This window comes from Peromyscus eremicus, chromosome 1 (genome assembly GCF_949786415.1).
Source record: "Peromyscus eremicus chromosome 1, PerEre_H2_v1, whole genome shotgun sequence".
NCBI lineage: Eukaryota > Metazoa > Chordata > Mammalia > Rodentia > Cricetidae > Peromyscus > Peromyscus eremicus.
This window is the reverse complement of record NC_081416.1, coordinates 102993958-103054905: the sequence shown is the minus strand read 5'-3', so window position 1 is coordinate 103054905 and position 60948 is coordinate 102993958. Positions and strand designations below refer to the sequence as shown.

The 60948-nt window shown below is 44.3% G+C and overlaps 3 protein-coding genes and 1 pseudogene across 3 annotated transcripts; 3 read left to right on the top strand and 1 right to left on the bottom strand.

The window, feature by feature from the left end:
* The first annotated feature begins 5682 nt into the window (after positions 1 to 5682).
* On the top strand, positions 5683 to 33622 carry Alg8 (ALG8 alpha-1,3-glucosyltransferase). Its single transcript, XM_059271128.1, has 13 exons — positions 5683 to 5794; positions 8958 to 9036; positions 19176 to 19369; positions 20944 to 21053; positions 21357 to 21424; positions 24133 to 24259; positions 24528 to 24631; positions 25370 to 25490; positions 27352 to 27491; positions 29099 to 29238; positions 30997 to 31094; positions 31461 to 31533; positions 33005 to 33622. Exons 1-13 carry the CDS (start codon positions 5700 to 5702, stop codon positions 33234 to 33236), a joined length of 1581 nt encoding a protein of 526 aa, XP_059127111.1. The 5' UTR covers positions 5683 to 5699; the 3' UTR covers positions 33237 to 33622.
* Positions 33623 to 37249: 3627 nt separating this feature from the next.
* LOC131913710 (RNA-binding protein 7-like) lies at positions 37250 to 38015 on the top strand (annotated as a pseudogene).
* A 5676-nt stretch (positions 38016 to 43691) lies between these two features.
* Ndufc2 (NADH:ubiquinone oxidoreductase subunit C2) lies at positions 43692 to 47614 on the top strand. Its single transcript, XM_059253136.1, has 3 exons — positions 43692 to 43991; positions 46440 to 46583; positions 47448 to 47614. The coding sequence occupies exons 1-3, from the start codon at positions 43823 to 43825 to the stop codon at positions 47495 to 47497; spliced, it is 363 nt and encodes a 120-aa protein (XP_059109119.1). The 5' UTR covers positions 43692 to 43822; the 3' UTR covers positions 47498 to 47614.
* Positions 47615 to 52450: 4836 nt separating this feature from the next.
* Thrsp (thyroid hormone responsive) lies at positions 52451 to 58421 on the bottom strand. Its single transcript, XM_059271117.1, has 2 exons — positions 57610 to 58421; positions 52451 to 53061 (listed from the first exon to the last, which is right to left on the bottom strand). The coding sequence occupies exon 1, from the start codon at positions 58079 to 58081 to the stop codon at positions 57629 to 57631; it is 453 nt and encodes a 150-aa protein (XP_059127100.1). The 5' UTR covers positions 58082 to 58421; the 3' UTR covers positions 52451 to 53061; positions 57610 to 57628.
* Positions 58422 to 60948: the final 2527 nt, after the last annotated feature.

Sequence of the window (60948 nt, the reverse complement as noted above, 5' to 3'; positions counted from 1 at the left end):
TTCTTTAATCCATTATGGGGATGCCATGAAATAGGAACTTAAGGAAGAGAGAATGAAACAGGGTGATCAAACACAGGATAAGCTAGGTATCATTCACCACAAAGAAGAGATGACTGTGCAAACGTGTTAGCAAGGATACCGAAGTTGAAGTCCTGGTACCAAAAGAACGTGCAGGAAAGGAATTGAAAAACAACTTTTGTCACTCAAAGTGCTCTGTCTCTGTCTGTCTCTGTCTGTCTCTGTGCGTGTGTGTGTGTGTGTGTGTGTGTGTGTGTGTGTGTGTGTGTGTGTGTGTGTTGTGAGACCAGAGTCTCACCTAATAGCTCAGGCTGGACTAGAACACTTGGTGATCCCTCTTCCTCCTCCCCAGTGCTAGGGAGCTACTACACCACGAATATTTTTTATATAGGCCAGGCTGACTGAATTCTCAGTCCTCCTGCCTTGGCCTACTCAGCGTTAGGCTCACAGGTGTGGACCATCGTGGCTGGTTCCAAACTCAAATTCTAGTCATTGGCACAGTGGCTTAGTCATAACATGAGCTGGGGATGAGTGAAAGGAGATGAGCTGGACCTTGCACAACCTTGCCCCTTTGGACTCAAGGTGTACCCTGCATTACTTACTTTTCTTGTTGTTATTGTTGTAGAGTATCCACCAGAGAAGACTACTTGGACAAGGGTTTAGGACAATTAGCAGGGCTGGCGACTGGAATACCAATGTAGCCTGAACCTTTCTCAGGGTGTACTTTTAAGCACAAAAACCATATCCTCTATTGACATGGCAAGAACCATTAGCCAGAAGCAGAATTACAGAAGCCAAAAAGCAAAGTAACATTTAGAGACTTTCCCAGAACTGTGGACTTTGATGAATTGGGTCTTTGTTTTCATTTTTTGGCCGGTGGTGCTGTCTGTGTGCCAAGTTTTATGGCCTGAATGGTACTTCCACCATGGAAGTGCCAAGTTAAGTTGTGCTAAGGTATGGGGGACTACTGAGACGTGGGGGCTGTTATAGCTGTGACCAAATGCCTGGCAAGAAGCAACCTAAGGAAGGAATGGCTTACTTTGGATCACAGTTTGAGGGTACGCAGTCCATCGCAGTAAGGAAGGCTTGGCAGCAGGTATTCAAGGTAGCTGGTCAAATTCATCCACAGCCAGGAAACAGAAAAAGATAAATGCTGGTGTTCAGCACACTTTCTTTTTCTAATTCAGTCTGGACTCAGTGAATAGTGCTGCCTAATTCAGGGTATTTTTTCTCCTTGGTTAACCTCTGTGGAAAAGCCTTGATAGACAGGCCTAGAGGTTTATCTCCCAGGTAATTCTAAATCCTGCCAAACTGACAGTAATGATCAATCATCACAGACCCTGGCAATGCAGCTATGACTAAAGCCCTGCCCGAAACGCTTCTGGTGGCCCTGCTTCAGAGAAATGGGGACATCGTTCAGTGACAGAACATTTAATAGGTATGCCAAGGACCTGGACTCTGACACAATACCACAAAATGCACACCCGTACAAGTGAGCATGCATTTGTGCACACACACAAGATTCAGAAATTTTAGATACATCTGAGTGTAGTTGGCACACCTTTGTAATGCCAGCACTCAGGAAGCTAAGGCAGCTTTGGCTACATAGTAAGATGCTTCCTCCAAAACAAACAAAAAGAAATGGAGGAATGAAGGAGGAAGGGAGTGAGGGAAAGAATAAATAAATAAACAATAAAGACAATAAACCTAGTTAAGGAAGTGGGTTTGAATATGCAATACACACACACACACACAAGACACATATATTTTCCTACATGAAAATTGTCATAGTTTGGGGTTACTATTGCTATGATAAAACACCATCACCCAAACAACTTAGGGAGGAAACAGTTTATTTGGCTTACACTTCCACATTGTACATAGTCCATCATTGAAAGAAGTCAGGACAGGACCTTAAGCAGAACAGGAACCTGGATGCAGGAGCTTGTGCAGAGGCCGTGGAAAGGTGCTACTTACTAGCTTGCTCTCAGCTTTCTTATGGACTGCCCACATCAATCAATAATTAAGAAAATGCCCTACAGGTTTGTCTATGACCCTATCTTATAGAGGCATTTTCTTCTTTTTCTTTTCTTTTTTTTTCTTTTTGATTTTTTAGAGACAGGGTTTCTTTGTATAGCCTTGACTGTCCTGGAACTTGTTCTGTAAACCAGGCTGGTCTCGAACTCACAAAGATCTGCCTGCCTCTTCCTCCTGAGTGCTGGGATTAAAGACATGTGCCACCACCAGCTATGGAGGCATTTTCTTAATTGAGGTTCCTCCCTCTCTGATGACTGTAGCTTGTGTCAAGTTGACATAAAGCTATTTAACACAAGAACTGAACATAGAAAAAGTGGTAAGATTTCCCCCCCAGTGCTATGGAGCGAACACAGGACCTTTTGCATGCTAGGCTAGCACTCCACCACTGAGCCACAACACTGGTGCATACTGATGAGATTTCATGCATAAACCAGAGAAGATGAAAAGGAATTAATTCACTATCCAGATTCTAAGGAATTAAAGAAGGGTCAGGAAAATGCAGGTGTTCTTGAATTAAAACCATGAGCTAAGGGGACAGAGAGATGGCTCAGTGGTTAAGAGCACTGGCTGCCCTTCCAGAGGACCCAAGTTCGGTTCCCAGCATGCACATAGCAGTTTACAGTCATCTATAATTCCAGTTCCAGGGGATCCGACACCTTCTTGTAGTCTCTGTGGGCAGTACATACATGTGCTATACACACATACAGGCAAGCAAAACATCCATACACACAAAATTTAAAAAATATACATCTTTGCTGGGCGGTGGTGGCGCACGCCTTTAATCCCAGCACTCGGGAGGCAGAGCCAGGCGGATCTCTGTGAGTTTGAGGCCAGCCTGGGCTACCAACTGAGTTCCAGGAAAGGCACAAAGCTACACAGAGAAACCCTGTCTCAAAAAAACCAAATATATATATATACATCTTTAAAAAAAATCTTGAGTTATCCTGCTATGGCAGTAATGCTTTGTAAAGCCAGCACTTGGGAGGCAGAGGCAGGAGGATTGCTGCGACTGTGAGGTCAGCTTGACCTACAAGGTAGTTCCAGATGGCATGTTCCAGGCTAGCGGAGGCTTTATAGTAAGACCCTGCTTTGAAAGAGAGGAGGAGGAGGAGGAGGAGGAGGAGGAGGAGGAGGAGGAGGAGGAGGAAATGAGCCATTTTGGTGACTCACACAATTGTAATCAAAGTTCAGGAGGCTGAGGGAAGAAGATGGAGAGTTCAAGGCTAACCTAGGTAATATTCCTGTTTCAAAACACAGAAACAAAAAGAACCAGGAACTAGAATCCTAAGTTCACTCTTCTTTGAAATTATTTCTTAACCAGGCAGGTAGATTGTAGCAGTAAGCTACTTAGAGGCCAAGCAGACCCCTACAATGAAGCATCAGATTGCCGGTGGGGATTAGAATGAGGTGTGTTTGGTAGAACAGCAGGACAGAGGATCACTTGAGCCCAGGAGTCTAAGACCAACCTGGGCAACACAGAGAGACCCCTCTCAAAAAGAAAAACACTATCACAGTGAGTGACATATCATTGAACAAGGTGTGGGTAGAAGGTAAACCTGAATTTTTAATGTCTTTCTCTAAGTGGATAATATTGAAAAATCATGAATTCAGTTTTGGATATAATAAGTGTGAGGTATGTGGTAAACTAGATAACACCCTCCAAAGATATCCATGTCCTAACCCCCAGAGCCTGGGAATGTCATTTACTTGGTAAACTAAGGCAGGAGGATTGAAAGTTCAAGGACAGTCTGGGCTCCAGAGTGAGTTCAGAGTTATAGCTTCTTGGGCTATAACATATTGAGCTCCTGCCTCAAAATAAATAAACAAATATTTAAAATGTATATAAATTCAGGGATGTAGTTCATTAATAGAGCATTTAACTAGATGTGTGGAGCCCTCAGAATTCAATCTCCAACACCAGGAGAGATGTAAAAGAAGAGAGAAGAAGGGGGAGGGGAGAAGGGGAGGGGAAGGGAGGGAGAGGAGAGGAGGGAAAGGGAGGGAGGGGAGGAGAAGAAAAGGAAGAAAGAGGAGAGGAGAGGAGGCTGGGAAGGAACCCACCCAAGAGATGTCAGGTAGACAGTTGGAAATAAGAATCTGGGGGTGAGAGAAGAGGGCTGTATTTGATGCATAAAATTGAGCATCATATACATAGAGGTGGTATATGAAGCTGCGAATGAGGCATAAATTCATATTAATACTTTGCCATACATCTTCAGTAAGGCATTTAATTTCTCTGACCCATTACTGGGTGCTTATTCTTTTCTGGCACCATCTTAAGCAACTTGTGTTCGTTCTCTGTGTGTGTGTGTGTGTGTGTGTGTGTGTGTGTGTGTGTGTGTGTGTGTGTGTAGCCTGGCTGTCCTGGAACTTGCTCTGTAGACCAGGCTCTGCCACCACTGCCTGGCTTGTATTCATTCTCTTTCAACTTTTTTTTTTTTTTTTCGAGACAGGGTTTCTCTGTGTAGCTTTGCGCCTTTCATGGAACTCACTCTGTAGCCCAGGCTGGCCTCGAACTCACAGAGATCCGCCTGGCTCTGCCTCCCGAGTGCTGGGATTAAAGGCGTGCGCCACCACCGCCCGACTGTATTCATTCTCTTAATCTTAATAATTTGAGTTAAAATACTTTATCCTTATGAAGCAGGAGGAGGAGAAGGAAGGAAGGAAGGAAGGAAGGAAGGAAGGAAGGAAGGAAGGAAGGAAGGAAGGAAGGAAGAGGGAGAGGAGGAGGAGGAGGAGGAGGAGGAGAGAGAGAGAGAGAGAGAGAGAGAGAGAGAGAGAGAGAGAGAGAGAGAGAGAGAGAGAGAGAGAGAGCGAGCGAGCCAACGTTTAATTTGACCAAGACCCTGTAGTACAGAGACTAGAACAATGTCTCTGCATATGCCTCAGCCCTTGTGAGCCTGCAGCACTGGACATCCCACTGAATCGCAATGTCAGTTTTAACAAGCTACCCAGATTATTTGCAAATAAATGTGAGAAGTAACCAGGCATGGTCATGCATGCCTTTAGTCTTTAGTCCCAGAGGCAGAGGCACAAAGATTACCGTGAGTTCCAGGCCAGCCAGAGCTACATTGTGAATGAACTAACCACCACACAAAAATGTGGTAAGTGCTAGACTTTGGCCTCTTCTGCTTGGGGCAGGTGCTGCATGGAGAGCCTAGGTCAGCGCTGCTAGAATCAGAATGGTTTTCGGCACTGTATCTCTGCTCAGACCATTCTGTACCCCCGGACTTAACTTCCGGTCCCGAAAGGCCTTCGGTATTCTTACTCTCAACAACTTTCATCCATGTAGTAATGGATAACAACCGTCTCCACTACCACTTTGAACATCTCTGGGGGTTTCTCACGTAGGTATCCCAAACTAACCAAAAATCAAGACCCAAAGCAGACAGTCAGGCACTATTTGAGTGGAAGCACGTTCTAGCAACAACCAAAATAAAAGATTAACTGTCGGCACAAAGGTCCGCGCAGGCGCAGCTGAGTCCTCCCTGCAGAAGACCACGCAGACTGGGCGGGAGGTTCAAATGCTAGCGCGCTCTCTAGCCGGCGCCCTGAGCGGTCGGCACATGCGCAGAGCTCGCAGGCGCCGCCTCTAAAGGCCTTACCCGCATGCGCAGCGTCCCGGAAGTGACGGGACTACAGGAATGGCGGCGTTCGCTCCTGCCGCGGGTAGTGGTCACTGGTTTTCGGCTTTGGCTCTCGGAGTGACTCTCCTCAAATGCCTTCTCATCCCCACCTAGTAAGGACCTGCAGAGCCAGGGGCTGGGCGGCAGGGTGGGCGAGACTTGTATGGATGTTCTGGGTGTGAGGAAGAAAGAAAGGCCATGTGTTCTCTCCGCCTTTTAAGCCTTTTACCACACGGGTTGATACTTAACGTGAGAGCTAGATTATAGCCATGTCTGGCCAGGATGAGTCCTTACGTTGTCTGACTTAGGGCAAGTCGCTTTCAAGTTTATGAGCTTCAGAGCCCTCACCCTTCAAATCCAAATTAACGACACCACCTCCACCAGTCAGTCTGCTGCTTAAAAGACAAGGCGCCTTTCTGAATCCTGAAGGTGGGAGTGGTCAACAAAGCGTTTCAGGTCCTGTCTTCCGTGGACTGGGGAGCGGCAAACATCAGACTCTTAAAAGATTTATAAAGGAGACAGCTGACAGCAGGGCTTTTACTCTTCTTGTAGGAGGTGATGTTTGAGTTCATATCCTCAGTATGAAAAAGAGTAACCAATGTGAAAAATGGTTCCGAAATAGGAAAGAGTGAAAAAGCCCTGTAGTAGGAAAGAACTCAGGATTCTAAGTACAGAAAGTTGTCATTGTAGTTAAGAGCTGAAAAAGAAGAAAAGTGGCACGGGATAACATACGCAGTGGTCAGATCACACAGAGCTGTGGAAAACATGTAGATTTGTGTGAAAATGAGTGTACAGTCAAAACTAAAAGCACGGGAACCACCATTTAGTTGTGTGTATGCAAACACATTGCATCCCAAGTACAGTCATGTATCACTTGATGACAATGTTTTTTGTCGCTGATAGACTACATATACAGTGATAATCCTGTAAGAGTATATGTTCTCCTTTTTAAAAAAGATTTGTGTGTGTGTGTGCGCGCGCGCCACAGGGTTCCCTTGGAGGACAGAAGGTCATGGATCTCTTTGAGCTGCAGTTATAGGATGTTGTGTGTCCTAGGAACTGAACTTGGTCCTGTGTAAGAGCAGCAAGTTCTCTTAGCTTCTGAGCCATCTCTCCAGCCCACGAGTTTGTTCTCCAGTAATGTCATAATTGTATTAGTTCCTGTAACTGTGCTCTGTAGTGTGTGCACAAGGACAGATTGCTAAGGTGGCATCTTTGGGAAAGTGCCCTGACTTTGAGCCGTGTACCGCTGAACTTTTGCCTGCTATGCGATGTCACGTTCCTAGCCTTAGTTTTGCTTTTTTTCCCCAAGTACTCTTTCAACAAGTTGTCATTACTTTCATACTTCATATTCATTAATTAGAAAAATGAACCGTTGATACTGCAAAACTAACTTTCTCTCCCTTTGGTTTAAATTTAATAACACAATTCCAAATATTTATAACCAGTCGTTCACATATTATCGAATGAGGAAGAAATACTTACATCTATATTTAAGAAAAAAAAATTTTTTTGAGACAAGGTCTCACACTGTAGCCTAGCCTGGCCTCAAACTGGAGATTATTCTGCCTCGGCCACCAAGGAGGTGCTGGGTATGGACCCCAGGTCCTTTGGAAGAGCATCAGTGCACTACCTCTCCAGCTCCCCTTACTTTATTCTAAGCCCTGTACTAAATCCGAGCACCAAGGAGAAAAAGGTTTTCTGATTGCTCACAATAGAGATGGGGAAACTCACAACTAACTTGATTAAAAGTTTTGGTTACTAAAGCTAATCTCATCTCCAAATCCGACTAAAATGATGTTGAAATAGTATAAATTAAATCCAGGCATGGCAGTCCATGTCATAATTCCAGAACTCAGGAGGCGAGTATCATGAATTGGAGGCCAGCATGGACTACATAGCAAACCCCTTTCCCAAAAATGATAACATAAATTACAAGTAAGGTAAGTGGTGGTGTTTGTTATATGAACGGCATTCCACAGTCTTTGACAGCAGGTGGTAGAATGATAATTTAGCAGGCAGAGGAGCCTTTAAGCTGGGTGCATGTGTAATAATTCCAGCACTTGGGATATGGAGGCTGAAAAATCAAGAACTCAAGGCCAGGGTAAGGCACTTGCACACAAGCCTGACAACCTGAGCTGATTCCCGGAAACTACGTTGTGAGAGGAGAGAACAAACTCTCTCAAGCTGTCCCCTTGATCTGCACACACACTTGAGCACAAACACACAAACTCATGTGCACACTTGTGCGGCAGCTTGCTCTTCTCCTGTGCATAAGTAAATGTAAAAATAGAAAAGAGTATAAAGCCAGCCTGGATTGCATGTCCAGACTTTGTCTATAATGGGGCTGATGTAGGGGTAGATACACAAAACCGCTTGATGTTAATTCAGGAGAGTTTCCAAGGCAGGGAGTGTAGCCCATGTTAGAGCATGGTCTCAATGGAACAAGAGCTGGATATGGTGGTTCATATCTATAATCTCAGCACTCTGAAAGCAGAGGCAAGACAGCTGATGCAAATTCAAGGCCTGGTTTATAAAGCAAGTTTAAGACCAGCCAGGGCGATATATAACGACAACCTGTCTGAAAACAGCAACATCAAAAAAATCCTTGGGCTCACGAGCTGCTCAGTGGGAAAAGGGCCCCTGGTGGCAAGTTTAACAATCTAAGTTCCATCCCTGAGACACACGTAGTAGAAGGAGAGAACCACCTGCCTTACATTGTCCTCTGACTTGCGCACATATACATACACAGAAAGTAATATAAATGTAATTTTGAATATTTGAAGCTCCTCCTTTGTAAGGCTTTTTCTGGAATATGGGTTTTGTTAGGGTTATTTGTGAGAAAGAGAAAGTCACTTTTTTTTTTTTTTTTTTTTTTTTTGGTTTTTCAAGACAGGGTTTCTCTGTGTAGCTTTGCGCCTTTCCTGGAACTCACTTGGTAGCCCAGGCTGGCCTCGAACTCACAGAGATCCGCCTGGCTCTGCCTCCCGAGTGCTGGGATTAAAGGCGTGCACCACCACCGCCCGGCGAGAAAGTCACTTTTGTGCAGTGGTCTGAGAACCTGTTTTAAGCTTTTTGTCAGCCCTTGGATATCTCTGAGACCCCTTCATAAACTCCTAGATCCTCCAACTTAGAGGGAGGCCTGACCTTCTGACTTCCTAATAAGTGAGATGTTTTAGGACTTTGTGCGTGTGTGCATGCCATGTCATTTTATAGGCTATAATGAGATGCAGCTGTTTCAGAATCTCATTCTGTTCCTATAATTGCCTTGTATAGCCATTCCACGGACTTTGAAGTACACCGAAATTGGCTTGCTATTACTCACAGTTTGCCAATATCTCAGTGGTATTATGAGGTAAGTTTCATTTTCACCTTTTAAGATTATATGTAAACTTGGCAGTGGTAGTGCATGCCTTTAATCCTAGCACTCAGGAGGCAGAGGCAGACAGATGTCTGTGAGTTCGAGGCCAGCCTGGTCTACAGGGCGAGTTCTAGGACAGCCAGAGTTACACAGAGAAACCCTGTCTTAAATAAACAAACAAACCAACAATCACAAAAAGATTATATGTAAGCCAGCATGGCGGCACCTGCCTGTAATCCCAGCACTGCAGATGTTGAGGCAAAGAGATCAAGATTCAAGGCCAGCCTGGACTATGTAGCCAGACACTATCTCAAAATGAAATACCACCAACAACAACAAAAAGGCTGTGTAGAACCACCTATTGTTAAAGCAGATTGTCAGGACTGAGAATGGGGCCCAGTGTAGAGCACTTGCCTGTTGTGCATGAAGCCCTGGAGTAGATCTCCAGCACTGTGCAAAGAGAAAGACCTGATAACTGACAGACAAGTGGGCCACTCTAGGCCAGGGAGACGGCTCTGTAGCCAAGTCTGACAACCTGACAACCGTGGAAGGAGAGAGCCACTCCGGGTTGGCCTCCACATGCATGACGTGGTATGGACACACACCATTAATTTTTTTAAAAATAGAAAGCTATCCTCACCCTCACTTATGCACTGTGACATATATACACACATGCATACACACAGTAAAAGAAAATTTTTAAAGGTTTATTTTTTAACTGTGTGCATATATATACATGGAGAGGTGTGTGTACACATGAGTGCAGGTGCCTGCAGAGGCCTGATGTTTCAGATCCTCCCTGGAGCTGGAGTTACAAACAGTTGTGAGCCACCTGATGTGGGTGCTGAGAACTGAGCTCGGGTCCTCTAGTAGAGTGGCAAGAGCTCTTAAGAACTCTCTCTCTAGCCCCAGTAAAAGGAATTTGTTTTAAAGATTATTTTATGTGTATGAGTGGTTTGCTTGTATGTGTGTGCACCATGTAGATGCCTGGTACCTACAGTGGCCAGAGGAGGGCAGTGTAGCTCCTGGAAGGAGTTACAGAGGGTTGGGAACTGCCATGTGAGTACTGGGTGTAGAAGTAACCGTCTTATTAAATAAGAAACACAGAGCCAATGTAAAGATAAAAGCCCAAGAGGTCAGAGCTAAGAGCCTTACCCTTCCTGCTTCAGCGATCCTCTTCAGCCAAGAGAGACCTACTTCCTGTGTGTTTGTCTTATATAGACTTTCTGTTCTGCCTTCTCATTGGTTGTAAACCCAACCACATGACCGCCTCGTCACTGCCTGTCTGTACAGACCTCCAGGTCTTCTATGGTTGGTATTGAGATTAAAGGCATGTATCTCCAATGCTGGCTGTATCCTTGACCACACAGAGATCTACCTAGCTCTGACTACCAAGTGCTGGGATTAAAGGCGTGCACCATGAACGCCCAGCTCTGCTATGGCTTGCTATTAGCTCTGACCCCCAGGCAACTTTATTTATTAACATACAAATAAAATCACATTTCAGTACAAATAAAATATCACCATATTTCCCCTTTTCTATTTTAATAAAAAGAAAAAAGGAAAAAGGTTATAACTAACATAAGAAAAACTATATACCAAAGTACAATAACTATATACAATATATACAAGTAATAAATACCTAAACAATGTCTAGTCCATTTGTATTTGACAAATTCAGAGAAAATAATTCCATTACCTATCCTGTTTTGGTAAGTCCAAAATGTACCTAATTCACTTTCTATCCTAACTAATCTTCAACTATAACTAATTAATCTTCAACTCCCTCAGAGATCCAAGAAGGAAAATAATGTTACCTAATAAAAAATAAAAACAGGAAGTACATGCAAGCAACTTACAAAAAAATTGTGAGTTGACAGAAACAGCCAGCTGCCTGGACAGTCACCTGAGGTTTCTCCTCAGTGTTGGGGCATCATCTCAGCATCCCGTTCTTCTCCACATCCCTCTATTAAATAAATAAATACCTGATTGTATCTTATAATTGAATAAATAGTGAAGTTAATTCTGAAGCATCAGGGATAAATTCTGCAGTCTCAATATGTAATAACACTCTTTCAGCATACTGAGAGTCAATTACTATGTTGAGAGGTTCTGAAAAATCCATTAATACCAACAGAATAGCATACAATTCTGATTTTTGAACTGAATTATAAGGACTTTGAACCACTTTACTTAAATTTTCTGATTTGTAACCTGCCTTTTCTTGTTTGTTGGCATCTATATAAAATGCACGAACTCCAGATATGGGTTTTTCTCGTACAATTCAAGGCAAGATCCAATCAGCTCTCTTTATAAGACCAATTCTATCGCTTTTGGGATATTTGCTGTTAATTTTTCCCAAAAAATTACTGCAAGCTCTTTGCCAAGGTTTACTTTCTGTCCATAATTTTTCAGTGTCCTCCTTAGTTAAAGGTACGACAATTTCTGCTGGGTCTATTCCTGCTAATTGACGAAGTCTCAATTTTCCTTTCCAAATCAAGTCAGAGATTTTTTCCACATAAGTTTTTAATTTTTTATTTGGTTTATTTGGTAAAAATATCCATTCCAATATAATATCTTCTCTCTGCATTAATATTCCTGTAGGAGAATGCCTAGAAGGTAAAATAACGAAAATTCAATCCAGCTTTGGATCAATACAATCCACATGCCCTTCATGTACTTTCTTTTCTACCAAGGCCAATTCTTTCTCAGCTTGAGGTGATAATTCTCTTGTACTATTTAAGTCCTTGTCACCTTCTAAGGTTTTGAACAAATTATTCAGTTCATCATTTTTTACCCCAACAGTTCGTAGATGAGAAATATCTCCAAATAATCTTTGAAAGTCATTAAGAGTCTGTAGTCTATCTCTCCTAATTTGCACCTTTTGGGGTCTAATTTTTTGTTGTTCTATTTTATATCCTAAATAATTAATAGAATCTCTTCTTTGTATCTTTTCCGGAGCAATTTGTAATCCCCAGCAAGGCAAAATTTTCTTTACTTCTTCAAACATTCTTTCTAAAGTATCTACATTTGAGTCAGCTAGTAAAATGTCATCCATATAATGATAAATTATAGATTTAGAAAATTTTTTTCGTACCACTTCCAATGGCTGTTGTACAAAATATTGACACAGAGTTGGGCTATTTAACATTCCCTGTGGGAGGACCCTCCATTGAACTCTTTTAACCGGTTGAGAATTATTATAAGTAGGCACTGTGAAAGCAAATCTTTCTCTGTCTTTGTCTTGTAAGGGTATTGAAAAGAAACAGTCTTTTAAATCAATAACTATGAGAGGCCATCCTTTTGGTAACAGAGTAGGCAAAGGAATTCCAGATTCTAGAGAGCCCATTGGCTAAATTACTTTGTTAATTGCTCTAAGGTCTGTTACCATTCTCCATTTACCAGATTTCTTTTTAATAACAAATACAGGAGAATTCCAAGGGCTGGTTGATTCTTCAATATGCTGAGCATTTAACTGTTCTTCTACCAGCTCTTCTAAAGCCTGGAGTTTCTCTGTTGTTAAAGGCCATTGCTGAACCCATACAGGCTTGTCTGTTAACCATTTTAAAGGTAGAGCTGTTGGTGTTTTTGGAAGCTCATCAGTTGTTGTGCCCTGTTCTTGTATAATATGGACGGCTGGTGACCACTCATTTGAATAATATCTTCTAATATTTCTCTCAGAAACATGTGCTAGTTTGTGATTTGTTTCTGAGATTAGAGGGATGTTAATCTGAGTATTCCATTGTTGCAACAGGTCTCGACCCCATAGGTTCATAGCTGTGTTAGCCACATATGGTTTTAATTTTCCTCTCTGTCCTTCTGGACCTATACATTCGAGCCATCTTGCACTCTGTTTCACTTGAGATAATGTCCCAATTCCTAACAGTTGAACGTTTACCTCCTGAAGAGGCCAAGTTGGATGCCAAAATTCTGGTGCAATTATGGTAACGTCTGCACCTGTGTCTACCAGACCAGACAACAAAACACCATTTATTTTTATTGTTAATATTGGTCTTTGTTCATTAATAGAAGTTTGCCAAAAAAATTTCTTTATGTTTTCTCCTGAATTTTCTATTCTCTCTGTTTCATCGTCCCGACCAGCATGATTTATTCCAGTAGACATTTGGTTATTTAATTGCTCTGAGTAGGGGTTTTCTCTACAACTGCAGGAAAGGTTTGAATTGGATTTGCTATTGGGGCCTGCATGAGGCCCCTGTGGGAGTTTCCTGAAGACCGAGGCAAAGGATTACCTTGCCTGACCCTTGTTGATCTACATTCATTGGTCCAGTGTTTTTCCTTACCACACCTTCTGCATACTCCAGAAGGAAGGGGCATTCTGTTGCCATTGTTCCTTGAAGAAACATTGTTTCTAGGAATGACCTGTTTACAGTCCCTTTTCAAATGTCCTTGCTTTCCACATCCAGAACATCTAACATTTCTCAAACCTTTTGAAATTGCTTCTCCTACCCACATATCATCATGGTCATGAGCCTCAACATTAACCGTGTCTCTAATCCAATCTTCCAAGGGTGCAGATCTTGCATTTAACAGCCTGAGTATTCTTTTGCATGCTGCATTCGTGTTCTCAAAGGCCAAAGATTCAATTATTATCTGACTAGCTTCTGAATCCAGGACCATTTTCTTTACTGCTGAAGCCAATCTTTGTAAAAAATCTGTGAAAGATTCTTTTGGGCCTTGTATAACCTTTGTAAATGACTCAATTTTTTTTTTTCCTGGTTCCTCAACTCTGTCCCATGCATTCAAGGCTGCCTTTCAACATAGAATTAGGATTTGGACATCATATAAACATTGTGTTTGTACTGAAGCATATTGGCCTTCTCCAATAAGCTGATCCTGGAAGACTTGTATTCCTTTATCCCTCCATTGTTTTTCTATGTTTTTAGCCTCCTCTTTAAACCACATTTGCCACTGGAGCCTTTGACTGGGTTCCAGAACAGCCTGTGCCAGCTCCCGCCAGTCTTGTGGTATAATCCTATTATATGTTGACCAGGAGTTTAACATTTGCTTTACATATGGGGAATGCATGCCATAAGATACTATTGCTTCCTTAAACCTTCATAAATCTAACATTTCAACTGGAGCCCAAATGTTTTGGGTGGTCATTTGATTAGGCAACTGTTGTACGGTTACTGGATAAATGAAGGGTGACTGTGTAAAAACAGGCTTTCTTTCTGTAACCTTATGATCCAATCTTGAAACAACTTCACTGTTAATTTCTTCTGTCTGAATTTGAATTTCCTCTATAATTCATTTTAACAAGTTTAACACGTTTTTCTAAAACTGTTATCCTGGCACTTAAATTGACTATTTTTTTAAATAGTAAAATGAGGATAAGAAAAGTAATAAACTGCATAATTCGATCAACATTAATCTTCTCATATAGTTCTCATATAGCAAGCCATAGCAGAGCTGGGCGTTCATGGCGCACGCCTTTAATCCCAGCACTTGGTAGTCAGAGCTAGGTAGATCTCTGTGTGGTCAAGGATACAGCCAGCATTGGAGATACATGCCTTTAATCTCAATACCTGGAGGTCTGTACAGACAGGCAGTGACGAGGCGGTCATGTGGTTGGGTTTACAACCAATGAGAAGGCAGAACAGAAAGTCTATATAAGACAAACACACAGGAAGTAGGTCTCTTTTGGCTGAAGAGGATCGCTGAAGCAGGAAGGGTAAGGCTCTTAGTTCTGACCTCCTGGGCAACTTTATTTATTAACATACAAATAAAATCACATTTCAGTACAAATAAAATATCACCATAACTGGGAACTGAGCCCAGGTCCTTTGTAAGAGTAGTAGCAAGTGTTCTTAACTGCTGAACCTTCTGTTCCACCCACAAAGAAATTTTTTTAGTGATATTCTGATTTCAGGAAGATCTTTTCCAGGGCTGAGGAGATGGTTCAGTTGGTAAAGTGCTTATTACATAATCATGAGGACCTGCGTTTAGGTGGCCTGGGTGTTTTGACATGCGTCTGTAATTCCAGCCTGGGGAGGCAGAGGCAGGCAAGTCTATAAAGTTCACTAGCTAGTGAGTCTAGTCTAACCAAACTGGTGAGCCCCAGGTTTAGTGAAGGGTCTTGTCGCAAAAACTAAAGTGGAGAGCAGCCAAAGAGGACACATAATGTCAGTGTCTGGCCTCCACATGCGTTGCATAGGTAAGCATACCTGCAAGCAAAAACTAAAAACAGGATGCTACTCTTCTGGATTTTGAGGGTGGTTTTTAAGATTTTTATTTTCAATCATGCATGTACATGGGTTTGTGCATGTAAGTAGGTGCCTACAGAGACCAGAAGCGGGTGTCAGATCTTCAGAAGCCGAAGTTATGGGCAATTGTGAGCCTCTTGACTTAAGTGTTGGGAACTGAACTCAGGTCCTCTGCAAGAACAATATGCACTCTTAATCACTGAGCTTTCTCTCTCTAGCCTCTTTTGTTTCTTTAAGATGGTTTCATGTAGCCCAGGCTGGCCTTGAATTCATTAGCTGAGGATGAGCCCATATATGCAGTACTGGGGATCCCAATATTTTATGCATGCATACAAACACTCTTAACTGAACTACATCCTCATCTGGTTTATTTTCCCAAGTCTGTGTAGTCCTTTGTACTTAAAAAGCCTAAAAAAACAGTTGTCTTCAGGGGGTGAATTTATTTTTACATATAATATAAATATTTCATGGAAGTGCTGGGGAGCTTAACTGATTGTTTTTGCTTGAGGTATCATAATTTGCACGTGTGGATACCAACTAGGAAAAGTACTGTGTAGGCTAGTAGTCTAGAGCTTGGGCTGTGATTTCAGATTGTGCAGGTTTGATAGATCTCCTACTTAATGACCATGTTGAGTGATATGTGTCTCTAATTATGAAATGATGCTGATTAAGATGAAACAAATGGGAAGCACTTAGTGCAATCTGAGTACTCAGAACACATTAATTATTAGCTTATGTATGAAAAGCCAGTCCTCTGCTTTGCCATTTCCTCGTTTCTCTCTGACTATTCCTTCTTAGTCTCCTTTGTTGACTTTATTTTTACATCCTTAAGAAGCTGGGTTTTGTTTGTGGGCCTTTCCCTTTAAGTCTCTTGTTCTCTCCACGTGTTTTCACTTCCTCCTAACAGCCTTCACCACTACCCGTTGCCCTAGGGCCACTCTCCCTGCGCTGGGGCACTCCTACACAGAAGAGGGTCATATAAAGGATGCTGGTGCTTTCTTGTTCTTTCTACCAACAAGAAGGAAAACTAGGGGGCTGGAGAGATGGCTCAGGGGTTAAGAGCACTGACTGCTCTTCCAGAGGTCCTGAGTTCAATTCCCAGCAACCACATGGTGCCTCACAACCATCTGTAATGAGATCTGGTGCCCTCTTCTGGCCTGCAGGCATACATGCAGACAGAACACTGTATACATAATAAATAAATAAATCTTTAAAAAAAAAAAAAAAAAAAGAAGGAAAACTAACTCGCCAAAGTGCAGTGGCGTGGCAAGGAGGCTCAGCAGGAGATAAGCCAGGACCGGGTGGAGTTGGCCAGGGAGCATCTTTATGCCATCCCAGGAGGGTAGACAGGTGAAAAGTGGATTGTCTATACAGTCCTCCTTAGTTGTGACTTCACCTTTCTACACTGATCTCCAATTGGCCAGCTAGTTGGGAAGGACACCCAAGAGACTGTTAATATCTGTTGAGTTTAAAAAACAACAACAACTGCCGGGCGGTGGTGGCGCACGCCTTTAATCCCAGCACTCGGGAGGCAGAGCCAGGTGGATCTCCGTGAGTTCGAGGCCAGCCTGGGCTACCAAGTGAGTTCCAGGAAAGGCGCAAAGCTACACAGAGAAACCCTGTCTCGGAAAACAAAAAAACAAAAAAAAAACAACAACAAAAAAAAAAACAACAACAACAACAAAAATGTAGCCGGGCGGTGGTGACACATGCCTTTAATCCCAGCACTTGGGAGGCAGAAGCAGACAGATGTCTGTGAGTTCGAGGCCAGGCTGGTCTACAAAGTGAGTTCCAGGACAGCCAGGGCTACACAGAGAAACCCTATCTCGAAAAACAAACAAACAAACAATGTTTTGAATCTTCATATGAATACATCGGGTTTTTTCCGTGTTTGGGAGCCAGGATTTAACCCAGATTTGAGTCTCATCTCCAGCACTCTTAGTGGGGTGACTGGGAAGAAATACTAGCTAATAAAAGCTATCTAGGTAAAAAGATGGCCCCGTAGAAACCCTTGGTCTCCAGAGGCCCTCTGTGCCCAGTTTGGGAGTTGGTGCAGAATAGGGATGGTGTACAGAGAGGCTCTGAGTAGTGTGCAGTGGGGATGGCAAAGAAACTCAGGGCACTTTGTTCTGGAAAGATGGCCATCTCTTAGCAGCAGCCCGTTTCTTTGACTGTTTCCAGCTCACCACTTTTAAAATGTATAAATGTGTCGGTAAAATGAAGTCGGAAGTCTTTACTTGCTGTGGGATGGTCTGTATGTCAAATGTGTTGCTGATTGGTCAATAAATAAATCACTGATTGGCCAGTGGCCAGGCAGGAAGTATAGGTGGGACTAACAGAGAGGAGAATTGGGAGAACAGGAAGCTGGGTGAGGGAGACACTGCCAGCGGCCACCATGACAAGCCGCATGTGAAGATCCCGGTAAGCCACAAGCCATGTGGCAAGGTATAGATTAATGGAAATGGATTAATTTAAGCTGTAAGAACAGTTAGCAAGAAGCCTGCCACGGCCATACAGTTTGTAACCAATATAAGTCTCTGTGTTTACTTGGTCGGGTCTGAGCTGCTGTGGGACTGGCAGGTGACAGAGATTTGTCCTGACTGTGGGCCAGGCAGGAAAACTCTAGCTACATTTACTCCCAGTAAAAATATAAGCAGCTCTTTTGGGGGAGATTGAGCACTGTCATTTTAAATTATTGCTAGAACTTATAGATAGGAATGAAGTCTAAATCGACCATAGAGTTTTTAGAATTACATGGACTTTCCTAAACTTTTTTATTGTCCCTATCCTAGCAAGAAATCATCTCTGGGTATGTCCTCTTAAACATGTCTATGGAAGTTACAAAGCCTCTACTCTGGTATATACTCTTAAACAGTCATTTTAAAGAAAGAGATTGAAAACAGAACTTGTAGTTTTCTTTCCTCGGGTCAGTGAGTCATTTTGCTTCCATCCTCCATGAGAGGAACTTCATCATAAGTGTAGAAGTTAGTGATTGGGTTCCTTAGAGACAGAGAGCCTCTGAGTTTACCTGGGATCATCTAAAGATCTGTGTTTTATACCTGCAGGGGGTGTGAACAGGTCATGACTTCTCCACACTAGCAGTTAACTGTCATTCATAAGCAGAGGGCTAGCCTGGGAATGTGGCTGAGTGTGATAATGTTTGCCTAAATCCAGCCCCTAAGACTTCAGAAAAGAACTTAAAAATAGAAATGAGCAGAGAGCGAGCAAGCATTTTGTCTTGAGTCTTACTTTGGTTTTATTTACCTTTTAATCATAGAGAGACCTTGAACCACAGTCCACATGATGTTAGTATCCAATGAGCCTTTACTGGACTTGTAGAGAAAGAAGTTTTCAGTGAAAAGAATAACAAGGAGCTGGAGAATTGGCTCTGGTTAAGAGCGCTTGTTCTTACAGAGAAACAGGGTTCGATTCCCAGCTCCCTACATGAGGACTTACAACTGTCTGTCACTGCATTCCCAGAGGAATCTGATACCCTCTTCAGACCTGCATGGATACCCAGCACATCCCTGATGCACCTACATTCATGCAGGAAAAAGACTCATACACATTTTTAAATTAAAATTTAAAAAAAAATCTTTAAGTGCAGGTACAGAGGAAGATTATGGTTAGTGTCTAGCCCTCGATACATGGCCAAGGAATCTCAGGCCTGAAACTCAGAATTCTCCTGCCTCAGTCTTCTCAATGCTGGGGATTGTATGTGTACATCATGTTCTTCATCTTCTAATTCTCCTTACATACAAATAGCTCTGTATAGTTAGGGCATTTTAAGTGCAACTTTATTTCATTACGCTTTTTTAAAGACCAGAGAGAACAATTTTAAGTATTTATACCTTGTTTAGTTACTTAGGGTATCTTTTAATTTTGATTTTTTTTTTTTTTAAATCACAGGCAACTTCAGAGTGGACCTTGGATTACCCCCCTTTTTTCGCATGGTTTGAGTATGCCCTGTCACATGTTGCCAAGTACTTTGATCAAGAGATGCTTACTATCCATAACCTGAACTACTGCAGCTCAAGAACATTGCTTTTCCAGAGGTTTTCTGTCATCGTGACAGATGCACTCTTTGTTTATGCTGTTCACGAGTAAGTGGCAAATGTGTGCTGTGTGGACTTGGTTTGTGTGGAAGGTACTGAGAAATTATAGTATTCCTGCTGATTTACAGGAAACACAACCCTATTCATAGAATAGCAAGTCCTGAAACAGCAGAAACCCAAGTCGAGCTTTAAAATGCCTGAGAGTAATTTCAGGGAGCAGACTTGAGAGGCTTTGTGAAGGAATGGGGATAGTTAGGGTTTGGGTGATGGTATGAGAAGGTTTTGAAAGGACTAATCCACATAGAATTCCAGGGCCAATTCTCTCACAATAGTAACTCCACATGCCTTCCGTTCCTTGGCGGCTTGCAGAGGCTTTGTGACCTGCCCTGTGTTGTGGAACACACCCCCACACAGAGTGCATACACATTATGTACACATACCCATTGTGCTTCACCAGTCTTAGATAGTTTCGCTTCAGTAAACTCAGAGTATCTTACGGTTGGCCAGAGAGAGGGCTCAGTGGTTTAGAGCATTTGCCGTTCTTGCGGAGGACACAGGTTTGGTGCTCATGGCAGCTCACAATTGTCTATAACGTCAGATCCAAGGGACCCAGTGCCCTCTTCTGACCTGCAGGAATCAGGCATGCACATTCTACACAGACATACAAACAACAGTACCTTGTGAGAAGGGATGGCGTGGTGGCGTACGTCTGTGATCCCATCACTGAGACGGTGGATACAGGTAGATCCTTGGCACTTGTGGCCAGCCTGCTTGGCAGGTTCCAAGCCAGGGAAGAGACTGGTTCTAGGGACTGAACTCAGGTCCTTGTGCTTGCACAGCAGATACTTTACTGACAAGCCATCTCCCCAGCCACTTCCGTAAAGGTTTATTGTCGTCGTCGTCGTCTGGGTAGTGAGCAACTACAGCTTTGAGGTTCTGTTTATTTTTGAGATAGGATCTCCCAGTGTAGCCCAAGATTGGTCTAAATGTTTACTCTGTGTGAATATATATGTATATGAGTCATGCATGCACATTGGGGGTTGAACCCAGCCAGAGTCTTGCTCTCATTCTTAGCATGTAGCATTTACCGTTCTGCTCCTGAGTTACACCTTGCATTTTTCACTCCTTCCCTTTCTTCCTTCTTTCCTTCTTTCTGTCCCCCACCCCCAGACAAGGTCTTGATGTTGCTCAGGTTGGCCTGAAACTTGCCTTGTTGTTGATAATGTCTTTGAACTTGTAATCCTCCTACCTCTACTCATCAGAGCTGGAATACAGGCATGCACTACTGTGCTTAGTTGGTGCAGGGCCCCGTGTGCTAGACCAGCACTGTACCAACAGAGCTACACACGTGGCCCACACTTTTCACTTTTAAGGACTGAACTAGCGTGTGCACTCTTGCTTTTAAAATCCTTACTTTGAAGGCTTGGATTGCTATTTGTTGGCTTTAGTTTTGTTAAATGAACACTTGTATCTGACCAGCATACCTAAGAAAAGATGTGGATCCCTGAGGTCAACCATGGATGATATGGACAGTTTGTCAAAAATAGCTGAGAGTAGAAGTATTGTGATGTTGTAATGAAGCTTCAAGTTACTTCTGTTTCTTTCCTGATGTGTCCACGTAGGTGCTGTAAATGCATTGATGGGAAAAAAACAAGCAAAGAACTTACAGAGAAGCCGAAGTTTGTTCTGTCCGTGCTACTGTTGTGGAACTTCGGGCTGTTGATTGTCGACCGTATCCTTGGTATACTATGTGGTGTAACTAATAGGTTATTCTTTGTATAGTGATGATTATCAAATGTGAACTGCTTTTGAATCGGGGCTTGGTCTGGGTTACTTAACTCCCCAAAATGTGCTCTCTCCAAGTTTCCTGGATTCTAGTTATTAAAATACTTTGTGCCTGAGTAGTTAATTTTGAGAACCAATTAAACTATTACTTTTAATTTACTCATTAAGAAAGCATCCACGAATTCTATACTAATTCATAGCACAGTTGATTATGAATCTACTGTCCTCATCTTCCTTGACATCCATCCAGATATTCATTTCCAGTACAATGGCTTTTTATCTGGATTAATGCTGCTCTCCATTGCACGGTTATTTCAGGTAAACACAGAAGAACCTAGTCAGATTTCCCCTTTTAGTTTTTAGCTTATAAAGATAACATTGTAGTAGATGATAGATTTTATTTGACTCACTGTTCAGAATTTCACCATATAGATACTTTTATTGGTACTTCCACAAAGTCTACTTGCTCTTAGGATGATAATTTTCTTTATTTTACAGATGGGAAAATGATATCCTAAAAACTCATTACAGTGTGGCAGGTGTGGATTAGCTCTGTGTTTGGCTGGACTGTTTCTGTCCTGTGGAATCTCCAGCAGAATTTGCTGTTTAAATAACGGTGGTGTTTTTCCATGAGAAGCTTGTAGGTTAGTTAGAATAGTGTGATGGAAATGTGGAATTCGAAATCAAATGACCGATGTTTCTATCTTAGTGCCAATAAAACATATGGCTCAGATGGGGCTTGCCATTGCCATATTTCATTCTTCTCCAATTTCTATGAGGCAGGTAGAATTCAGACTTCTTTTGTGAGAATTGGCTTGGGCTTGTCTGAAGTTTTGTTATCTTAACCAGGATACCTTTACTTCTGTGGATGAAGTACCATATTTATTCCCCTTAGCCTGGCATGGTAGTGTGCCCTATAGTCTAAGCTGCTTAGAAGGCTGAGGTAGGTGGATCCTTTGGACCGCGGAACTGAGGGCCAGTCTGGGCGGTGACATAGCGACACCACACTGGAGATAGAACTCAGGGTCTCACACACATTGGCAAGTGCTCTAACCATTGGAGTTTTTCATTCTTGTTGGTATTGTTTGTTTGCTTGTAATAGGGTAAGGATGTAGCTCAGTAGTAGAATACTTGCCTAGGATACACTAGGCCCTGTATTCAATCTCCAGCACAACCCATACACACAAAACAGTTGTTTTTCTCACAACATTATAGATTATATTCATTCATCTTCTAATCCTAGCTCTTCTTTGGCCAGGTTAACTATGTTGTCTCTGGCTTCTTAGAATATAATTTGTGGTTACTGATGACATACCCCATATTTTTTTTCTTTATTTGTTTGTTTTGAGACAGGGTTTCTCTATAACTGCAGTGGCTATCCTGGAACTCACTCTGTAGACCAGGCTGGCCTCGAACTCACTGAGATCTGCCTGTCTCTGCCTCTCAAGTGCTGGGATTAAAGGTGTTCGCCACCACTGCCCGGTATGACATATCTTGTGTCTTAGCATCAGGCTTGATACTTACTATGTATCTGATGAAGTAACGATTTCTTTATTATTTTGTCTGTGTGTGCATTGTTGTGCCTATGTGAGTTTATGTGCACCAGGTGTGTACGGGTGCCCACAGATGTCAGAGGGCATCGTGTCACTAGAACTAGAGTTACAGGCAGAGGTAAGCCATCGTGTCGGTGCTGAGAACAGAAGTCTAGTCCTCTCCAAGAACAGGAAATACTCTTAGCTGCTGATTCATCCCTCCAGCTCCTATTTTGAATTTTTTAAATGTTATTGTAGAAAATTTAAATCTCTCAGAAATAGAGAAAACATAGTGTAGCATTATATACACAGGATTCTTTTTAAATGAAGTGATTTGAACAGAACCCTATCTGTTGTTGGTGTGGTACCCAGCCTTTTCACTTAATGAATACTGAAAGGACTGGCCCTGTCAGGAAGTGGAAAACCCCTGCCCATGTTGTGTTCATAGTTTGATTTCATCCCTTACTCATCAGTCCAGCATCAATGTAATTGCTGGGTCTCCAGCCCTGCACTTCAGCTCAGATGAGCAGAGCAGCAGTTCCCGCTGAATCTCTCCTGCCACTGGACTGCATTCCTGACAGGGGTTCCCTGTGGCAGTGAGGTAGATCCCAGGTGCCACATTTCATTGTACTTTACTATATATCCATTAAGAAATAGTTCCTGGCTGGGCATGGTGGCGCACGCCTTTAATCTCAGCAGGAGGCAGAGGCAGGCAGATCTCTGAGTTCAAGGCCAGTCTGGTCTAGAGAGTGAGTTCCATGACAGACAGAGAAACCCTGTCTCAGAGGGAAAAAAAGAGAGAGAGAGAGAGAAATAGTTATTGGGCTGGGGAGATGGTACAGAGTTAAGAGCACTGGCTGCCCCTCCAGAGGATCTGTCTTCAATTCTCAGCACCACATGGCAATTCACAACCATCTGTAATTCCAGTACCAGGGGATCCAGTGCCCTCCTCTGGCTTCTGTAGGCACTGCACACGTGCACAAACATGCACGTAAAACACTAATAACAGAAAAATGCTTAAAATTTTTAAGTTATTATTTTTCTGGGTGGTAGAACATAACATGGTAGTCCTGGTACTTAGGTGGCCCTGTGGCAGGAGGATTGTTTGAACTCGAGAGTTTGAGACCAACCTGAACAACATAGCAAGACTCCAATTTTTGTTGTTTTGTTTGTTTTTTGTTTTGTTTTTTAAAAGGTTTCTACTTTTAAAATAGGTGGGCTTTGTCTTGTTTTTCTTTTTGAGAATGATTTTGGCTGCACAGAAGTAAGACGAATAGTTTTAAGTCCTTGAATACCCCTCACTCACTCATTTCCCTCAGTGCTACCTTCTTAAACAACCGTTCTCCAGGCTAAGAAAGCAGCATTGGTTTATTTGGTTTTCATCAGCTTTTCTATTAATGTTTCCTCCTGTTCTAGGATCCACTGCAGGATACTACCTACAGCATTCCGTCCACCTGGAATTTGAAGTGACACATTCCCCTTTCTGTCTCCTAGAAAAGGCACATGGAAGGGGCGTTTCTCTTTGCCGTTCTCCTGCATTTCAAGCACATCTACCTCTACGTCGCACCAGCCTATGGTATCTATCTACTGCGATCTTACTGTTTCACTGCAAGCAAACCAGGCAAGTCTTAGCAGTGGTCGCAAAAGCCTTCTTGTCTTCCTTGCAGCGTACACTGTTACGGAGCATGGCAGGTGTCTCCTGGGTCCTGACCTGTAAACCCTTCACTGTCCACAAAGAGAACAGTGTGTACCCAGGCACGATGGCACACACCTGATCCCAGTACTAGGGAGGCAGAAGCGGGAGGACATTTGGGCTGTGTGTTGAGTCCCCATGTATTGTTAAGGGTACTTCTTCATGCTCCTGGTAATATGGCTTTCCTCTTCCGTAGATGGCACCGTCCGATGGGACAGCTTCAGCTTTGTCCGTGTTATTTCCCTGGGACTGATTGTTTTCCTAGTTTCTGCTCTTTCGTTGGGCCCTTTCATAGCCTTGGTAAGACATTTTATTTGATTTTTGATTTTTGATTTTTAAAAAGTAATGTAAGTAAGTCATTGTTTTGTTGTTTAGAAAGAACAATAGAGTAGGGAGTGTGTGAAGCAGCTGTAAAAGCTCCTTCCTTACTTTCCTATTAAAGATAAGGTAGGTGTTCTTTGCACGTTTCTGTGCATGTTCAAGTAGCATGAAGCTGTGGTTACACTAGAGAATTAGTTCTCATTGTGGATTCTACTTAAATGCACTTACTTATTAATGTTGCTAGCCTCTCAGATCAGTCCTTTGGCAGTCCTTTGTACACAGTAAATGCTGTAAAGTGCCTGGGACAGATGTCCAAATATTTTTTTTTCTCTTGCTCCACACCCCGAAATCAGTTTTTTACTTCCTGTTAAGATGGAGGAACACCACATCTAATATGGTGTTCCCTACTCACCAACACTTCAGCAGGCTTACATGAAGCACATCCTGTGCTCTCCCTGCACCTTGTACATTTTGTTATACTTCCTAGTAGAATGAATGGGTATTCACTGATTTTTATGTGTCTTCTCACTGGCCGGTTGAAAAGGTCAGGCAAAGAGAGGTCTGTGACCTGCTTGGGATCGTCCACTTGTAGAGACAAAGACTGGAGCCAGACTGCGACCTTTCTGTGCATGTGCCACAGGCAGGTTTCCCGTTCTGTTTCAGAATTTGGAAGAAGTTGATGGCTGTTTAATTGGTTTCATTTCTCCTTTTCTACAGAACCAGCTGCCACAAGTCTTTTCCCGACTCTTTCCTTTCAAGAGGGGCCTTTGCCATGCCTACTGGGCTCCCAACTTCTGGGCTTTGTACAATGCTTTGGACAAAGCCCTGTCTGTCATTGGTATGATACCCAGCTTTTTCACTAGACTATGAGTACTGAAAGGACTAGTCCCATCAGGAAGGAAACCTGCCCGTGTTTTGTGTTTGGATGTGTGTTCTGGACTACTTGGTCTCCAGCCCTGCACTTCAGCTCAAGATGAGCAGAGCTGAATTGCTTGAGACCAAGTCTTTTGTGCAGTAAGCAGACTGCATTACTTACAAACATTCCTTATAATTTTCCTTGGGTGAATAGATTAAATATTTAGATGCTTTTTAAGGATTATCTTTAAGTGTGTGTGTGTGTGTGTGTGTGTGTGTGTGTGTGTGTGTGTGTGTGTGTAGGTGTACACTTGAGTGCTGGTACCACAGAAGCTAGAGGCTTGGATCCCCCTGGACCTGGAGTTATGTTCTTACAGGAAATTGATATTTTGTTTACTTATTTTTTTTTAGAAATCATGATTTGGTTTCATCCCTTACTCATCAATCCAGCATCAATGTAACTGGCATTCTTACAAAATAACTTCAAACATTTGTATTTTGAAAAGCTGTTGACCATTTAGCTTAGTGTGCAGTACAAGGCCTAATTACCCTGCCTGAGTCAGGAAACTACTGTACCTTACTTTGGGTACCTGCTCCCCGAAGATGCCTTACATGGAAAGTTAGTGTCAGATTCAGAAACTCAGGGAGTAGCCGTGAATTTCAAGGTAAAATCGGGAGCTGGGGACGAACTCAGCTGGTGGAATACAAACCCTAGTTCTGCCTCCAGCGTGGTGTGCACAAGCCGGGTGTGGTGGGCACACCTGCAGTCCCTGCTTCAGAAGGTGGAGGCAGGAGGATCAGAAGTTCAGTCATTTCTCATTGGGTTGACTACATGAGATCTTGTCTCAAAAAAGAGGAGAGGTGGCTGGGTATGGGGATATATACCTGTAATTCCAACACTTGGGTGCAGAGGCAAGAGGATCAGGAGTTCAAAACTAGCCTGAGCTACATGAGACTGGGTCTCAAAACAACAAAAAAGGAAAAACAGAACCAGAAACTGAAGGGGAAAGGAGTAAATAGAAAGTACACTTAGTAGGCTACGTCTTCCCCACATCGCTGCCTTTCGGTGGCAATAGAAAGGGCTGTGTAGGTGCTCAGGCTGCTGGACTACACTGTTTTTACACTGGCTCGTTTGGGTGGGGCTTGCATCGATGTTCTAGGCTCGGTGCATCTGACAGTAATTACTGAGTTTCTGTGTTTGGGGATAGCAAGAACTCATAGTCACTTCTGTGTCTTAGGGACATAGTAAGGTAAAGAAGGTAAGCACATAAGCAGCGCTCGAGAACCCGAAGCAGCCTTGCCTCTTGACTGAGGAGTCCTCTTTGCGCGACTGAGTTAGTTTGGCAGATGGGTGAGTCATTCAAAGGGAGTTGTCTGAGCAGAGGTATGCTGAGCACTCACACTTGATCTGTTGTGACTAAGCCACATTCGGGCACAGGAGACTGGAGGGGTAGAAAGGGACAGACACTGAAGGCTGCTGTATGCAGGAATGTGAACTTAATACCACAGGAAATGAAAGGCTCCAAGTTTGGTGTGACGTGGTCCGAGTTTTAAATAGCTTGCATCATTTCAGCGGTGGAGAAGATTGCTGCTCAGATGCTGCCTGCCCACAAGGTTCCTGTAGGCTGCACAAATAGCTTGTTCCAATTTTAGTCTATAGCTATAGATTATCTTCTGAAACCAGAAAGAAGCATGTACCGGAGACAGCATAGCACAGACTTAAACCATGAAATCCAGCTGTGAACAGCTGTAAGATTTAGTAGCCTTTTAAAACTATTACTCAAGGAGTTGACTCCTAAGATAGGGAATCCTGTTGATTAAAGTAAAATGTCTGCTTATTCTAGGTTTGGAATTGAAACTTCTTGATCCCAACCAGATCCCCAGGGCCTCGATGACAAGTGGTTTGGTTCAGCAGTTCCAGCACACAGTCCTTCCCTCAGTTTCCCCATTGGCAACCCTCATCTGCTCACTGACAGCCATACTGGTAAGAACTTGGCACGTGGTACCCACTTGTGGATTCTTCCTCTTCCTATCACAGTGCTGACTGAATTTTGGCTTTGAAGCTTTTCCAACTGCAGGATAAACTCCATGGCTGAATTCCTGCAGACTGGAGTATTGCCTAGCAATTCTCAGGAACTTTGAACATAGTGAGGGAAGATTACCAGAAAAGCCTCTGTGAGAGTCTTGCCAGTGGCTGTTTAAGCCATCTGTCCATCCTGGCAGGAGGAAAAAGAAAAGCCCAAGTAGGAGGCATGGAGCATGCTGTGGAGAAAGAGGAAATCTCTGTGGCAGAACATCCAAGCTTTGTTTTGTTTTTCTCATCCTTGGCTAAGTGATCAAATGTGTCTGGAAAGCAGGACGTTTTGTGTTGATGGTGGTAATGAATGGAGAGGGACAGTGACTCTCACACATCAGACGAGAGTCTGCTGTGAAGCCAGGCATGGTGGCACAAGGCTGTGATCCCAGTTCTGGGGAGGTGGAGGCAGGAAGATTGCTCCTTGGGGACCAATCTGGGCTACATAGCAAGACTTTGTCTTAAAAAACAAAACCAGAAGCAGCAGCAGCAGCAGCAGCAGCAGCTAGTGTGGGTCAGCTGTTGTCAGAGCCTCCCTCACACCCGTCAGTGCTTGGTGACCAGCTTTGGGATAGTTTTGGTAGGATAATTACACATTAGCCTTAATTTTGGTTTCTAGATGATCGGAATCTCCTGGCAAGACACCTGACCCCACTTAATTGTGTGGCAGTACTAGTATGCAGGTTTCTAAGTTCTGCTGATCTACTTATTCAAAGATTTTAGCTGATGTTTAAAGAATTCTAGCACCTCAGCCTTAGAGCTAGGGCAGTGGTTCAGTGAGTGAGAACATGATGTGCAAACATGAGGATCTCAGGTCCTTGACCCCAGTGATAAAAACTGCCAGGCATGGCTGCACATATATGCATGTATTTAACCCAGCAGTGTGGAGAACAGAGACAAGAACATGGCTGGCATTTGCTGACAACCAGCCTAGCTCTAGGTTCATGAGAGACTCTGTGGCAAAGGAATAACGCAGTGATAGAGTGCACGGTACCCAACATCCTCCCTACCCTTGCCACACACATGTAATGCTAGAAAGAGAAAGAAATAAGTAAAATATAAACAAACAAAAAACCCATAAAACCTCAGCTTTGTAAGCTGTGTATATAGAGGGCAATGGCTTTATTATTGTAAATTTCACTGCAGCTCACAAAACTGGTAAAATCTAATGCACTAGCCCCAAAATATCTATGAATTTTTGTAGTTTGACCTAGTAAGTTCAATGAATATTACCTAATTATACAGATAGTAAGTTGTTAAATTTTACATCCCAGAACTTACCGTTTATTAATTTGGATAAGGTTCATTTTGATGAAATAAATACACACTCCTATGGTCTTGTATTTTCTTTTGTAAAGCTGGCTTTGGGGGACTGCACAGAGTGCTGGGTTATGCTAGTGAAGTGGAGAAGCCCCTAGTCCTGCTGTATTCAGACATGACACAGTTTACCTGTGCCTTGCTTCTGCAAAGCTGACTTTAAATGACACTGAAGCTCTGTCTTTGCCTGTTGTTTCTAGCCCTCTATTTTCTGTCTTTGGTTTAAACCCCAAGGGCCCAGAGGCTTTGTCCGATGCCTGGTTCTTTGTGCCTTGAGTTCCTTCATGTTTGGCTGGCATGTCCATGAAAAAGCCATACTCCTTGCGATTCTCCCCATGAGGTAAGCAGATAGCTCAGCGAGTCGGCATGTTTCACAGTGTCTTACTTTGTGCTGTTCTGGTCCTGTCCAGTGGGGTGGGATAGGCAAGGGCTAAGGAATGAGGATGATGAGTTGATTGGCTTGGATCTGCAGACCTGTGAGGAGTCTGAGATGTGCAAAAATTCATACATTGTTCCTATATATTTGGTGATTAAATACCATAATAGGTCTGGGTATTGGATGGGAGCGTGGCTTGGGAAAGGCTGGCACCCTTTGCATCATTAGATCGTAAAAATAAAGCCCTGGGGTTCCCTGTTCCGTGTTGTTAGTCAAGTAAGGACTGAGCATTACAAAAATGTCTCCACGTGTGTCCACATTAGGCTCTCCAGAGCTGTTTGATTGTTTCTTTCTTACTGGTTTGCATGCTTTATTTTGAACTGCTCACCAACCTTTAGAATAAATTGATGTAATCCATCTTAGAATCTGCAGAAACCAGGGATCTGAGAGCTTATGACTTACCAAAGTTACATAGTTAAGCCTATTTTGGTGGCACATGCCTGTATCCCCCAGTACTGAGGAGGCTGAGACAAGAGGATCATGAGTTCAAGGCCATTCTGGGCTATCTACCAAGATGCTGTCTTAAAAACTAAGTCACAAAGCTGGCAACACAGTCGGGACTTCAGCCGCCACGTGCTGCTGAGTTCTGTGATCCTCTCACTTGTCTCACTTGTCTCAGTTTTGTAGTGTGTGTTTTTGGGGTTTTGTCGCTGCTGCTGTTGTTTGAGACAGGGTTTCTCTGTGTGGCCCTGGCTGTCCTGGAGCTCACTCTGTAGACTGGCCTCAAACTCAGAAACTCCCTTGCCTCTGCCTTCCAAGTGCTGGGATTAAAGGTGTGTGCCATGCTCAGGGCTTTTTGTAAAAGTACTGTAAATGGAACAGTGTCCACTTGACACCTCGTTAAAATCCAGTACATAGATAAGAATGGAATCTGCCTCTTTCTGTTTTTGAGGGTTTTGTCATATCTTTGGAACCATAGACCTTCCAGTATAGCAGACTCAGTATATAGACTGAACTCACACTGCAGGTCCAGGGATTATCTAAAAGATGAACTGTAGGTTTGGAAGTGAAATTCTTGAGTACAGTTCCCTGTCTCTCCCCTAAGTAGCTCCCAGTCCTACATTTGCTTCTTTGAGGAAGGCAACTCAACAACACAAGCTCCTCCCCCCGCCCCCCTCTCTCAGTGTGTGGGTGTGGGTGTCTTACTCCCCTATTCTCTTTTTATTGATTGCTGTAAAAACAACACCCAGGGGCTGGAGAGATGGCTCCGCCTTCCGGAGGACCCAGCTTAGTTCCCAGCACCCACTTGACATTGTAACTCTGCTTCCAGGGGATCTGTGCCCTCTGACTTCCATGGCACCAGGCATGCATGCACACAGTCACAGACGTGCGTGTGTGTGCACACAGACATACTGTGGGTATATACAGAGCACACACATGAAGTAAACAAAGCTTTGGAAAAACTTTTTAAAACAAACACAGCTGGTTCTTATTTGAGTTGGACTTGTTACCGAATGAGTGTTTATTTTATAGGGGATTATCAGTGTTCATTTATAAAGGGATTGTCAGGGTTTATTTCATAGGGGATTGTCAGTGTTCACTTTATAAAGGGAATATCGGTGTTTGTTATAGCCAGTCCTAAAAATAATAGACATTTTATTTAAACTATGCAATCACATTTCAGTTGTGTTAAGGAATTATTGTAAGACTTTTTGCTTTTAGCCTTTTGTCTGTGGAAAAAGCAGGAGATGCAACAATTTTTCTGATTCTGGCCACAACAGGACATTACTCCCTCTTTCCTCTGCTCTTCACCACCCCAGGTAAGCGGTTTCCTGTTAGGAAGATTGTTGGTCACCATGCCCTTTCCATCCAGAGCTAAAACCAGTGCGCTCTAACTTAGATATCTGGGAAGTCTTCTGGAAGAAGAGACTTTTGTTCTTTCTCTTAAATAAAACTTGTAGTTTGCCCCTAGTTTTAAGTATGTTTAGTTGTCTCAGAAATGGTTAGTTAGGTGTGAGGGCACTCAGGAGTTAGAAGGAAGTGGATCTCTGAGAGTTCAAAGGCAGCCTGGTGTACATAGAGTTCTGGGCCAGCTGGGTTATGTAGAGAGACCCTGTCTTAAAGAAAAGAATATTAGCAATGTCCATGTGCTATTTTATCATCTATATTTTTTTGTCTTTTAACAGAACTTCCCATTAAAATCTTACTCATGTTACTATATACCATTTATAGTATCTCATCTCTGAAGACACTCTTCAGGTAATGTTAAAAGCACATTTAAGGTTCTATTTCCTTTTGTGAGATATTTGCTCTTAAATGGTCAAAGAGGATTTCAAATATATTTTCAAGTTGGGACTGGGGTGATGGTTCATATGGTAAAGCTTTCTGTGTAAGCAGGAGGGCTGGAGTTCAGATCCCCAGCACCCACAGAAAACAGGCACCGTGTGCACCTGTAATCAGTCCCAGCACTGGGTAGGCAGAGACAGCATTTCAGTCTTGTTGGCCAGCCAGTGTAGCCAATCCATGATGCCCAGGTTCAGCAAAACACTGATACTCTGTCTCTCTCTCTCTCTCTCTCTCTCTCTCTCTCTCTCTCTCTCTCTCTCTCTCTCTCTCTCTCTCTCTGTCTCTCTCAAGAGCACTGGCTGCTCTTCTAAAGAACCCATGTTTGATTCCCAACATCCACGTGGTGACTCAAAACTCTCTGTAACTCCATCCCAGGGATCCAACACCTTTTTTCTGGCCTCCACGGGCACCAGACATATATGAAGGCAAAACAGTCATACACATAAAATGAATAATTTTAAAAATAAGATAGAGAAGCAGTTATGAAGACACCTTACTTCAACCTGTAGCCTCCACGTGTGTACATTCAGTGTGTGCACAGAAGTGCACACACACAATTATTACTAATTTATTCCTGCATGCCAGAAGAGCGTACCATATCTCATTACATATGGTTGTGAGCCACCATGTAATTGCTGGGAATTGAACTCTGGACCTCTGGAAGAACAGCCAGTGGTCTTAACCTCTGAGCCATCTCTCCAGCCCCACTAATTTATGACAATAATGTAACTGTTATAAATGCTTGATAAGTAGAGGGAGAAATTCTCTTAACCCTTTCCTTCTGACATGACAGCATAAAGTTGTATCCTTAGTTTGGGAGGTTATGTGAAGAAGACTACCTAGCTTAAAACCTTTTTTGAAAACCAAAGAATAGAATATGAGATCATTTGTTTTGAATAAGGTTATATAGCTACAGATACAAATGGAAAAAACTAAAATATACTTACACTGTGTAAAAAGTTATTAGGAAATTGTGGTCAGAATTTTTTTACCTTCTAAACTGTGTGCTATGATTCCTATAATTTTTTGGACTGGAGAGATGGCTCAGCAGTTAAAAGCTAGGCTCACAACCAAAACTCTAAGTTACTTACATTGACCAGAATAAAGCATGTTTTCAGAATCCCTGTTTCTGTGTATGTTTTTACTCTATCGTCACAATGCCCAGACCTTGTCTGCCCTCTAAATACAGACCTAATTTGTCTGAGCAGCATGGGTACATGTAGCGATTAAACTGTTGAGGTCGTGGAGTGAGTGCCATAGCATACTGTGTTTTCTACATTTGAAACGTCAGTGCTGGCTGGGGGAGTGCGGGTGGGAGAAGACATTAGCTGGGAATGTTTGCTAACTAGATTGACTCATCTAAAATCAGACTTCTCTCCTTCAGAAAAGAAAGACCTCTTTTTAATTGGATGGAGACTGTCTACCTCCTCGGCCTGGGGCCTCTGGAAGTCTGCTGTGAAGTCCTATTCCCTCTTAACTCTTGGGGGCTGAAGTACCCCTTCCTTCCGTTGTTGCTGACCTCAGTGTACTGTGCAGTGGGCATCACGTACGCCTGGATCAGGCTCTATGTTTCAGTGCTGACTGGCTGTCTTGTCGGCAAGACAAAGAAGCAGTGACTACAGAAATGTGGATGGAAGCCAACAATTACGTCATGGGATAGTAATCAGAGCTTGAAGGAAGTTGCCAGAAACATGATCTATTTATTCAGTAGATCTGTTTAAGGACCATTCTGCCACACTTGGCCTTGCCCTGCCTAGCAACCCGATTGTTTCCATGGTGAGAAGCCACTTGCCCTTTCTAAGCAGCAAAACACATTTGAGAAAGCTCTCGCTTTCCTTTGTTAAAATAGTCTACTGTGCCCACTGAAGGTGAACCAGGAGGTGATGAACAGCGTAATTTTCTGTAGCCGGTACTGACCTGTGTTAGGAAATAATGCATAATTAGATTCTATACCTAAGGAAAAATAAATAAATAAAGTGCCATTTTGTATTTATGCATAAAATATCAAAATGTTTTGGGTCATTACCGAGTCTTACATTTCTTTCCCTGTTGTCGTGCACACGGGCAGGTGGTGTATTGTCTCTGTTCTGTACACCTTGTTCCAGGAGCGTTGTTCTCATTGAAATGATACAGAGGTGACACTCAGCGAGCCGGGAGATGCTTGATGTGCGGCTTTGGCAAGGCCACAGACGCCAGCCCACAGTGAGAGCCCTCGTCATCTCTCTCACGCCCTGCAGTTCGGATAAGGACCCCGTCTAACCCTTCCTGCTGGGAACACACTGGAGTGCCTTCAGCTCTTCTCCCTTTATTTCATGTGTGCGTATACCTGTGTGTATATATGTGTACCACATGTGCGTTTGGTGTCTAAACACCAGAAGAGGACGTTGAATCCCCTGGAACTGGAGTTGCAGGTGATGTGAGCCATGTGGTCTGGAAGCTGAGAACCAAACTTTGGTCCTCTGCAAGAGCAGCCATTGTTCCCAACCAGTGAACCATCTCTCCAGCCCCCTTTTCTTCCTTTTCTTGAGGCTGCTACATATATATACATGTCATCTAGGTCCTTAGTCTTCCTACCGTGTGCTACACATTCAAATTCGGCCAACACTAGCTGACACAGGAACTTTTATACGTTGTGTTTATCCATTTTCCACTACAGAACCAAGAAAGTCCAAAGTCAGTGCTGTCGTGGCGTGCTGATCCAGTCGTCCTGTCTATTGTCTGTTGTTTCAACAGTAAAGATGGCGATGGTGCCAAAGGGAAAGGAAGGCATGCCTCCAGCTTCCCCATCCCCTTTGCACCCTGTGCCCAGTCCCAGCATCACACACAAAAATAATAACCTGTTTGGTTTGCATATATTTATATACGTGTGTGTGTGTTAGTAAACCTAGTACAGCATAGTGATTTTGTAAAGAGTAGGGGCCGGAGAGTCATACAGCCTGCTTGGAAATCAAGCTTTCATTTTTGTGCATATCATGGCACCCACCTATGTAAGTCTGGGATAACACGGGGGAGTCGGTTCTTTCCTTTCACCGTGTGGGTACTGTGGTTGAACTCAATTACTTAGTAGCAAGCACCTTAACTCACTGAGCCATCTTGAAAATTATTTAACCATTCTTTACCATGGTGTCTTTATCTCTAAAATGATTATATAAAAGAAGACTTGAAACTTTGGGGGGGGGGCTTAAGACAGTCTCATTGTGTAGCCCTGGCTGGCCTGGAACTTAATATGTAGACCAGGCTAGCTTTGAATTCAGAGATCTGCCTGCCTCAGCTTCCTGAGCGGTGGTATTATAGCCATTTGCCACTGTGCCTGGCCCAGCCTGAAATGTTTTTTAAATGTTCAGTGTTGATCAGTTGCTGTTTATCTGAGTCCTCTATTCTCCTCTTCCTTTCCATCCCCCACATGTGCTCCCGCTGTCTCGGGTCTGCTGCCATGAGTAGCTGTAATACGTGAATGTGTTTACCTGTTTTCCTAGGATCACACAAGAGAGTCTAGACTTTCGGCACAGGTCCCAACGTTTAGGTAGAGGCCAGAGGATCATCAGCTACATAGTGAGGTTGAGGCCAGCCTGGGCTACATGAAAATCCTGACTCAAGTAAAACAGCAAAATAGGGCTATCAAGATGATGGTAAAGGTGGCTGCCACAAACCCCGCCACCTAAGTTCTGTCATCCCCAGAAGTCATGGAGGGCAAGAGTGACTCCTGAAAGTTTTCCTCTGACCTCTGTATGTGCCATGTGAAACAGACACACACACACAAATATAATTTAAAAACAAAACAGTCAGGCATGGTGGCTCATGCCTTTAATCCCAACACTGGGAGGCAGAAGCAGGAGGATCTCTGAGTTTAGGCCAGCCAAGGCTACATAGGAAGCCCTTGTTTGTCTCAAAAAAAAAAAAAAACACAAAACACTACTATAAGCTAACACAAGAAACCTAGTGTACCACCACCATTTAAAAAAACCTAAAACAAAGTTTTATTTATTTATTTGTTTTTAAGGCAAGGTCTGTCCCTGGCTGTCCCTGAGATTCCCTATGTAGACCAAGCTGTCTTTGAACTCACAAAGCTCCTCTTGTCTCTGCCTCCCAGTGCTGGGATTAAAGGCGTGTGCCACCATGCCTGACTTGTGTTTTCTGTGTATGTGTGCATGAGAGAGTAGGTGCAAGGACGCACCTGGCATGATCAACTTGGGTGAGTTGATTTCGATGCCAGTGCAAATTAAACTACGGTTTGTAGACTTGCTCTGAAGGTGACAGGCTGGCAGAGTGAGAGTGCCCAGCTGCTGTGGTTTAGCAGTTAAGAGTGTATACTGCTCTTCCAGAGGACCTGAGTTCAGTTCCCAGCACCCACAGTGGGTGGCTCACAACTACCTGTAATCCCAGCTCCAGAGAATCTGATGCTCTCTTCTGGCCTCAGTATATGCACTCATGCACATACTTTCCCCACCACCTACACACACACACACACACACACACACACACACACACACACACCACACACACAATTGAAAAATAAAATAGTTTATAATTGGGCATTGTGGCACATGACTATAGTCTCAACACTTGAGAGTTAGAGTCGGAGAGATCCAGAATTCAAAGTCAGCCTCAACTACATAGCAAGTTTGAGGCCATCTTGGGAAACACAAGAACCTGTCTTAAAACACAACAACAAAAATGACACACAAAGAAAAGGCAGCCTGAGTTCGTCCAGGTTTCACACCCAGTTTATGTGGTGCTCAGGTTGAACCCAGGGCCTTATGCTCCATCTCCAGCGTCACTGGTATATTTACTTATCCAAAGAACTCTGTTGTAGCAAGTCTTTCTCCATACTGCCAGCTCCCAAGTAACAACATGGAGACTTATTAATTATGAAAGCTTGGCCTTAGCTTGTACCACTAGCTCTTATAACTTAAGTTCACCAATTTATTTTAATCTATGATTTGTCACATGGCTCCTTACCTCATGTCTCTACTGCTCGTGCCGCTTTCTCGGAGTCTGGCTGGTGACTGACTATCTTTCTTCTTCCCTGAGTCCTCTCTGTCCCCGGAAGTCCCACCTAACCCCTTCCTGCCTAGCAGCTGACCATTCAGTGCTTTATTAAACCAATCACAGTGACACATCTTCATACAGTGTAAAGGAATATTCTGCAACACTCTGTCCCTGAGCAGATTTACCAGGTACATTGTGTAGCTCACAGACGGAAAAGGGGGTGCTGGGAGATGTACTGATACAGGACCTTTGTTTGTACATGCAAGGAGTTTGGACTTCAGGCGTGGTTCATTAAGCATTTTAACAGTATTGTTTGTGAGCCTGGAGAGATGACTTGGTGGTTGAGAGTCCATATTATTTTTGCAGAAGATCCTAGTTCAGTTCCCCAGCTCATAAACTGCTTGTGAGTATTCCAGTTCCAAGAATCCAGTGCCCTCTTCTGGCCTCCATGGGCACTTACACACACACACACACACACACACACACACACACACACACACACACACATTTAAAAATCCAGTCTTCCTGAGAGTGCACAGTAGGGTTGGTCGGTGGGTCAGCCAGCCTGTTGGCTGTGAACTGTTAGACTAGGCCAGAGACTGGAAGTGACATGGAGGTGGGGACCGACTGCACTCTGTTCATGACAGAGGAGCGCCTCTTCCAGCTGTTCCACCAGGCTGGGCCAGTAATAAAGGTGAAAATCCCAAAAGATAAAGATGGCAAAGTGAAACAGTTTGCATTTGTGAATTTCAAACACAAAGTGTCTGTTCCTTACGCCATGAATCTTCTCAATGGAATCAAACATTTCAAAAGGCCTATCAAAACGGTTTAGGTCAGGAAGTAGTCACTCCTCTCAGGATGCCACTGTGTCATATCCCCAGCATCACGTTGGAAATTTAAGCTCTACCTCCACATCTCCTAACAGCTATGAAAGGACGGTGGATAACATAACTCCATCAGCACAGATGGTCCAGAGGTCCTTCTCTTCTCCAGAAGATCATCAGCGGCAAGCAGTGGTGAACAATGTTTTCAGACAGATGTCATGTGTTCGGAAATTTGGTTCTCCACATGCAGATCAGTCGGGATCTTCGCCATCAGGTGAATCACACGCTCACAGCTTTAACCAGTCTTCCAGCTCCCAGTGGCACCAAGATGCACTGTCATTACAGCGTAAAAGACAGAATTCTCACCCCTAACCAGGAGAGAGAAACTGTAGCCGTGAGCAGCGCTCCTCTGACCATGGGTCTGACTCATTACAGAGGAGGCCGAGAGGATTTCTACTCTGACGACAGGAATCATAATGGCTGGAGCCATGACTGTGATAACATAGGGACAGTAGTAGAGGTGGGAAATGGCCCTCATCTCTAACAAGCATTCCAAGGACATTGCTTACAGGGCCATTTTAGTCCCTTCTAATTAAGTTGTTCTGGAAGTACTTCTAAAAACTGTACAGAGTAGCCCCACAATTTTCCACCTGTCTTTGGGGAAAAAAAATTTTTTTTAAGCCAGCAGCAGTTTCATAGAGAACTGGGAACCGCTCCACATTTGTTACTTTAATTACCTTCCCTCAGCCGGGCGGTGGTGGCACACACCTTTAATCCAGCACTCGGGAGGCAGAGCCAGGCGATCTCTATGAGTTCAAGGCCAGCCTCATCTGCAGAGTGAGTTCCAGGAAAGGCACCAAAACTACACCCTGTCTGAAAAAAAAAAATTACCTTCCCTCAGGGTTTCAGAAGAGGAAGGATTTTATACAAGAGAGTGGGCCACCATTCCAGTCACTTCAGCCTAGGAAAGATGAATTGTATAAATTGCTTTATTGTAAAGCAAATATTTTAATTATCTCACCCTTTTGTGTTGCAAGAAATTTCTTGGTAATGAAATCATTTTGGTGTATATAGTAGGGAACATCCAAGTTGGTAGTCTGAAATGGCTATCTGCATTTTATTAATAAATGAGAAAACAGGACTTCTCAGTAATCCATCTTATTAACAGTTTATTTAAAACAGTTTATTGGTTTTGCTTGGGGATAAATCATATTTTCTAACTCAGAATTTAAGTACAAATTCTGTGGTATGCTCTTGAATTTTATCACAATTGAACATACATTATAAATCTATACTGATTCATTCTAAGAACTTTAAAATTCTTTCATTAAATTGTATTTGATGTATGACTAGTCACTCAGGAGGTTAAATATCTACATGTATATTTTTACATAAAAAGACAGTGTTGATGACAATTCTTTTTAGAGTAACAACGATGTTAACGCAGAGATAAAATGGCAAAATGTTTCACGGCAACGATTATAATTTTGAAATTTTGTTTAACAAAACTTCCATGTTTCAAGATCCTGTTGTTCATTCACTGCAAATTAAGAATTTATTCTGTGAAAAATATTTATACTAAGTTCCTTTTTAATATATTAAATACATAAAAGGAAAATAAATAAAATCCTTTTTAAGATCTTATTTGTAAAAAAGATGTATGTACTTTTTTTTTTCAGGTAGACTGGTCAGTTATGTCAAATTCCTCGGTGTCAGCCAAGAGACAACCAGAACCAGGAGAGAAAGGCCCTTCCCTTCTCTTCCTCCTTTTCCTCGTCTTCTAACTAGCTTTCCTTGCTAGGATGAGGCCTCAATCCCCAGCACTCAGTTGTTTATGTGCTGACACAAGATCTCCGTGTGTTGGTCAGGCTAGCCTCTTTTTGTTACTGTTTCTAAGGAAAGATCTTGTGTTGCCCAGGCTGACCCTGAACTCACTATGTAGCTGAGAATACTCATGAACTCTGAATCATCCTGCTTCCACTTCTCAAGTGCTGAGACTACAAATATGTATTACTATGTAAATTTCTTCTCAGTTTTTTACTTTAAAAAAACCGGAGCTGAACAGTTGTCTTAGTTTGGGTTTTTATTGCTGTGAAAAGACATCATGACCATGGCAACTCTTACAAAGGAAAACATTTAGTTGTGGTGGCTTGCTTACAGTTCAGAGGTTCAGTCCATCATTATGGGGAACATGGGCAGCATGCAGGCAGACATGGTGCTGGAGCTGAGAGTTCTACATCTTCATAGGCAGGCAACAGGAAGTCAACTGTCACACTGAGTGAAACTTGAGAAAAGAGACCTCAGAGCCCACCTTCACACTTCCTCCAACAAGACCACACTTCCTAATAGTGCCACTCCTTTTGGGGGCCATTTTTTTTTCAAACCACCACAAGAGTGGTGATGAGTTTAGTCCCAGCACTCAGGAGGCAGAGGCAGGTGGATCTCTGAGTTCAAGTCCAGCCTGGTCTGCATAGTGAGTTCCATGACAGCCAGGGCTATAGAGAGAAACCCTGTCTTGGAAAAAATAAATAAATCAGTCAGGTGAGATGGTCCAGTGTGTAAAGGCACACGTCACCAAGCTTGACAACCACAGGGTCAAAGTAGAGAACAAACTCCTGAAAGTTGTCATAAGTCCACCACACATGTCCATGGCACATGTGCACATGCACATACACATACTAGATAAATGTCCAAAAAAAAATGAAGTCTGAGATTGAGGCCCAGAGGATTGTGGGAGTGGTGTGCTGGGGATGGGTGGGTGAGCTGCCGTTACAGAGTCCCTTGCACCCAAGTGAGAAGCTGCCCCTTAGTGTGTTCAAGAATATGTGTGATAGTGTAAGTGTGTGTTTGTTTAGTAGTTTAATTATTCAGAATTCTTTCTGGAGAATATTTTTGGTGGCTTTCATTCTTTTGGTGTAATTTAAAAATGAACACTGTGGCAAAAAGCAAAGCAAAACAACAGTAAGAGTCACTCTGCAAGCCGGGTGTGCTGATACGCCTCTGATCCCTGTTTGTGGAAGGTAGAGGCAGGAGGTCATGAGTTCAAAGCCAGTCTCAGCTACATAGTGTGCTTGAGGCCAGCTTGGGCTTTATTTTTATTATGTGTCTATGTGCATGTCTGTGTGTATATGGCCTGGAGGCTGCAGGAAGGCCTATGATTTTCTGGAGCTGGAGTTAACAAGCAGTTATAAGTCAACAATGTGGGTGCTGGTCCTCTGGAAGATCAGAAAGCCCTCTCTCCAGCACTCAAGACCCTATCTCTAAAAAAAATGCAGAAACGATTTTTCGTGTTAATAGTTTTTTGTTCTATCTGTGTTTTTGAACTGAGGGTGGAACTCGGGCTTAGTGCACACTCGGCAAGTGCCCTATCACTGTGCTGTCTCCTGACCCTTGGTTTGTTCTTTGTTTTGTTTGAGACAGGGCCTCATTCTGTTGTCAAAGCTGATCTCCACTTTTAGAACTGTTTCCTCTGCCCCCAGCTGTTGGGATTATAGATGTGAGCCAACACACCATGCAATGTTTTTGTTTTTTTTGGGGGGGGGGTTGGTTTTTTTTTTCGAGACAGGGTTTCTCTGTGTAGCTTTGTGCCTTTTCTGGGGCTCTCTCTATAGACCAGGCTGGCCTCGAACTCACAGAGATCTGCCTGCCTCTGCCTCCAGAGTGCTGGGATTAAAGGCGTGTGCCACCACCACCCGGCTGCAATGTTTTATATTCTATAGAACAGGTTATGAGATGTGTAATTACTGGGCCATAAGATGTGAACTTTCAAGTCATTTGGTGCACTCCAGGAAAATTCTAATGTTGTAGAATATTATTTTAAGGTGTGTTACTTTTGTTTATGTTGCATTTGTTTAACTCTGTGAAGCTGTGTTACTGTGCCTGTCTAAAACACATGACTGGTCTAATAAAGAGCTGAACAGCCAATAGCTAGGCAGGAGAAAGGATAGGCGGGGCTGGCAGGCAGAGAAAATATATAGAAGGAGAAATCTGAGAGGAAAGAAGGAACCAGAGGAGGAGGAGGACTTCAGGGGCCAGCCACCCAGCTAAAAATGGCCCCCAAAAGGAGTGGCACTATTAGGAAGTGTGGTCTTGTTGCAGGACCTTTCTACAGAGTAAGAAAGAAAGGTGTACAAAAATAGAGAAAGGTTTAAAAAAAAAAACCCAGAGGCAAAAGACAGACAGGTTAATTTAAAGTTAAGAAAAGCTGGCGAGAAACAAGCCAAGCTAAGGCCAAGCATTCATAATTAAGAATAAGCCTCCATGTTGATTTATTTGGGAGCTGCGTGGTGGGCCCATCAAAAAAGCAAAAACAACAATATTCTAATATATGCTTTCTCAAATAATTTTTACTTGAAAAAATTTACTTAAAATATTTCAGTTCAGGGGTAGATTTTTTTTTGTCGGGAAGAATTCTCTTGGTGGGGTGAAAGTGAGCAGAGCTGTATAGGGCTCTAATCCCAGCACTCAGCGGGGAGAGACAGGAGGCTTACCACTAATTTGAAGGTCACATGGTCTAAACAGCAAATTCCAGGCCAGTTAGTGCTACATAGAGACATGAAAAAACCCTGTCTCAAAAAACAAAACCAAGTGTATCTGCCTGCCCGAGTGGCTGTTCCACCAGGCCTCACTGGCAGTCCCTGTCTTTGGTTAGGCAGAAGTTAGAGGTGAGTGCTGGAGCCATGGAAAAGGGTCTCACTCTTTTCCTTGGGCACCCTAATAGAAGACTCTGGTCCTTCTTCTTTTAAGCCCCCTTCTTCCTTTCCTTACAACAGGGTAATTAGCTAGCAGGCCCTGTGGGGACAAATGAAAAACCGTGAGCAAATCTCAAGAAGGAATAAATAACTTCCAGTTCAGACCAGTGCTGAACAAAGATACAGGGGAAAGAAAACCATTTAAACTTCTAATTATAGGACTGATATATCGGTTACGTAGATTCCCAGACCCTCCATATAGTCTCCTTTTCCTTTCCTCTCACCCAGGGTCTGCACATGTTGATGCAACTGTATTGCTTTTGTCTATTATTTGTTTATATATTTATTTAAAAAATTTTTTTAGACAGGGACTCATGTACCCAAGGATGACTGACCATCCTGCTTGCCAGCTGCTAGGGTTACGGGTCACATACGACTATGCTTTTAATAGAGCTTCACTCACACACCCTGATGCTTTTCTCTGTGTGTCTCCCTGAATTTTTTCTCAAGGAGAGCACAAAAATGGGGGAACATTCCCACACTTTACTCCGAGCTGGTATTTAGCACTCAGGTCTTTTTCTTTGTTTGTTTTGGTTTTGGTTTTGTTTTGTTGTTGTTGTTGTTTTGTTTTGTTTTGTTTTGTTTTTGAGACAAGATTTCTCTGTGTAACTGCTCTGGCTGTCCTGGAACTTGCCCTGTAGACCAGGCTGGCCTAGAACTCCCAGAGATCCACCTACTGGGATCAAAGGCTTGCGTTACCACCTCTGGCTAGCACTCAAGTCTTCCATGCATATATATATTAGAATTGACCTATGGTTTAGTGAGCATTCTTCTGGATAAAATGCTAAATGCCACCAATAAATGGACGGAACACGAAGACATTTTAGTTCAGTATCAGGACGGGCTTTCAAAAAGGCGCTGCTCAAATATGGAAGTGTCCCTTATTCTAGGAAGGTGAGCAGAGACTAGGCAATTGCTTGACAGAACATTATAGATACCTTCTTTCTTTCACTCCTTGATCCTTTAGGGAACACTCCCCTCAACCATGTACATAAATCTGAAGGCCCTGAGGGAATCATTTTAGCAGACTATCACCAGAACCGAACCTCAAGAATAGGTTCAATGATCCACCCCAGGCCTTCTCTGAATACTTTGTTGCTGACCGTATTTTAATTTTAGGCTTTAGAGGGTGTAGAAAAACTGTAAATGAACGGTTGGAATCCAGAAAGCTAGCTTTTATGGAATTCAATAAATAAACTATCCATCACGACCACTTGTGGGTTTTTGTTGAATGCAATCTTTCTGAAGAGCCATGGAGGGGGCAGATGAGGGAGAATTGGGGAAATTTTTCCTATGTGAGAACTGGGCAAAAATAAATAGCAGTGTCTCCTAGTCTTTGCCCACTTTGGGTCATTTATTGTATCCCTGGACTGGATTGGCATCTGGCCCCCAAACCCTCACTCCAGTGTTAGCAGCAGCCTTCACGGATTGTGGGCCACTTAGTTGCCCGGAACCTCGTGTGCAGGTGTCCCGAAGGCTGCGCACGCGGGGAGGCTTTTGGGCGCTGCACCGCCGCCGTACGCTGTGCCCTTCAGCCCGGAGCTCGGAGGAGAACGGTATCGGTGGCGGCGGTCGCCGTCGTGGTTTTTCTTATAGTTGGAGTCTTGAGGTCAGACCTCACGTAGAACCGGCATCAATATGATGGCCGGACGGCCGGGCCACGAGCCCTTCACATTTCTGCCGGATCAGGCCCGGAGCCTGCCCCCGCCCAAGCTGAACGACCCGCGGCTTGTCTACATAGGCTTCCTGGGCTACTGCACCGGCCTGCTGGATAACGCGTTGTGGAGGAGGCCTGTGTTGCAAGCAGGTGAGGGCTGCGTAGACGGGAGCCGCCCGGAGGAGGGGCTGGGGGCTGCCCGCCATGATCCACCCCCGGATCCGTGCTTTTCCGCCCCTTCCTGCCTAGCCGTGTACCCCCGGGAGCTCCTCAGAACCGAACCGAACCAGATTAAAGGAACCCAAGAGCGGCGCGGCTGGGAATTCTAGACCCCACAGTTAGTTCGCGCTGTACTTCGTGCTTATAAACTGTTGCACATTCCATGCTGTCACACTTATGAGCGTGATGGCTGTAGGTCTCAAAAAAAAAAAAGACATGGGAAAGACATGGTTAAAGCAGCTTGCCCACGGTCACATGACTAAGGAGTTAGGGAGAGGAGCTTGCTTGCTAGTGTGTGTTCAGAACCAGCGCTTCACAGACTTGAAGCATGCAAGAATAGGTATCCTGTTAAAATACGAGTGTGATTCATAAGTCTGGGGAAGGGGCTAATGTGTGCAAACTCCCAGACGCTGGAGAGTGTCAATAAACTAGCAAGTCTTATATTCTAGTATGTCACTGTCACTGGCTTTCAAGTCAAGATTGATTATAGCTGACACAATGGCTGTGCTAAGAACTGTAGAATCCCAAAGATAGAGAAAGAAAGAATCCAACAAACTAACTTTGGGTGCCTTTGAACTTTGTTATATTTATTATTTGTGTGTGGTATGTGGGGGACAGATGACAGCATGAGATGGACATGATCTTTTTTTGTTTGTACCTCTAGAGTGCATGCTCGCTCTCTCTCTCTCTCTCTCTCTCTCTCTCTCTCTCTCTCTCTCTCTCTCTCCCTCTCCCTCTCCCTCTCCCTCTCCCTCTCCCTCTCTCTCCTCTCTCTCTCTCTCTCTCTCTCTCTCTCTCTCTCTCTCTCTCTCTCTCTCTCTCTCTCACACACACACACACACACACACACACACCACATTCATCAAAGCCTGTCACTTGGGAACTACATATTTTTATTCCATTGTTTTTCATCTGTCACTTTGGCAGGTCATGTGGTCAATCTGCCAGTTTCCTCATCTAACAAATGAGAATAATGGATCTTAATGTGTTCGTTATGGCAGTTCAGTGAGTTCTATAGATAAGGTTCATAACACACAAAAGATGCTGAATGAGAAGGAATTGACTAAACTTTTCTCTGTGCCAGACATTGGGGTACATATTAAGAATATGGGGTGAAGAACTGCCCTTAAGAAGCAAGTCAGTCAGAAATACAAATAAATATCTGTTATTGATCTTGGAGTAGTAGATGCGTGCTCTGATAGAAGCCATGTGATAGAGAGTACTTTGGGAGCATGAAAGAGGTACAAATATGAGGAAAAATGTTCCATAGAAAGTACAGATGGGCTGGCACGTCATTGTTTCCAGTCCAGCTTTTCTTCAAGAAGCTGGAGATGAACAAATGCTTTGTGCCAGGTGTGGTGATGCACACCTTTAACCCCAGGCCCTGGGAGGCAGAGGCAGGCAGATCTCTTTTTGTTTGAGGCCAGCCTGGTCTACAAAGTGAGTTAGTTCTACACAGCCAGGCTACACAGTGAGACCCTTTCTCCAAAAAGAAAAAGAACATATGCTTTGGGGTGTGACACTATCTCTACCCTACTAGTGATTTAATTCCAAGGACATTTTCTATCTCTGTAAGAAACAAAAGAGTATGTACACAGCACTTCGGACTGGAAGTCTGACCTTCTGAATTCCTTGAACATCCTGTATTACTTTTGGAGATGGTGGTGCTGAAGACTGGTTTCCTCTACAGCATTTACTGAATACACACTTTGTTGGTCTAGCTCAGTATTCTTAAACCTTTTCTACTCACAGCATGCTTTGCCCAAGAAATTTTTAAGTAACCCCCAATGTGTAGGGTTTTTTTTTTTTTTGGTTTTTTTTTTTTTTTTTTTTTTTTGGTTTTGTCTTTTGATTTGTTTTTTGTTTTTTGAGACAAAATCTCAGTATGTACACTAGGCTGGACTGAAACTCAGAGAAATTGGCCTGCCTCTGTCTCCCAAGTGCTGGGATTAAAAGTGCTCACCACAACAGCCATGTGATTTTTTTAAGCTAGGTATGTGATGTAGTCGCTGGGCACTGCAATAACCAATGCAGAGTGAGGGTAAAAGGTGAGCAGGTGAAAGCTGGCAGGGGGCTCTGGACAGAAAGGGATAAACTCCCTGGAGGGGGAGAACTACTTACCTAGAAGAATTGATGGACTGGGGTGTGGGTGTGGGAAAGAGGCTATAAAGTGGAAGAGTACTCAACTCTGGTGAAGAGTCTTGCGGTTCTCTGTGAGGGAGAAAGGTAGGAAGAGGAAAGAAGGGAAGCACCAGCTCCAGCCTGGGCTGTGTGAGACCCTGGGGGTGGGGCGGGGCAGTGTTCTCCGAGATGTAACATGAACACGAAATTCTTTATGCGCTTTGACTGATTTTTACTTTGGGGATTTGTCAATTACAGGTCTGCATCGCCAGCTTCTATTTGTTACTTCCTTTTACTTCGTTGGATATTATTTTTTAAAACGTCAAAACTATTTGTATGCTGTGAAGGACCATGACATGTTTGGGTATATGAAATTACATCCAGAAGATTTTCCTGAAAAAGGTATTTCATGTTCATTGAAAAATGAAAAACCTCTTTGTTTACTGTGTCTCATATTTCCTGGTTACTGTTGTCCATGACTTCAGGTACTGTCTGGTTGTATGGACTCCATCCCACATCTTCTTTGTAGACCAGAATCTCGAGTCCATATAAAATGTCTTTTCTAAGAACTGTCCGTTCCGAATGGCCCCTTCTCACCACCTAGTCACATTCCAAGGCCCCACCTCTTCTTTTTGGGGGGGTTGGTTTTTTTGAGACATGATTTCTCTGTGTAACAGCTCTGGCTGTCCTTGAACTTGCTCTGTTGACCAGTCTGTACTCGAACTCACAGAGGTCCACCTGCCTCTGCCTCCCAAGTGCTGGGATTAAAGGTATATGCCACCACCGCTCAACAGGACCCCGTCCCTTAATACCATAGCTTTGAGAACTGAGCTTCAACATGAATTATGGGGAGACCCAACATCAGCAGGGTTTCCATCAATAAGGTGAATTGTTTTTAATTAATTTTTTTAATTTACTTACATCATCATCTTTAGCGTTTTTATATATATATATATATATATAAATATAAATATAAATATATGGATGTTTTGCCCATGTGTGTGTCTGTGCACACACAGAAGAGGATGTTGGATCCTCTAGAAGAACTGGAGTCACAGACAGTCATGAGCAGCCTCTGCTCCTAACTGCTGAGCCTAGCTCTCCACCCTAACTAACCTTTATCTGTTTATTTTTGAATGCTGAGGAATAAGCCTGGGACCTCATACACACTCAGCAAATGTTCTACTCCTGAGCCACATCCCTAGCCCAAGAAATAGAATTTTTAAAGTATAACTTAAAAATGAATCTTCCATGATTCTTTCACAGAGAAGAAGACTTATGGTGAAATCCTTGAGACATTCCATCCAGTGCGTTGAATTCTTCAAAGGCTCCTGTCTGTTCACCACAGCCTGAGTATTTTCTGAATTTATGGAATATCTTTCTGTGACAGTTGAAGTTTAGGTTAATTAGTGTAATTAAAGTTATTATAAGTACTCTGCTTTTTTTCTGTTTTCTGTGTGTGTGTGTGTGTGCTCATGCAAGTGCGTGTGTGTGTGTGTGTGTGTGTGTGTGTGTGTGTGTGCAGGTTTGTACACTTGAGTATCCAAGGAGGCCAGCAGAGGATGTCAAATGCCCTGGAACTGGAGTTTATGTGGGTGCTGTGAGCTGCCCAGTGTATGTGCTTAGAACTGAATTCCCGTCCTTGCAAGAGCAGTATACACTCTTAACTGTTGGGCCATCTCTTCAGCAAGGGTCTTTTTAAAAACTTCTTTTATGTATTTAGCTGGCTGTGGTGGTGCACACCTTTAATCCTAGCACTGGAGAGGTAGAAGCAGGTAGATCCCTATGAATTTTTTGGCCAGCCTGGTCTACATAGCAAGTTCCAGGTCAGCCAAGGTTACATTGTGAGGCCCTGTTTCAAAAAACAACCAAAAATAAATAAATGAATATTTGTTTATTTGTATATTTGTTTTGGAGCTGTGTCTGCTATAACCCAGCTGACCTGAAAATGGCCTTGAACCCCTGATCTTCCCACCTTTCCCCCCTAAGTTTGAAGGTTTCAGGTGTATACTGCCATACTCCTCCTGAGACAGAATTTTGCTGTGTAGTGTAGGCTGGCCTCAAAACAGCAATCCTACTTCAGCCTCCCAAGTGCTAGAATTATAGGTGTATGCCAGCACTCAGCCTGACTTCTGAGTCCTTGTTTTAATTTTTATTTATTCTTTTCTCATACAATACATCCCTACTGCAGCTTCCACTCCTCCTAGCCCCCACACTTGCCCTCTCCCCTAGATCCACCCCTCCACCCCACCCCCATTTCCTCCTCAAAAAAGAGTGGGCTTCCTAGGGACATCAACTGAACATGGCACAACAAGATACAATAAGACCCTCACATCAAGGTTGGGTGAGGAACCCAGTAGGAGGAAAAGGGTCCCAAGAGCAGGTGAAAGAGTTAGAGACACACACACCCCAACTCCCACTGTCAGGAGTCACCCAAAAACACCAAGCCAAAAGCCATAGCATATGCAGAGGACCTAGCAGACCCATGCAAGCTCTGTGATTGCCACTGTAGTCTCTGTGAGCCTCTAGGAGCCCTGCTTATTTGATTCTGTGGGCTGCGTTCTCCTGGTGTCCTCCACCTCTCTGGCTTCTCCAATTCCTCCTTCCCCTTTTTGAATCCTTGATTATTGTTGATTTTTCAAGACAAGGTTTCTCTGTGTAACGGCCGTGGCCATCCTGGAACTTACTTTGTAGACCAGGCTGGCCTCAAACTCGCCTGCCTCTGCCTCCCGAGTGTTGGGATTAAAGGTGTGCATCACCACCAACCCACTGAATCTTTGTTTTTTTTGTTTTTGTTTTTGTTTTTTTTTTAAGAAAACTGGTTCATTACAAAAAAATCATTTTGGCTAGGCATGGTAGTGTATACCTTTAATCACTGTGTGTGTGTGTGTGTGTGTGTGTGTGTGTGTGTGCTCGCGTGCATGCGTGTGTGCGTGCGTGTGTGTCAGAGAGAGAGAGAGAGAGAGAGAAACTTGTATTTACCATGACATGTGACTCTCAGAGGGTGTCTTTCCAGGAGTCAGTTTTCTTGCACCAGCTGAGACCCAGGAATTGAACTCAGGTCCTCAGGCTTGTTGTCAAGGTGCCTTTACCCATAGATCCACCCACTTCCTTGGCCCCTTGTTCTCCCATTTTTAAGACATCTGAAAGACTTAAAGGTATTTTGCATTTATTTATCAGAGAAGAATTTGCAGGAATACTTTCTTCTCCTATATGGATCCTTGGGATAAAACTCAGGTTTCTAGGCTTGGCAGCAAGTACCTTTAACCCCTAAGCCGTCTTGCCAGCCCATTTGAAAGATTTTTTTTTTTTTTTTTTTTTTTTTAGGTTTTTCAAGACAGGGTTTCTCTGTGATAGCTTTGCGCCTTTCCTGGAACTCACTTTTGTAGCCCAGGCTGGCCTCGAACTCACAGAGATCTGCCTGCCTCTGCCTCCCAAGTGCTGGGATTAAAGGCATGCGCCACCACCGCCTGGCGAAAGATTTTTTTTTTAAAGACTCATTTCTTTTTTTTTTTTTTTTTGGTTTTTTGAGACAGGGTTTTTCTGTGTAGCTTTGAGCCTTTCCTGGAACTCACTTGGTAGCCCAGGCTGGCCTCGAACTCACAGAGATCCGCCTGGCTCTGCCTCCCGAGTGCTGAGATTAAAGGTGTGCACCACCACCGCCCGGCGACTCATTTCTTTTTACTTTATGTATTTTGTTGTTTTGGTTACATGTGTGTCTGTGCACAGAGTGAGCACCCTCAGAAGCAGGGAAGGGTGTCGGATCCCCTTCAACAGGAATTACGGTTTTGAGCTGCATCGGAGGTGCTAGGAATCTGGGTCCTCAGGAAGAGCAGCCTGTGCCCAGGGCTCTTAAGAACTGAGCCACCTCTCCAGCCCCCTCCCTCCAGTTGAAATATTTTTTAAAATTATATATTTTTATTTTATGTGCATTGGTGTTTTGCCTGCACATACGTCTGTGTGAGGGTGTCAGATCTTGGATACAGACAATTATGAGCTGCCATGTGGGTGCTGGGGATTGAACTCCAATCCTCTGGAAGAGTAGCCAGTATTCTTAACATCTGAGCCATCTCTCCAGCCCCCTGAAATATTTTTTAAACAATTTATTAGTGAATATCAGTACAGACCTTTCTTTTTCATATTAATTAATTTGCTTATTTTATCTGTGGGTGTTTTGCCTGCATGTATGTATGTATGCAGTGTGTACACAGGCCAGAAGAGGGCCCTGGGTCCCCTTAGAACTGGAGTTATGGTTAGTGGTTAGCTGTGGTGATATATTGTGTACCTTAATAAACTTGCCTGAGGATCAGAGGACAGAGCCGCTAGATTAGACATAGAGGTCAGGCAGTGGTGGCATACTCCTTTAATCCTATCACTTAGGAGGCAGAGATCCGTGTGGATCTCTGTGAGTTCAAGACCACACTGAGCTACATGAGATTGATCCAGTCTAGGAGAAAAACAGAGCCAGGCAGTGGTGGCACACACCTTTAATCCCAGCACGTGAGATCTCATGCCTTTGCTTGGGAAGCACACATGCCTATAGTCCCAGGAAGTAATATGGCAGGGCAGAGAAGGGTATATAAGGCGTGAGGAAACAGAGACTCACTCCCTTTGGGCTGAGGATTTTGTAGAGGTGAGAACTAGTGGCTGGCTGCTCTGCTTCTCTGATCTTGAGGCAAGTTTATTGGGGTACACAGTATATCACCACAGCCTCCGTGTGGGTGATGGGAATTGAACCCTGGTCCTCTCTCTGGAAGAGCAGCGGGCCAGTGTTCCTAGATGCTATTCTATCTCTTCAGCCCCTAGTTGAAATATTTTTAAGTTTAGAGGCTGTGGATATGTCTCAGTAGAGTATATATACAGTAGAACATTTTCTAGCAGCTACAAGGCCCTGATTCCATTCCTAGAAATAAAAATAAATAAAATAAAATAGGAAAACTAGTATGTGGATCAGATTTGGCTTACTGCTGATAAAGTTATGAGGAGGGTTGATGGGGGGGGGGGGGGTCAAGGTCTCTAGTCCAGGATGGCTTTGAACTCACTATGTAGTCGAAGATGACCCTAAACTTCTGTTCCTCTGCCTCTACCTCCCCAGTGCTGTGGTTATGGGTGTGCCATACAGCACCCAATTTATACAGTGTTGGGGACTGAAGCCAGAACTTCAAGCATGCTGGGCAAGAACTCTACCAACTGAGCTGTATCTGAAGCCCCAGTATTGATGAAGTTTCATTAGAAAGCTGTGTGTGGCTGCTTTAATGCTGTAACCACAGACTTGAATAGTTGTGACAATTTTGCTTTGTAAAGCCTGAGATAGTATCTGACCCTTCACCAACATTCCCCTGCTCCTCCTTCTGGTGCAAGGAAGGAAAAAACAAGTGGGATTATGAAGGGTTTGGGTCATGCAAAGAGATTTCAACTTGATCCCAGTAAGTTCTGGGGTAAATAAATCAAGGTGTTTTCTTTGGTTTTGGTTTGGGATTTTATGAGACTTCATTCCTATGTAGCCCAGCTGACATTGTACTTTTGACCTCCAGCCTCAGTTTGTCCAAGCACTATGATTAAGGTGTCATCTTGGCTCACCAAAGGGTTTTTGTTTACATTTTATGTTTAGGGTGTGTGCACATGCCATGTCGAGTGTGTGGAGGACAACTTGTGGGAGTCGGTTCTCTCCTTATGTGAGTTCTAGGGATCAAACTCCAGGTCTTCAGGGTTAGTGGCAAGCATCCTTACCCACTGCTCCATCTTGCCAGGCCCCCTTAAACATTTTTAATGAGAACAACAGGTTTGTATTTCTGAGCTCTCTGTAACAATACAGAGTGGGGTTTGGGCAGATTCAAGAGGATGGATAGTTTGACAAAGCTTTGCACCTGGATGGATCATTGCTGGAAAAGAAGCTCAGTCTGTTGAAACATAGCCACAAGAAGACCACACCTAGCAGGCAGAAGGTGTTTGTTGATACAGGGTCTTATGTAGCTTGGGCTCTCCTGGAACTCCCAGAGATCCACCTGTCTCTGCCTCCAGAGAGACAGTTCTTTACAGCTCATCAAATCCAAATGCTGCTCAAACCCTTTTTTTCTTTACAGACCTATATATAATCAGATTAGATTTTAGAGGTGAATAAAATTGGTAGGTGCTTGATTTCAAATTAGGTAACAGTATGGATATAACAAATTGTTTCTGGGCAAAATCAGATGAATTTGGTGTCTGCGAATGTACTTGTGATAATTATATTAGAGAAAGTGCTTTTAAAAAAAAGTACCAACACACCATGTTTTTTTCTTTTTAATTGTTACTGCAATAAATAGGTTTATAGTTCACCTGTGCTCAGCCTCATCAGTGGTCATCAGATCCAACAGGGTGAGTAGCTCATCCCACACACTCAACTACCTCAGCCCCCTTCAGGAAGTGACAAACAAGGGCTACATAGGGCATATCCTCTAAGGAAGGGAGAAGAAACTCCAACTGTTGGAATGTCAGCACAAGCCATGTGAGGTAGATACAGCACCCTGTTTTATACGTGAGGGAATTTGGGCTCCAGGGGATAAAGAACTTGAGACATGGGGCACCAAATGACATCCAGAAGGTGGGGTGTGAACTTTGGCCACTTGTAATACCTTCGCTTTCTACTGATCTTCGCCGTGTGAACCTCAATCACCACCTCAAACTGCTAAGGAAGGGAAGTGGAAGCAAGTTGAAGGAAGAGAGTGTCTTAAGGGTGAGCTTGCAATGGAGTCCACAAACGCCATCAGGGGGGTGGGGAAGCATGCCAGAGACACAAGTCCTCTTCACTTCCGGCTGGGTCCAGGCCTTCCTTTCTGATCTCAAGGCTGAAGCACCCTTGAGCCCCCGTCAGAGTCTCCCCTCTCTCTGGTAAAGCGATCTGCAGAATGTGGAAAGTTTACAAAGCCAAATGTCAAAAAGAAAAAAGAATATAATCAAGCCAGGCAGTGGTGGCGCACACCTTTAGTCCCAGCACTTGGGAGGCAGAGGCAGGCAGACCTCTGTGAGTTTGAGGCCAGCCTACTGAGCGAGTTCCAGGACAGCCAGAGCAGTTACACAGAGAAACCCTGTCCCGAAAAACAAACACACAAAAAAAATTATTTTCATTTACATGATAACATATGGTCATGAGTCAGGTCTCGAGGGGCCAAGGCTCCTTCCGAGATCACAGAACAAGGTAGTGTCCAAGCCTGGACTTGCCGCGCTTATGGGAGTGGGGTACAGATGGAGGGTTCGTTCCTTTAGGCCCGTGGAAGGACTCTGACCTCTGAGTGCCCCTCATTCTTCTGCTCAGCTGCCCTGTGGGGTACACAGGCTGTGGAGAGCCAAAGACGTGGGTTTGAGAGGGAGACAGTAAACTTGGTGAGAGCCCTGTGGACGTTGTCTATAATTTCAAACAACTACTGCGCATGCTTGCTGAAATAGAGGAAGACAAAAAATGGTAGTGTTACTGTTTGAAAGCTGGTAGCACTTCAAGCCTGAGGCACCAAGGGCTATCAGGGCCGGGCTACTAGTGTCTTTTCTCTCCATCCTATTAACAGAAGCTGAGAAGCAGCAAGGCTCCAGAGAGGCCTAGGGTGCAGAGTGGGCAATAGTGGAGCTAAGAGAAGAGCCCAGGTCTTTGAACTTGTGTCTCCATACCGCCTCCGCGGATGGAAACCGGGTCAGAGGTGTTGGGCTGTTATGGTATACAAGTGCTGCTCTAGCTTCTAAAGCTGTTTGGTTAGTTGGAGAATGTGGTTTCACCTCTGCGGTCCCCAGTTCCCGTTTCCACCATAGGCTGCAGGCTGTATAGCTCTAGAGAGCACAAAACCGAGTCAAGCTGGGGTAAGCAGCTTGGGAGCTTACCTTACCTCTCAGTCTTCCAGTGTTTTCCATTTGTTTGATTGGTTGGATTGATTTGGTTTGGGTTTTGAGACAGGGACCTGTGTAACACAGGCTGATCTCAAGCATGCCATGTAGCCTAGGGTGGCCTTGAACTTCTAATCCTCCTGCCTCTACCTCCCAAATGCTGGAATTACAGGCATGCACCACCATGCCTAACAGGTCTCCAATGTCTTTCTATAAAAGTTAATTTAAGGGGTTGGGAATTTAGCTCAGTGGTAGAGCACTTGCCTAGCAAGCACAAGACCCTGGGTTCGGTCCTCAGCTCCAGAAAAACAAAAACAAAAACAAAAAAACAGTTAATTTTAAAAAATAGACTGGCAAGATGACTTAACTACTAAGAACACTGGCAGCATAATCCTGGGTGGCCTGACCTTGATCTCTGGAACCCTTGGTGGAAGGAGAGACCAACTTCCAAAAGTTATCCTTCAGCAGAGAAGCCTACCTGTGCTTGTACACACATCATACACACACAACAATAATAACTTCTCCCCACCCACCAGGAGGGGTACTGAGGACCAAACCCAGAGTCTTTGGCTTGCTAGGCAAAGTGTTCAATGACTGAGCTAAATCCCCAACCATTCGATAATAACAAAATTTTAACGTAATGGTAATTCATTGAATAATTAATATGCAAGTGATTTAAACACTATTCGATTGCCAGTCATTACTTTACTACTATTAATGTGCCGTGAGGAAACAAGCGAGGAATCACAGTAGCTCCTCCTCAGCTTCCCAGCTCTTTGCTGTTTATCGGTGAGCAGGAATTGAGGCTCAGCTCTCCTGAGGCTCCTGGCTGTATTCAAGGAGGCTCCTTGGAAGGCAGCTCAGGAAGCCTCGGGGGAAGGGAAGGAGAGCCCAGGCTGACAGGTGAGGTTTGAGGTGGAGAAAGGGAAACGGCTTGGAAAGTACCTGGAGCAGAGTTTCTGTCGGGTCCCTGAGGGGAGGGAGGCGCGTTGATCCCCTGTCTTTCCAAAGGGACAGAATGAGTATGATGGAAGGGACCCTCAGCTCAAAGTCAGGCCAGTCCTGCTTTTTGTTTGTGTGTTTGTTTGTCTGCTTGGTTAGGTTTAGGGGTTTTGTTGGTTTGGGGGTTTTTGGTTTGGTTTAGCTTTTGATTTTTTTGAGACAGAGTTCATCTGTGTAGCCCTGGCTGTCCTGGAATTCGCTCTGTAGACCAGGCTGGCCTCAAACTCATAGAGATCCACCCACCCCTACCTTTGCCTCCTAAAGTGCTGGGATTAAAGGTGTGCACTGCCACCCGGCCTAGGTTTGGGCTTTTTGAGGCTGGTCTTGGACCTCCCAATTCTCCAGCTTCTGCCTCTGAGTGTCAGGGGTACACAAGGTCTCACCTGGCTTTTAGTCCCGTTACTAACTCCATGACTTCAGATGAGTCACTCAATTCTCCAGCTTTAATGTCCTTACTAACAAACGGAGGTACAGTTCTTTTATATTTACTGGGGGGAGAGGGGCAATGCACAGGCCACAGCGCACATATGGGGCACAGAGGACAATTTGCAGAAGTTGACTCTCTCTACCACCATGTGAGTCCCAGGGGTCAAAATCAGGTTGTCAGACTTGGTGGCAGGTAGCTTTACCTGCCCACCCACCTCACCCACCCTGGAGGTACAAATCTAGTCTCTGTCCAGCATAAGGTGGTTTATAACTGAAATGGGCTGGCAGGTGGCCCCTGGTCAAAACCAGCAGCTGCTGCAATCTGACTTCTCCCAATCCCTGCCTGTGGGGGATCCGTGACCCAGGCCCTTTTCCTACATGCTGTCCTTTACCATGACTTGTTTGCTTGCTGTTTATTCTTGTCTCACAATCCTAGCCTCTATGTATGGGCACATGGACTCAGGGATTCCCAACAGGCACACATCATGCCCTCCTGTGACTGGCATAATTCAAGACAGTTGCTGTTTGTCCAGTTGCAGCCTGGGATGGTTAGAGCATCCCTGACCATTTCAGGAGCACTGGGAGCAGCGTCACCTGCATGCCCCAGTGTGCCAGGAAAGGGCAGCTTCCCATGTTCTGAGACAGTGTGGGCACAAACACATAGAAGTCACAGAGCACATATACACAAACACATCTCCTGGTTAGGATCTTCACTTGCCAAATGAAAACACTAACCTCATCTTTGGCACTCAGGCACAGTGCCAGCTGCAGTCCCAGAATCTGAGGGACATGCAGGAGGATGGAAAGTATTTTTATTTTATATACATTGGTGTTTTGCTATGGGTGTCGGGTCCCCTGAACCTGGAATTACAGACAGTTGTTAGCTTCCATGTGGGTGCTGGGAATGGAACCCAGGTCCTCTGGAAGAGCAGCCAGTGCTCTTAACCACTGAGCCATCTCTCCAGCCCCTATAATCACATTTTTAAAGAAGTAGACTTTGAAGTTGAGCATAGTGGTGTATGCCTTTAATCCTTGGAGGCTGAGGCAGGAGAGAATCTGAGTTGCCAGACCAGCCTGGTCTACATAGCAAGTTCTAGGACAGCCAGAGCTTTCTAGAGAGACCCTGTCGCAAGAAAAAAAAAAAAGAAAGAAAAAAAAGAAGAGGGAGGAAAAGGAGGAGGAGGAGGAGGAGGAAGAGGAGGAGGAGGAGGAGGAGGAAAAGGAGGAGGAGGAGGAGGAGGAAGAGGAGGAGTTGTGGCTTTGGGTGGAGAGATGGCTCAGCAGGTGAAGGTCACCTTCTGAGCCTGGAGACCTGAAGTTTGGTCTCTGGAACCCGAGTTAAAGGTGGAAGGAGAGAACTTACTCCACAGAATTGTCCTGAGTTCCACACACATACCAGAGCATACTCTCTCATAACACACATCATGTACACACAGTATAATAGTAGCTTTATAAAAGGGCCAGGCAGATGAAAGTGCCTTCCACCAAGTCTGATGATGAGTTCAATCCCTCAGACCCACATGGTGGAAGGAATTGACTCCCACAAGTTGTCCTCTGACCTTCCCATGTGTGCCATGGCACAACCCCCACTCACACATACACTAAAAAATAATAAATAGTTGTAAAGCTTTTAAAAAGTTGACCTTGCAAGTTGGACATGGTGGCGCACACCTTTAATCCCAGTACTCGGGAGGCAGAAGCAGGCGGATCTCTGTGAGGACAGCCTGGACTACAGAGTGAGTTCTAGGACAGCCAGGAGAAACCCTGTCTGAGGGTGGGGGTGTGTTGGCCTTGAGAATAGACTCATTCCAGTCATAATCTACAAACATTCATATATTTACTAACAAATACGCAGCACGCGTGTACACACACACAGACACACACGCACGCACTCGAGCACCCATGTACTCAGGAGGGAAGGATTCATAGACTACATTTCTATTCTCTGTAGGAGTTCACAGTCATTGCTTATCAATTCTGGGTGAGAATGCTAGGGAAGCAGGGCCCAGCTCTGGGCCTTCCCACTTGATAGTCCCAATACCCTGGCCGTGAGAGTTCCCTTGGCCTCCTCTTGCTGAGTTGTAGCACCGTTCCTCTCCTCCCTCGTGTCCCTCCATGGATTATCACCCGCTAGCGTGGCTGCCATTACCTTCCTCAGAGTTGGAGGCCTACGGGACCTGTCCCGTCATTTCCTGGTACTTCCGTGTCACCTCCTGGGCTTTCTGGGTAAGGTGGGTGAGGATGTGATGGAGGCTGGAGAAGTGCAGGTGAAACTGAGCTTCTAGGTCCAGCTCCCCGGAGATCCTCTCTTCTTCCGCCTCCTCTGCCTCGGCGGCTTCGTTCTCAGTGTCTCTGGCTTCGCTGCCGGCCACCTTGGCCTGCCACTCCTCCCTCGGCAGCAGCCCGTGCTCCACTTCCACACAGATGGTCTTGAGCATGGTGAAGTAGGTATAGAGATCGGGGGCTCCCTCCTGGACTGAACCCCCATGCCCACACAGCTGCACGTCCCTCAGGAGGCTGGGGATCATCACCACCTGCTCCATGTTCCGCACCACAGCCGAGTACCGATCCATGACCATCAGCAGGCAGTTCTTGGGGTAGCGTTTAGTTAGCACTTGCATGGCTGATTCTTTTCGCACAGAGTCCGGCAGACTGCCCCGGCACTATTTCTAGGCTTTTGGAGCAGACAGCAGATTGACAGAGTGCCAAAAGCCAGCCACTGGACCAACACAGCCCTGTTTTAAGCCAATCCCAGGGTTTGGTCCCCAGCGTCTGTATCAGGTGATCCATCTACCCAGAGACAAACCTGCCAGCCTTCTGCTTGTCATTTCAGGTCTGCATGACTGCCTCAGTGAGAGGCCAGCTCTTCCTTCAGCAGCTTGCCCAGCCAGTTAAAGGGAAGCTTTGTCCCCTTGGCAGCCGGTACACTTGACTGCAGGCAATCAATAGTTCTTTGAGGTTACCTGAAGTCAAGTTGCCTCTTTGCTCCTTGCTTCACCCCAGCGCACACAGCTCGCTTTTTCAATCTAGGTAACTGGCTTGGAAAGGAACACAGGAGCAGTACCCTGAAAAGGAACAGTTTGGTGCAAGGCAAAGCCCTGAAACCAGGCCTGGCAGTCCAGTCACAGCGGGTGTTGTCACGCTTAAGTCCTAGCTGTTCTCTTTACAGGAGTACTTTTCCACCAAGCACCTGCCTGTGACAGAGCTGTTGGCAGGGACATGTTAGCCTAGCACAGCCCATATCAGTCAGGAGTTAAAGACTTGGCATCGAACTGTTTCCTAAATTTAATTGGGAAAGAGCAGTTTTTCAAAACTAATGTGTTAAGTTAAAGAATTTGCCAGCTGTGATGACTAGAACCAATCATGCCAACTCTCAGGAAGCTGAGGCAGTGGGATCACCACCAGTTTGAGGCCAGCCTGGGCTAAATAATGAGTTCCAGGCCAGCATAGGCTACAAAGTAAAATCTGGCCTCAGAGAAAACCAAAACTAAAACCAAAAAAAATTTCGGGTTTGGAGATGTAGCTCAGGAGTAGGATTCATAACGTGCAGGGGCTCTGCATTTGATCACATGACCACAAAAGATAGTAAGTAAATAAATAAACAGAGTTAAGTACATGAGGGTTTTGATTGGTCGGTGTTTAAACATTTTATTTTACATGTATGAGTGTTTTGCCTGTGTGTATGTCTGTGCACCACACGGTGCCTGGTGCCTGCAGAGGTCAGAAGAGGGCATCTGACCCCTGGAACTGGAGTTACAGGTGGTTGTGAGCCACTGTGTGGGTGCTGGGAATCAAACCCAGGTCTTCTGAGAAAGAGCGGCCAATGCTCTTAAGTGCTGAGCCATCACCGCAGCCCCCTTTAAGAGGGTTGAGAGAGAGAGAGAGAGAGAGAGAGAGAGAGAGAGCATGTGATGTTCATGCTTGATGCCTACGGAAGCCAAAGGAGAGTACTGGATCCTCTGGAACTGGATTGACAGATGTTGTAAGACATGTGAGTGCTGAGAACTGAACCCGGGTCCTCTGTGAGATAAAAGTACTCTTTGAAGTAAATGTTTTATTGATTAACTTCTAGCCCTATAGTCATGTGTTTTACACATTCTGGAGAGAATTTCTTCCAGTGCTCATGCTGAACACGGGTCCAACCTAAGGCCATGAGGCAGGACAGTGTCATTAGGGTCCTGGTGTTAGGTGTTACTCACAGCTGCCATGCAGCAAGACTCCCTGGCTCCAGAATGCACCTATAAAGGGAGAGGTTTGGAAATCTCCAGAGGAAGGCCTTTGCAGCCCTGGTTGTGTAACTCCTCTTGAATCCACATCCAGGTCCCTAAGGGCATTACCCTCTGCCTAGTGCCCAAGCCCAGGGCCGCAAGGGAGAACTGGTAAACAAAGTGTTCTGTTGTGGTCAGGCCTGGGAGAGCTGCCTCCTGCGTGGCGTGGAGGACAGCCAGAAAGGGCCCTGCAACAACTGCCTCCTGCCTCTTTCACCCAGTGGCCAGGTCATCCCTGGGCCTCTTCTGCAGCAGTTAGAAACCTCAAGGGTTAGTCTTTGCTATGACCTCCGCACCTTCGATTCAAGGGCGGCTGCTCCTCCAGGGTACCTGGCCCTCATGCCTCACAGTTTTGTTGTTTTGGTTTGCTTTTTTTGGGGGGGTGGGGGGTTTGAGACAGGGTTTCTCTGTGTAGTCCTGGCTGTCCTGGAACTCACTCTGTAGATCAGGCTGGCCTTGAACTCAGAGATCCCAAGTGCTGGAATTACAGGTGTGGCCTTCCTTGCCCAGTGTGCCTCACGGTTTATTCTGCCTCTGTGTGGATCTTTAAATCCCACCTGAAGCCGGCCTATTCCCAGACACGGTTCTGGGTTTGAAGCAGAGGAACAGAGTGAGTGGGTGTGCTGGCAGGAAAGGAAAACAAGGTTAGCAACCAGGTGAGTAAATGAACTGCGTGCATGAACCGGCACAGAACACTTGGGAACCACAGGAAGGAGTGAGAGGTGTCTGTCTGCCCGACCAGAAACACCCAGACAGCAGACTACTGACCAAGACAGCCTCCAGGTCTCCATGACAGCCAGAAAGCCCTGGATAAAATGTGACCAGCCTGTGTTCACATCAGAAGACAGACTGAGCTGGGAGCATAGCTCAGTTGGTAAAGGTCTTGCTGCACAGGCATGAGGACCTGAGTTTGCTCGCCAGCACCTACATAAAAAGCTGGGTGTGATAGTGTGTGCTTATGATCCCAGTACCGAGAAGATGGAAACAAGAAAATCCTTGGGCTGGTAAGCCTAGCTGAATTGGTGATCCCCAGGTCCCAGAGAGTCTCAATCTCAAAGGCGGGGCGGGTTCCTGAAGAATGACACCCGAGGTTGAACTTTGGCCTTTCCGTGCATGCATACACACATACACCCATACACATACCCACGCACGCATGCGCAAAGACAGACAGTCCGAAGGCTGGACTCAGGCATTCTAGCTCTAGAGAAAGAAGGGAGGCA

Bases quoted from the DNA above. Each gene is read 5' to 3' on its own strand.
- Alg8 (XM_059271128.1), top strand. From the start codon at position 5,700: ATGGCGGCGTTCGCTCCTGCCGCGGGTAGTGGTCACTGGTTTTCGGCT. The intron at 5,795-8,957 runs GTAAGGACCTGC...TGCCTTGTATAG, and splicing joins TGCCTTCTCATCCCCACCTA to CCATTCCACGGACTTTGAAG. The intron at 9,037-19,175 runs GTAAGTTTCATT...TTTAAATCACAG, and splicing joins TATCTCAGTGGTATTATGAG to GCAACTTCAGAGTGGACCTT.
- Ndufc2 (XM_059253136.1), top strand. From the start codon at position 43,823: ATGATGGCCGGACGGCCGGGCCACGAGCCCTTCACATTTCTGCCGGAT. The intron at 43,992-46,439 runs GTGAGGGCTGCG...TGTCAATTACAG, and splicing joins GAGGCCTGTGTTGCAAGCAG to GTCTGCATCGCCAGCTTCTA. The intron at 46,584-47,447 runs GTATTTCATGTT...ATTCTTTCACAG, and splicing joins AGAAGATTTTCCTGAAAAAG to AGAAGAAGACTTATGGTGAA.
- Thrsp (XM_059271117.1), bottom strand. From the start codon at position 58,081: ATGCAAGTGCTAACTAAACGCTACCCCAAGAACTGCCTGCTGATGGTC.